Source organism: Aquarana catesbeiana, linkage group LG11 (genome assembly GCF_042186555.1).
Source record: "Aquarana catesbeiana isolate 2022-GZ linkage group LG11, ASM4218655v1, whole genome shotgun sequence".
Classification (NCBI taxonomy): domain Eukaryota; kingdom Metazoa; phylum Chordata; class Amphibia; order Anura; family Ranidae; genus Aquarana; species Aquarana catesbeiana.
The window spans coordinates 112,645,647-112,717,735 of record NC_133334.1 but is presented as its reverse complement, the minus strand read 5'-3'; the positions used below and the strand labels follow the sequence as shown (position 1 = coordinate 112,717,735).

Genomic DNA, 72,089 nt, shown 5'->3' with positions numbered 1-72,089 from the left:
CCATTCCTCTCACATATATTACAAGTGATTAATACACACAAAATAGGAACAGTGATAATGTGTGGGGATTCGAACCAGGTCCTCCTCCCATTTCTAGATAAATCACCTTTTACACCATCCAAAATAACCTCTAGATTACCTTTTTCTCAACTTCTTTCCAAATACAATCTGGTAGATTCATGGAGAGAAAGTAACCCAATGAAAAAGAAATTCACTTATTTCTCGCACCCTCATCAAACCTTCACCAGAATAGATCATATTTTTCTAACAATAGGAATGATACCAGAAATTATTGCATCAGATATAATTCCGATTCCGTGGTCTGACCATAATGCAGTATACACTACTATAGCCTCAGCCATACCAAAAGCGCATGACCCAACGTGGTACTTACCGGACATAATGCTCAAACACCCACTACATCAGATGGCCATTGAACAAGCTTTAAAGGAATACATATCAATTAATAATACAACAGACATCTCCCCAATAACACTGTGGGAAGCTCATAAGCCTGTCTTGCGTGGTACAATACAAAGACAAATGGCACTATTTAAACGGGAACGCAAAAATCTAGCAAAAAAACTAGAACTCAATTTTAATGCAGCCTACATATCATTTCAAGATAATCCATCTCAGAGTACAAAATCTCATCTGGAAAAATCTAGATTGGAATACGATCTATTTCTCACTGAGTCAGTTGATAAATCCCTCAAACGCTCCAAACACAATTTCTACATGAATACAAACAAACCAGGTACATATTTGGCTCGGGCATTAAATTCAACTAACAAATCTTTCAAACCAATACGTTTGAAATTATCAAAAAATGTTTACACTTGTAATCCAGTTAAAATAGTCCATAAATTTCACTCACATCTTGCAACTTTATACAAGACAAACAATGAATTTAATCCTACAGAGGCTGAATCCTTCTTCTCAAAAATAACCTTACCTGAGTTATCTCAGAATCAAAAAAGCAGTTTGGATGAGCCTATAACTATAGATGAAGTTGCTAACGCCATAAAAGACCTAAAACTTAACAAAAGACCAGGCCCAGACGGCTACTCGGCTTTATACTATAAAACATTCTCAGAAATACTCTCTCCCATTCTCACTGAAACTTTTAACAAACTTCTAGATGGACATTCTTTTCGGCAAGAAACACTAATGGCAATTGTTTGTATGATCCCAAAACCCCTTTCTGATGATACTTCCTGTGTGAATTATCGGCCTATCTCTCTGTTAAACCTCGATATTAAATTATTAGCAAAAATAATAGCAAAACGCCTCAATAGCATTATAGGAAAATTAATACATAGAGATCAAGTAGGCTTCATGCCAAATAGACAGGCAGGCGATAATATACGCAGGGCAGTGTTATTGGCACATATTGCTAAAAAACGGAAAATCCCTTTATGTTTTCTATCTCTCGATATTAAGAGGGCATTTGACACAGTATCCTGGCAATATATGCAATATTCATTACAAAAATGGGGTTTTGGACCCCACTTTTTAACATGGATCAAAGCATTATATAATAAACCCAAAGCCTATATAAAATATGCTGGATACAAATCTGAAGCCTTTAATATCGAAAGAGGTACCCGACAGGGTTGCCCATTATCTCCCTTATTATTTGCCCTTATACTCGAACCCATGGCCCAATACATCAGAACAAACCAAACTATAACTGGCATTGAAGTAGGAGGCATTACACACAAATTATGTATATTTGCAGACGATATATTACTTTTTCTATCATCACCACAGGTCTCTGGTCCTAACTTAATACCAGCTCTTGATGGATTTGCAGCCCTATCCGGCCTTATGATTAATCCTAAGAAATGCCTAGTGCTTAATATTTCACTCACAAACATGGAATTGATCCCGGCTAGGGCTGCACTCCCATTCACATGGGCAGAAAAATCAATCCCATATCTTGGAATTCATTTAACAGCATCTCATTCTGACTTATTCTCAACCAATTATCCTCCTGTATTAAGACAGATCACAAATCTAATAAAACAATGGTCGCAACTTCCTTTATCCTGGATAGGGAAGATTAATGCAATCAAAATGACTATTCTACCCAAATTGCTTTATCTATTCAGAGTCCTCCCTATTCCAATTCCTTCCTATTTTTTGAGAATAGTACAAAAAAGAGCAACTTCGTTTATATGGGGCTCTTCTAAACCACGTATACCTATACACACACTACATCTTCCCAAAAATAAAGGAGGCCTGGGATACCCTAATTTTACTAACTACTACAGAGCAGCACATTTGGCCAGTCTGTCCAAATACCATGCAAAACAGGAAATCCCATTATGGGTATTTATAGAGGCTTCAGAAAATGACCCTCTATTAATATCAAATTTATTATGGCTTGATCCTAAAGACCGCTTTAAAATTCACAATCCCATAACTAAACACTTCTTATCTCTCTGGGATAAACTAAAAACCAAATATCAGTTACAATCTCCACACAATCCTCTCCTTTCTTTTATCAGAAATCCGGCCTTTTATCCGGCATGGATCTACCCAAATTCTTTTAAAGCTTGGACAACATCAGGCATTCAGACACTAAATGACTTCATAGCATCTAAATCATTCTTTTCATTCCCATCGCTTAGAGAAAAATATGATCTACCAAACTCTGAGATATTTAGATATCTCCAAATCAAAAATTTCTATACACCATTCCTAAAGGGGGATACACCATTATCCCAATTATCCATTTTTGAATCAATCTGTACAAAAGATCCATTTGCTAAAGGTACAATTTCATCACTTTATAATCAATTATATGGAGTAGCAAATCTTAATAGACCCTCTTACGTTCAGAGGTGGGAGGAGGACCTGGGACGAACTTTAGAAGACACGGACTGGTCTAACATATGGCTCACATCTAAGTCATCTTCACCCAACATCTTAGCACTGGAGACAAATTATAAAGTCCTAACTCGCTGGTACCTTGTACCCGCTAGAGTGGCAAAATATTCACCTAATACCTCAGCTCTTTGTTTTCGAGGATGCCCAGAAATAGGCACATATTTACACATATGGTGGACGTGCCTAGTAATCCAAACCTTCTGGAAGGAAGTCTTCGTGTTTGCATCTAAAATATTTAAAAAAATAATACAACCAGATCCATATTTAACTTTACTTAATCTAAAACCGGAATGGTTAACACTCTCTCAATTCAAACTTATGATCAAACTAATAACGGCTGCAAAACAAACAGTGGCCAAGGCATGGAAATCTCCTACATTGGTACTAGCAGAAACAATTCACAGAATGAATAATACAATGTCCCATGCTAAGATGGTAGCCATCGATCAAAATCAAATTCCAAAATTTGAAAAACTTTGGCATCCTTGGATAAAACAACAGTTCCTGTCAAACTTCAATGACTCTGTCCTGTTGCCATGGTAACAGATTAAATGACTTACAGAGACACCCATTCTAAGGCTTCAAAGAGAACTAAAAAGAATAATAAACTGACGAGCGGGACAACCTTGTGGCCAATACCTCTACCTTTCAACCCTTTTTCTTCTTTCTCTTTCCTTTTCTCCACCTTACGATTAAAGCTCATTATCAGAATTTATTTGACCTATATACACTCTACTTGTAAACAATATGTATAGTAGGTATAAATCATTTAAATACCTACAAAAGTAACTAAGGAAATGATATATATCTTTAATTTAGGTTTACGTGAACCCAATGTTTAATATTTGAAATTTCATGATATTTACCTATATAAACCCTACTGTAAAACAAGGAGCTTACTTTATAGATCCTTGTAAACTTACTTTATGTATCTTTATAACATTGTATACTCAATAAACTTCTTTTGACAAGGAAAATAAAAATAAAAATATTATAAATTATAATATAATTACATGTGACATATATACCAAAGTCTATAAAGGTATATCAGGGCCGTGTATGCATAACTCTAGAATAAGCTTATATATAAACAAAATCCCTACAAGACCAAAAAGTCTCTGTGAGAAACCAAAATCTCTGTGCAGTCCAATAAAAATAATAAATAATAAAGGATGAAGATCAACGGTGACTTCTGTGCTCATCAACAATAGTGACTCCAAGTGCTCCCCCAATGTGTCCCCACTCACCAGAAGCAGTCACCCCTGCAGGGGTAGTGGGCATAGAGTGGGTAACTTAGAGTGGATGTTCGCTTAGAATTCAAGCTTAACCTCCGTTAAGCTTGATTACCGGGAATGTGTCCCGGTAATCCGGTTCAGGTTCCCAGCTGGCGTTTCAGAGATGGACTCTTCCGTACCACATCACCATCAGTATATGTTTTCCTCCATTTAGAAAGAAGAAACAGGGGACTTCCGTAGTGAAGTAAGTTCAGGTTTATTCACAAAAAGTACATAAAAACCATAAGCAGCTAACCCAGTGCAGCCCGGCTCAACAACGAACAAGACCAGGAAGCCGGGAGCGGCGTGCGTCCCAGCTTGCGTTCCAACCAGAGCTTCCGGGTGTGACATGTGAGCGTGACTCCATCTTACGCATTTCGTCATAGGACATTATCAAAGACGGTGTCGACGCTTCATGCTCCACACATAATATAGGCCTGCGGACTCCAAGATACCTCCCCTAATTGCATAATGGGCGCAGCAAGGTGTGCAGATAGGGGGGGGTGTGTTACTAAAAACGAAGCCGCTGGTGTCCACATTACACAGAACAAACTAGATGCTAATACAATAAAACCAATATTTATAAACATAACATGTTATTCATTTTATATAATACTATTTTTCATATGTAAGCCTGCGGACTCCATAGAACCTCCCCTCTTAATATAATGGGCATGTCCAAATCTGCTGGTAGGGGGATTTTTATACACAAACCAGAGCCGCTGTATCTGTATTTAACCACTCCAAAAGAATGGGTGCTGATGCATTGTGTTGCTGATACATAGATCTATTACATTGAAAAACAATATTTGCATGCACATCACAATATCCATTCCATAGGATCCCACCTGTTGGATGATAGCGATGATGCTGCAATGCCAGCATGCATTGAGAAATTGCACCACAACTATCATTAGTGGAAACAGATACAATGAAGTTACCATACATGTACAATACATTCAAGTCCCCCATGTAGATTACATGTATGGTAAAGATAAAAAGATGAATACAACTAAAAATAAAAATAAAAAGATAAAGATAATGATATACATTATTAAATAATCATAAAAATAGTAGTAATAGAGAGCGTTACAGGGGATATTAATAAAAAAATATATATATTAATGAAAAAATATATGTTAATTTGTATAAACAGTCGGACTGGATATGGAAAACTAGATATAAAAAACTAGATATAAAAAATGGTATAAAAGATTGTTTTAAAAAATCTAAAAAATTCCTTCAGAGACTTTATTGGGAATATGACTCTTGACATCCTAGGAGGTGCAGAAAGATGATATCTATCTCCCAAATTGCCATGGCCTGGCAGAATGGGGTATATAATTACCTAAGCTAATGGGAACATCTTTAAGAGCCATCAAGGAAAGTGCCAAAAAAATAAAAATACGATATGATTGCATAATGCACCTTCTATGCTTAAAGACCCAGAGGCTGAATTTACAGCCACACCTAAGCTGTGTATAGGCCTGTTATCTTCCATAGGACATATACGAGGCTAAAAATTGAAAAAATGAAAAAAAATGAAAAAACAAAAACATAAAATAAAAAGGAGACATATATAGAAATATGACATACGGTGCACAATTTAGTGCCCGAGAAAAAGGAAAAAGAAAAAAGAAAAAGGGGGTAACCTACCTAGGCCCATGGTATGGTATATTAAGTCAGGCAATGATAGTTATAAAATGGCTAGTTAGTATACCATATAATGTTAATATCATATCTCCCAGTGTGTAATATCCGCCCTAATGGTAAATTAGGGCAGGGCTAATTAAACATGGCTCTACAGTAGTGAGCCTAGCTGGCCTAAGATAGATTCCTTGACCCCCATTCTTATGTTATGGTAAAATAACACAGAATAAAAATATATAAAAAATATATAAAAAGAAGAAAAGATAGAAAAAGGATATAAATAGGAGAAAATAATAACGCCTTCATAATCTAAACTCTACTGTTAATTGGATTAGGGCAATTCCAATTGGGCAGTGCCCTATACTATTGCCTTACTGAACATATGATAACCCCTTCCCGCCGACCGAACGCACATATGCGTACTCGGCTTTCCGGGGTTATACCGGGATGATGCCCGCAGCTGCAGGCATCATCCCAGTACCGTTGTTTTCAGCGGGCGATCGGCTACCCGAGTATAACAACCGATGCGGCTAAAAGCCGCTCGGCTGTTATACCGGAGGAGCGGGAGGGGACATCCCCCCCCTCCCGCCGCCTCCCGCCGCTGTTACCGGGCCTCCCGTGCGATCGGGAGGCCCGGTGTCCAATCGGGAATCTCCGGCGGCTGGGGGCGGGCTGAAAGAAGCTGTGAGCGGCTTCGTTCCAGCCTTCTAATTGTAAACGCGGAAGCGACGTCATGACGTCACTTCCCGTTTACTCGGCTGCCAATGGCGCCGAATTTAAAAAAGTATACAGTATTCAGAATCGCCGTTTTCGGCGATCTGAATACTTTGAAGTGTAAAGGAGGGATGGGGGGTCTTTTAGACCCCCCATCCCTCCATAAAGAGTACCTGTCACCACCTATTACTGTCACAAGGGATGTTTACATTGCTTGTGACAGCAATAAAAGTAAAAAAAAAAAAAAAATTTTTAAACACAATTTATAAAAGTACAAAAATAAATAAAATAAATAAATAAATAAATAAAAATTTTTTTAAAGCGCCCCTGTCCCCGCGAGCTCGCGCGAAGAAAACGCATACGGAAGTCGCGCCCGCATATGTAAACGGTGTTCAAACCACACATGTGAGGTATCGCCGCGATCGTCAGAGCGAGAGCAATAATTCTAGCCCTAGACCTCCTCTGTAGCTCAAACCTGGTAACCGTAAAAATTTTTTAAAGCATCGCCTATGGAAATTCATAGGTACCGTAGTTCGTCGCCATTCCACGAGTGCGTGCAATTATAAAGGGTGACATGTTTGGTATCTATTTACTCGGCGTAACATCATCTTTCACATTATACAAAAAAATTGGGGTAACTTTACTGTTTGGATTTTTTAAAATTCATGAAAGTGTCACTTTTCCAAAAATTTGCATTTAAAACACCACTGCACAAATACCGTGTGATAAAAAATATTGCAACAATCGCCATTTTATTCTCTAGACTCTCTTCTAAAAAATATATATATATAATGTTTGGGGGTTCTAAGTAATTTTCTAGCAAAAAATACGGATTTTAACTTGTAAACACCAAATTTCAAAAATAGGCTTAGTCATGAAAGGGATAAACTTCCTAACCACCATTGATGTAGTATTCAATCCAGATCTTAGCCAATAGTCCCTTCCCTGATGAGGCCAGTTTGTGAGCTACTCTATCCCACCATACTCTCAGTGGTTACATACTTGGCCATAACCTATGGTGTTGTGTATGGGTATGTAGGTGTAATATTGTAGGACCTGGAATATATATTCTAATGCTAACACCCTCCTATTATACCTTCCCACCTATATGTACCGGTAAAAATCCAGTACTTAGGGGTTAGCTATATAACAGTTTAAGTCGATGTACAGGTTTAACCCTTTGGGGGCAAGGGATCCTAACTGGTAAATCCAGCTAGTCTCATTTCTAGAGATTAAAGTTTCCCTATTTCCCCCCCTCCAATGCTCTTGCACGGAATCGATACCATAAAAAATGAGTCCACTAGGATCTCTTTGGTGGACCTCATCAAAATGCCTGGACAAACTATGATTAGGGAACCCTTTTCTGATGTTTTTAATGTGTTCCCGGATGCGAACAAAAAGAGGGCGAGTAGTTCTACCCACATACTGGAGGTGGCAAGGGCATTCTATAATGTACGTAACATGTGTACTTTGACATGTGATTAATTTGTTGATGCTGTATTCCTTATGGTCGGTGCTTGATTTAAACAGGATCTTCTTTCTGGGTTGCTTTTTTGTAACTCTGCAGGGCAAGCATCTTTGGCACCTAAAAAATCCTTTCAAGTCAGGACACATCTTAATAGGTTTCGGGGGGTCTATAACATTTCTTACAAGGTAATTCCTTAAGCTGGGGGCCTTTCTATATACGAATTTCGGTTTCACAGGCAGGATTTTTGATAGGATTAGGTCTTCCTTGAGAATCGGCCAGTATCTTTTTATTATACGTTCAACGTCTTTAAATTGGTTATTGAACCCGGTAACAAAGGCTATATCGACTTCTTTGTTCTTATTTCTATTCCTACTTAGGAACAGGGTATTTCTGTCCATGTTCATGATCTCACTTTTCAGTTTCAGAAGTCTATCCATTTCATATCCTTTTTCTTGGAATCTTTTAATTAAGATATCAGCCTGATAGCAGAATTCTTCCAGTGTGTTACAATTACGACGAATGTGCAACAATTGTCCTTTGGGGACATTGAACTTCCACCGTGGGTGATGGCAGTTGGAGATGGGAATGTACCCATTGTGATCGGTAGCTTTGAAAAATGTACCAGTGGAAAGTGTGTCCCCCACTTTAAAAATCTCCAGGTCCAGATAGTCGATCATATCATGACTCCACTTCCCAGTAAACGTAATACCATACTTGTTTATATTTAGACCCTCAATGAATTTAGTAAGGCTCTCTGATGTCCCATCCCATAAGATGATTACGTCATCTATATATCTCCTGTACATCTTAATCTGGGGTATATCCTTACTGTAGATGTACTTGTCCTCCCACATATCCATGAATAAATTAGCTACGCTAGGAGCGTAGCGAGCTCCCATTGCGACACCCTTTGTTTGTACATAATATTTCTTATCATACCAAAAGTAGTTACATTCTATGGCCAGCTTAAGGCCTTCTAAAATGTAACTGATTTGTTGCTGCTTAATACTCGTCTTCATATGTAATGCTTTTTTGACTCCCCATAACCCGTCCTTCTGCTCAATACTCGTGTACAAAGAGTTAACGTCTATTGCCACAAGCAACCACTGTTCTGCTCCTTTTATCTTCTGAAGCTCCTGTATTAATTGCATGCTATCTCTTAAGTAAGATTTCCCTTCCTTAACTAGAGGTTTAAGGAATTGTTCCAGATATTCTCCAAGTCTGGAAAAAATGGAGTTGATCCCACTTATAATAGGTCTCCCTGGTGGTTTCTCCAATCTTTTATGAATTTTGGGTGTATAGTACACCACTGGTGTTTTAGTGGAGTTTGATATCATATATTCAGCTTCTTTGGGATTCAGAATGCCCTTAGTTTTCCCTTTTTCCACGAAGGTTTTCAACTTCTTTTCATATTTTCTCTTGGGGTTCCCTGCTAATTTCTTATAAGTATTCTCTATATTTAAAAGATTGTTCATCTCCTCCTGATAGTCCTATTTATTTAAAATGACCAGTCCTTCCCCCTTATCTGCTGGCCTAATTACCACCTCGTGTTTATTTCCTATATCTTTAATGGTTTTCCAAATGTTCCGTGCTCTCTTATTACTTATTCCCATTCCTTTGATATCTTCTTCCACCATTTTTTTAAACGCGTTCATACATTGGTTGCTTGGTGTTTTAGGATTAAATATAGAGTTGTTTTTAAGATTAGTATGCACAAACTCTGAGTCTTCTCTTCTTGCTTCTCCCGGATTCATGGAAAAATGTTTCTTTATGTTGAGTTTCCTTAGAAACTTTTGGATGTCAATATAGGCCTCAAATTTATCTAGTGGCTTATTAGGGGCATATTTGAGTCCCAATTCTAACACTCCTAATTCATCTGGTGTGAACTGTACATTACAGAGGTTGAAAAACCCTTAGCCTAATAATTTTGAGGTCTTTTTCTTCTTCTTGCCTCCTCGTCTTCCTCTTGTCTGCTTTCTCTTTCTATGTTCCTGTATATGGGTCCCGTGTTTCTTTCTTGGTGATGGTCTCTCCTGGTTCCAACTTGTGGGTTTGTTTCGTATCCTTGATATGTGTTCGGACCTTCCATCCTTCTCGGGCTCCGGTATTGGCCTCTTGGCCATGGTCCTCCACTTTCATTCCGTCCTCTCCATCCGGTGTTCCTGTAGGGAATACGAGGTCTCCATCTCCCAGGTGGCCTGTCCTGGTATGTAGCTCGGGGAAATTCCCTGTATTCCCCATTCCGTCTTCTGTAAGGGGAACGATATCCCCTAAAGTCTTGGTTTCTTAATGGGGAGTACCTATTGCGTGTGGGTATGTTATATCTGTTATTTGACGGAGTACTATAATAGGGGGGTCCTTGGTAATCATCTCTGCTAGTATCTTTCCTTCTTAGTTGTATATTAGGGGTTGCGGGCCTTCCTTGGTTCTGAGGTAAGTTTTCCATTTTCCTCGGTGTACCTCCCATCATGCCCAATGCAGTAATTGGTATTGGCTCTTCAGATTCTTCCTCCATAGAGGGATCTTCCGGTTCTTCATCTTGGTCTTCCCCATGTGTTTGCCATTTATACACTTTAGAATTTTTATAATCTAGCACATCTCTTTTGAATTTTTTCTGTTTTTTAGCTTGTATATTGCTGTCATATTTTTTGATAGATTCCTGCAGTTCTTTTTCCTTATCCTTATATTCTTTAAGATGGACGAAGGGTAGGAGTAGTTCTTTATTTCAGTTATATTAGATTCAATCCCTCTCATTTTGAACTGTCTCCTTTTTATGATGTTCTGGAGTAATTCCCCCTCACATTTATTGAAGAGGGAGTACCAGTCCTTCATGAGGTCTGTGTTATCAATTGCATCATTGGGGTGTACATCCCACCTAAGCCTCCTGGGAGTTATTTTCTCCGTAACGTACATCTCTAAGGTAGAAATGTCCCACCATACCCTAAGTTGTTTCTCTAGGGTATGTTTCAGTTGTTTCAACAACCCATGCATATCTTGGTTGTTGGTAACCTGCTCCTGACTAAAAATCGCCTCTATGTCTATATTTCTAGTGTTCAAATATCCAAAAATATCCATAGCAGCAGACAGGATTGCACCCTAAGGTGTTATGTAAAGTTATTATAAATTAAAAGTCCGCGCTTTGGACTTGGAGGACTGCAGCCTACCCCTAAAATAGTTCCCAATTAGGACTAATAAGGTATATATAAAAAAATTGGGGAAACGGCGCTACCCTATTGGGATCTAAGGTAAAGTAACCAATTACAATCCAAAAATAAATAAACATAAATAGTGCTGGTCCCAGTATAATTGACACTTATAATTGTGCGTGACGGTAATTATAAATGTGCACTAATTCCCATACAGTGATATAAGATACATTCATCTATACAGTGGCAGTGTGCCCCTAAGGACAAGTACCAATGATGTGCAGTGCTCCAGTGTTTGTTCAATGTGTACTTACATTCCAAAGGGCTTGGATATCGTTGTTAGCTGCCATAACCCCGGTATCCTTGTGTTCGGCCGGCGGTCCGCTACAAGATAAAAGTGGATTCTGCAGCGGATTTGCCTCGAGATCACTTTTATCGGTGGCGTGAGAGGGCCCCCCTCCCGCCGCGCTCCGGTGACCTCTGCCACTTACCGGAGCCATCAGCAGCCGCGGAGGCGATCCAGTCCTCTGTGCCTGGGCATGGAGACGAGTGAAGGGAAGATGGCCCCCACCCGTCTCCATGAAAGTCAAAACGTCACTTTCGCCCATAGATTTATGGCATTTTGATAATTTTTTTTTAACTAGTAATGGTGGTCTGCGATTTTTAGCAGTACTGCGACATTACAGCAGACAGATCGAACACTTTTGACACATTTTTGGGACCACTGACATTTATACAGCGATCAGAGCAATAAAAAAGCACTGATCACTTTGTGTAAATGTCACTAGCAGAGAAGGGGTTAACACTAGGGAGCGATCAAGGGTATAAATGTGTTCCCTAGTTAGTGTTTCTAACTGTATGGGGATAGGACTGACTGGGGGAGGAGCCATATCGTTGTTCCTACTTACTAGGAACAAACGATATATCGCCTCTCCCCTAAAAGAACAAGGATTTGTGTGTTTACACACACAAATCCCCATTCTAGCTCTCATTTCCGCAATCACGCGTGGCCGACGGCGATCAAGGAGGCACTGATGGGCATGGATAGGTGGCATTGATAGGTAGCACAGATAGGTGGCACTGATGGGCACAGATAGGTGGCAATGATAGGTGACACTGATGGGCACTGATTGGTAGCACTGGTGGACACTGTTGGGACTGCACTGCTGATCTGGACACTGATCATCAGTGCTCTGATTATCGGTGTAGATGTCCCTTTAACACAAGCCGATTATAGGCTCTCTTCTCATCGTGAGGAAAGGAATGGCAATAACCGGCTTGCGTTTACATCGTGATCAGCTGTGTTTGGACACAGCTGATCACGTGGTAAAGGGCCGCTGTGATTGGTAATTTACCCCGATCTGTGATCAGCTGAATCCTAAGGATGCAGCACACACAGAGCGTGCCACAGGGGGTGCGCAGGCAGAGCGATCGCAGGAGGACGTCCATGGACGCCCTCCCAGAAAAGTAAGCCTGCGCTGTAGCTGTCTTTCGGCTATAGCACAGCTGGGAACAGGTTAAATGAGAAGTATGGGTTTCCAAAAAAAAAAAATTATACTCGCCTAGGTGGATGCAGCATCGGTCCGTTGTGGAGTCAGTCCCTCACCGCCTTTGCACTGAGAACTGAGCGATCAAACACCACTGATTGCTCAGAATTCTCCCCTCCACTCTGAGCAGTCAGTCAGTCATCGGCTCACTGCTCTGCCCCTCCAGCGAGTGGAGCGCTGGGCTGTGCAGGAACAGGAGCGGTTGGCTCAGTCTCCTAGCGACTCGCCGAGAGGCAGAGCCAGCTGTCGGTCCAGACATGGGAGGATCCTGATGTAAATTAGGGATCTTTCCCGAGCCTGGACCAGCTGAATGCACTCCTGTGATCCATAAGAGAAGTAGGGCCAAAAAAATCTACTTCTCCTTTAAGTACTTTTGTTCCCTGTAGTATGGACTCTGGATACAATATGCCCATCCTTCAATTCCCCATAGCATGTTATTCATCTCTGTAGGCACCAAGGCTTAAGGTCTAATCTTGGTGTCTCTGATGTCCTCTTCCCTCCCCCTTTTTTCTAATTTCTTTCTCTGTTCTGAAGCTCCTCACTTTACAACCTTTTCAACCCCTTTTGATATCTCATCATATCTCCCTACTGTGGAGGTTCCCTTACTTCTTCTCTTGTCTTAGGCTCGATTCACACCTATGCATGTTGCTTTTGGGCGTTTTTGGAGGTTTTTTTTTCATGCTTGCCACGTTTTTGAGCAGCGTTTTTGCGGCATTTTTGCGGCGTTTTTGCCGCGATTTTGCCGCGATTTTGCTGCGATTTGCGTTTTGTTTTTTTTTTTACAGTTTTTTTTACAGTCTAAAAAAAAATTTAAAAAAAATTAAAAAAAAAAAAAAAAACGGCAAAAACGCATCAAAAACGCATCAAAAACGCTGCAAAAACGCTGCAAAAACGGTGCACTTGCGTTTTTGATGCTTGTCCATTGAATTCTATTACATGCAAAACGCTGCATTTTGCATGAAAAAAAGTCCCTGACCCTTTCCAAAAATGCAGAGAAACAAAAAAGCATTGATGTGAACATGTTCCATAGGAACCCATGTTAAAAAATTCCCGTGCATTTCTGCAAAATGCAAAATGCATCAAAAAACGCGCTAGTGTGAATGGAGCCTTAATCCTTGTAGCAGACTCAACTCTTCAACCGAATTGGTCAGTGTTATGCAAGCTGCCTGAATCCTTTCAAGTTAGCTACGGACCACCCCGTATCACTGGCTTATTCTGTACATTTGCAGACTTTTGCTATGCTCAAACATGGGCTTATGTTATTGGTGCCTACAGTTCAGGTAATCAATAGTACATTGCTTATATCTACATGCTTTTCAACTTGTACTTTTCATAATAAATGGACGCGTTTTCTGTTTTCATTTCTGGCCCAGCCATCCCAATTTGCTTATCTCTCACTTACCTCATTCACGGAAGCTTTGAAATTTCATATGTTTATTTGAGTGTTTGAAAAATGTTTTTTGCTTCCATCAATTTCTGTAGATTATGTGAAATCTAGGAAGTTTTAAATCCACAATGCACTGGCTTGCTGCATCACAGAAATTGGCGTGTTAGGGCGTGTTCACCACTTTGGACCACACTTCCCTCATTACTTCGACCTTCCACCTACTTTCTGTACAATCCGATTATATTATTATTATTATTCAGGATTTATATAGCGCCAACAGTTTACGCAGCGTTTTACAATATAGGGAGACAATACAAAAAAAATTCCGGAGGATTAAGAGGGTCCTGCTCAGAAGAGCTTACAATCTAATAGGGTGGGGCAGGTGGTACAAAAGGTTGTAACTGTGGGAAATGAGCTGATGGAAGTGGTAAAAAATTAGTTGGAGGCTTGATAGACTTCCCTGACAAGATGAGTTTTCAAGGATTGTACAATCTCCTTTAGATCTACCATCAGCTGTGCAGTGCAAGGGCCAGTCTGATTTGATACAAATTGAATAGAATGCTCAGGTGGGTCATCCTATTCCATAGTTCTGGTAAATCTAAAGGAAATAGTGCAATCAGATTGCATAGTGTATGGCCAGCTTTATACAAGTACAAAGGAGGGAGTGGATGGAGACACTGAGCTGTCAGGCCCCATTCACATCTCTGCATAGCGGGAAATCATATTCACACATGCATTTTTTGGGGGGCGTTTTTCGCTCATCAAACATAGAGCAGCCCATATACTTGAATAGCAATAACCCCAACTTTTCTAAAACGCACAGCAAAGCATGCATTTTCTGTGCAGTTTGCCATGTGTTTAGAAACACACAGATGTAAATGAAAAACTTCTTTGCTCTTGTGTAAACGCACCCATTTCAGTTTCAGGCCCCTTGCACACCTAGCGTAGAGGGACTACTTTTTGGCTCTTTTTTCCCGTGACACGACTCGGACAGTCCATTGATTTCAATGGGCTGCGCTACACATGGTAAAGTAGCTTATGGGGCATTTTGGTGTGTTGCACTTTTTTTACAATGCTATTTGCAATGTTTGTTGCTCATTTTTTCATGTGGTAAAATGTGTGTTTGCTTACACGTTTAGTGTGCTGTTAATTAATGGCACCAAAAGCACAACTAGTTAATTTTAGGTGTATAAAAATGGCCATGCATTATACAACTTGATCGTACAATCTCTGTATGATCTCCTTTAGTTATACTAAGACTATAATAGGACACACCATCTATCCAATCACTCTGTATCCAATTAGGCAGGCCCTTGCCCTACATAGTTGATGGTAGATCTAAAGGAAATTGCACAGTCAGATTGTATAGTGAGCTTTGCAGAACCCAGGACATACTTCTCCTGTTTTTAGCACTACAGCTCTGATCCACATAGGCTGTTATCTGATTGCTCAGCTCCTGCACACTCTGCCAAATGAACAATCTATGCAACATGAAGGTAAGATAAATAGTAAAGTAAAAAAATGTGTTCACTGGCTGTGTATTTAGTGGGAAAGGTGATCACTGATTGCATTGGAAAAAGTGCACCTGCAGAGGTAGGTAGGAGGGATCTCCTGGAAGGGTAGGCAAATGCAGGTGTGTGTTAATGAGGTCAGCTGGTGAACACCTTTCTGTGTCTTAACAGTTTTCATGTCCTAAGGTCCATCCAGGCAGTAATGGAGAAGTTTTTTTTTTATACAACATGCACTGACACTGAGGTAAGGGATGATGTAGGATAAATGGCAAGCTTTTTATTTTTGCAAAAGAAGTATGATATGTTGGTACATATGGGAGCTGAAATTTAGAAAATTTAAAAAAAAAGGTGAACTTAGCCTTTAAAAGTATTAGGTAACAAAAGCAAAAGTGAAAGTGCCTGTGCCTCAACAACAGGTGTTGTCGTTATTTCCCATTTCGGTGCATACACAGTTGATGTTTTTTATGGATGAATTTCTTTATAAGGATTAACAAAGCTTTATACAGTATATGCACTTTCTTAAAGCATATGGTATTTTGCTTATGATGATGCACAGAATTTAATAGTTTTGATTTAGTACATCCTTTTTTTCTTTTATTATATAGTAGGGCCGAAACAACTAATCGATTCATTGAAAATGAATCGATTATGAAAATAGTTGTCAATTATTTTCATAATTGATTACCGTATATACTCGAGTATAAGTCGAGATTTTCAGCCATTTTTTCTGGGCTGAAAGTGCCCCCCTCGACTTATGCTCGAGTCACCGCCGTCTGTCTGCATGATCAGCGTGTCATGCAGACAGACGGCGGTCAGCGTGTGATATTACCATTCGGCGGCCAGTCCACTGTTCTAAAGCCGCGCCTCCTCCTCGTCTGTGATAGGCAAAAAACTCCATTTCCCAGCAGTCAGTGTACAGCCTATCACGGACATTCTCTCATCCTCGTCCGGTGGTATGTCCGTGATAGGCTGACCGCTGACTGCTGGGAAATGGAGTGTTCTGCCTATCACGGACGAGGAGGAGGCGTGGTTTTTGAACAGTAGAATGGCCGCTGAATGGTAATATCACAGGCTGATCGGTGCAGAGCGGCACGCAGAGGATGCAGATCACCACAGGGACACATGCACAGGACACAGGTAGGTGACACATGCACACATACACAGGGACACATGCACAGGACACAGATAGGTGACACATACACAGGGACACATGCACACATACACAGGCACACATGCACAGGACACAGGAACACATGCACAGGACACAGGGAGGTATACTGCTGCAGATGGGCATTGTTGACCCTCTTTTTCCACTTACAGTAGCTGCTGCATTTCTCACCCTTGTCTTATACTTGGGTCAATAAGTTTTTCCCAGTTTTTTGTGTTAAATCACGGCCTCGACTTATACTCGGATCAGCCTATACTCAAGTATATACGGTAATCAGTCAGCCGATTAGCTGGCCTGCATACAGAATGCATTATTTGTTTACATATCAGGTAATACAGTGCAGCACACATACAGCTCAATTCACCATAAATACATGTCAGTGAGTGCGTGAGAATTTGTGAATGTGAATGTGTGAGGAGCAATGCCTCATGGGACATGTAGTCCTGGGCAGGAAGTGAGTGATTCTAAAGGCAGAAGTTTTTTTACCTTGCTATAGAAGCACTCTGAAGGCAGGAGAGGCCAGAAGTGTCAGTGCGGGACCCCAGAAGAGGAGAATCAGGGCTGCTCTGTGCAAAACCCTTACACAGACCAGGCAAGTATAACATGTTTGTTTAAAAAAAAAATCACTTTAACCACTTCAATACCGGGCCATAGTCATATGCCGTCCACAGATGGGGTCTCCCATCCTGGGTGGGCATCATATGACGTCCCTGGCTTCTCGCTGCTTCTGCGGGCCCCCTCGGGGACAAGGCTTGTGACCCTGACACAGCCAAACCCCAATTGTGGAAATGACATTGGAAATTGGTGCTTTATCACGTGACCAAAAAAGTGTTATAGGAAGGAATGAAATGAGATGTGTAATTTATGCTCCTAGAATGCCTGAACGTACTACTTCAATGTTGGACCTCTCTATGTGGCCAGGTTGTGTAAAAGTCTCACATATGTGGTATCGTCATACTCAGGACGAGTAGCAGAATAGATTTTGGGGTGTCATTTTTGCTATATACATGCTATGTGTTAGAAATATCTTATAAATTGACAACTTTGTGTAAAAAATAAATTAATAAATAAAATAGGTTTTCATTTTCTTTCCACTTTTTCAGAAGACTTGTGTCAAAAAATGAACTGTTCAAAAGACTCAGAATGCCTCAAAGAATAGACGTTGGGGTGTCTGCTTTCCAAAATGGTTTCATTTTGTGGGTAATTCCATTGTCCTGGTGCTCCAGGGCCTTCAAAAGTGTAATAGGTCATTAGGTAATTAGAGGTGTAATTTATGCTCCTAGAACCCCTGATGGTGCTCCCTGCATGTTGGACCTCTCTGTGTGGCCAGGCTATGTAAAAGTCACACACATGTGGTATCGCCATACTCAGGAGGAGTAGCAGAATGTATTTTGGGGTGTAATTGGAAGTATGCATATGCTGTGTGTAAGAAATGACTTATTATGACAATTTTGTGAAAAAAAAATCTTAATTTCCCAATAATTGTGGGGAAAAAATTACAACTTCAAAAAAACTAACCATACCTCTTACTAAATACTTTGGACTGTTTCCTTTTCAAAAAGGAGTCATTTGGAGGGTATTTGTACTTTCCTGACATTTTATTTCTCACATGGTGTTGGAGTGGAATCATCTAGAAAGAGTTTTGGAGCTGTTTTGAACTTTTGATGATATATTTGTTTGAGCAATCATAAATATATTAATTATTTTTTCTGAAACATTTGTGCACATGTATAAAGTGAAGCTATTCACTAATACACGGGTTTGAATGTATACATACTATTTGCATAAATCACTTTTTTTATTTTAATGATTGCATTGGGAGCGCCCTTTACCAAAGCATTCAATAATCGGACAACTAATCGATTATGAAAATAATCGTTAGTTGCAGCCCTATTATATAGTAAATCTACTGCAGGAGATCACTCCACTCCATTGTATTACAGTTTAGATGAGTGTTCCATTACTTCGCTATTAGACATATCCTGGATCTGCAGGACCCCAGGATTATAAACAAAAGCTGGGAAGCTGATGGGGTTGGGGGGTATGTATAGAATAGTCCTCCTCTGCCCCTTCCTTATTCTCCCTCCCCCCAAACCACTATCATCCACAAGGCAACCTAGGCAGAAACCTGGAGCCTGGTAGATTGCCGACCCAAGTACAACCTTCTTTCTTGTGTGGTGAACCGGCGGATAGCACAGTTGGACAAAACTGTGCCCCTACCTCTCACTTTTGGGGTGGGCCATGCCATAATAGACAATGCAGCTGGGACAACTATGTGTCTATTGCCCTCCTTATCCTTATCATCCTTAATTAAAGTGATATCGGACCAAAGCTACTACCTTGCCTATTCTTCCTTAAAGTGGTTGTAAACCCTCACATATACCCAGTGAAGTGAAAAGCCACAGATGATACACAGAGATTAAACAAATCCTCCTACATAGGTTTTACTTGTTTATCTGCTGTCTTGCCCTTTCTACACTCTTTGGAAAGTGCAGATCATGTTAGAAATCTTTCTTCCTCTTTCAGCAGTGGGTGTGGAGTCTGGGCTTACACTGTGTGAGAGCTGATTGGAGGAAAGGCACCCCCCCCAACCCTCCACATATGCAGAGGAACGAAGGAACATGCAGAGATGTAGTCTGAATAGGCAAGCTCCCTGCTTTTCTCCCTCTAAGGCCCCTCCCCAACACAAATTTTCAGATTCTGTTATCTCATGTGTCGGAGAACTTGTCACAAGTAACTCATGCTGTTAACAGAGGAACGGAGAATCAGAGAGAAATGGCACTTAGAGCTTTGGAGAGAGAAAAGTAAACACTACAGATATATGTGCTTAGTTCAACTTTCACGGATGGCGTTTACAATCACTTTAAGATGGCTATACACTGCCATGCAATGAGCGAATTTTGTCCAGTTCCTGATGAAATTTGCTCAGTAGGTGGCCTTGCTGGCTTCACCATATTTGTTAAATTGCTCAATTGACTTTTGTCAAGGGAGCCTGCTGGAAAATATTCAGCCAAACAGCAGCTTCATTCAGTCAGATGCAGCAGTTGCTCAGGTATTCTAACAGCCACCAGTGGCAGCTGTCAGAATACAAAAGCCAGCCACTGTCAGAATTCGATAGCCCAGCAGGGGTAATTTGTTCATTAGCACCGTTTAGCTTGTTTGGAGGAATTTGTTAGATTTCCTTTGTTCAGCACACAGGCAAAACAAAAGAAATCTGTGCATGAATAGCTTTAATCTATTTATGCCCCTACCCTCTCCCTCTCCCTTTTCCCCTCCCACTTTTTCCTTCTCACTTTTCCCTTTTTACTACTTTTTGTTTTTTTTTACAAAGCTGGAGTTGAGTTTTAAAGTGTTTGTAGGGTAAACTATTAGAACAATACTATACAATACTATCTGTTAAAATGCCGTAGTGTAAAGTAGCTCTGTTTGACCCGCCTCATCATAAACTGATTATCTAATGGTAAAGTGTAATTCTATCACTTTAACCAATTTAATCAAATGCAAATAGATTTGTGATCACATACGTCTATGAATTGTTTCCCCGTGATGTAATTTTAAATGCATCGACTTGAATGGAAAAATGCAGGTTAACACACACAAACTGCACCATACAGGACTTTTGTCCAATTCCCCACAATACATTGGAACACATAAGTCCTATAGAATAATGTATGTTTTTTTCTTGTCCATGTATTTTGCCCAAAAAAAAAAAAAATATGCATTATATATCCAGATTGGGCAGATCCAAAAAAAATTTAAAAAAAAAACACAGGTTCCACCGAGATTTGAACTCGGATTGCTGGATTCAAAGTCCAGAGTGCTAACCGTTACACCATGGAACCACTTCATGTAAAGCCACCTGATGAACACTATAAGCTTACAGGACACCTAAACACAAGAGCAAAGATGTAATATAGTATGTTATAGCTCATTGCATTTGTTTTTTTATTTCTCATACTAATACCTGTTGTTGCCAGAAAGGCATTGTAACATCCTGTAAATTGATATAAAATCACAAACAAAACATCCTTGGACAGCAGTATTGTCAAGCTGGGAGGGGGGCAGTGTTAGATGTACTAGCAGATTTAAATTTAACAAACTGTAGTCAAACTCCAGCTCACACTTTATAAGCAGTTACAGTAAGGGCTCATGGACACACAGACTAGGTTGGTCGCTGGTCGCGGGAAAACGCGGAAAAGTCGTGGCTTGATTTTACCGCAATTTTGCCACATTTCGTGGCCAGAGGTCCAAATGTTCCTATCCTGAATGCGATTCTTCCACGTTCAGGAGAGGGCGGTTGAACTTCCCCTAACCGCAGAAGCTTCTAAACTCTTGTAAAAGCCTATGTATAGTACATGGACACATAGGCTTTTATGGAGTTGAGTTTAGAAGCTTTGTCAAAAAAACACCAAAAGCGCCAAAACTCAAGTTTAAAAACGTAGTGTACATGAGCCCTAACTTTTTTTTTCTTTTTGGATAAAGGTTTCACATAAATAAAAGCTGATCACTGTAAGCACCCTCTGTAACTGATACATATACTGCAGAGCTTGTTCTGTTGAAAAACAACAGACTTACTGGCCAGGTCACCAGGTTAAAGTAAAGAAAGCCTAAGAAAAGAAAACCAATGTAGCCATCACATCTAAGAATTAATAAGCTGCACTATAATAAATATCATGTTGTATACAGCGGGAGGGGGGTGAGGTAAGACACAGAATCGCGCGGCCGTGTGCCCGCGCAGCGGCTCGATCCTGATCTGCCTGTGCCCCCCAGAGAGATAGAAGGATTGGCCCTCCCGATCACAGCCATCATGTAATGTAAATAGAGAGCAATTGTAATGGCTCTCATCTCTTCCTCTCCTCACACAGAGCTTGTCAGTGAGGAGAGGAAGAGACAATCTGTGCTGCAGCTGGGGGATCAGTGAGTTTTTAGCTTTTTGTCTGCTTTTTACCCACTGATCACCCGGTGATCCCCAAACACAATGTCCCAAAACACAGTGAAAACACCTGTCATACAGCTGTCCCAGTGAACATCTGCCCGTTCAACATCTGGCACATCTGCCTGTCATCATCTGGCACATCTGCCCGTCATCACCTGCCACATCTGGCGCACATCTGCCCGTAATAATCTGCCACATATGTCTGTAATAATCTGCCACATCTGTCCGTAATAATCTGCCACATCTGTCCGTAATAATCTGCCACATCCCAGTAATCCACATCTGTAACACGTTTGTCTGTGATAATCTGTGCATATCTGTCCACATGGCTAAAAGATTATACAGCTGCGAGGAGGCTCTCCAGATACTCCAGAATATGTCAGGCGAGAGTAGCAGGGAACTCTCTCCGTCAGACTCGGATAGCGACTATGAGCCAGTGGAAAGCAGGGGCTCTGAAATGGAAACTGAGGATAGAAACTTAACAAAGAGGCTCAGGAGAAATGAGCAGGCGCAGGCATCCACCAGCAGTGCAGCACTTCAGGATAATATGCAGGCATAAACCAGCAGCGCAGCACTCCAGGATAGGCAGGCATCCACCAGCAGCTCTGCAACCTTCCTATAGGATAGGCCAGATGTTAGCAACGGGGCGTCCCATCCACAACGAGGCAGGGCCCTTACTAGCCTCCCAGACCTTCTACTGTATCCAACATGGCTGCCCGATATGTCAGTAGAACCTGTAATTCCCCTTTTTACAACCCAGCCAGGCCCTCAGATACAGTCGGAAAATGTAACCCCAATTTATTATTTTCACTTATTTTTTACTGATGATCTCCTAAATTACATCGTGGAGCAGTGTAATTTATACGCCAGCCAACATATAGCCAACAATCCAAATTCTTCATATGCCCGCCCTTTTGTTTGGAAATACTTCACAGTGGAAGAATTAAAAATTTTCCTTGGCCTAACCCTCAACTTGGGGCTGACAAAAAAAATGAACTCCATGCCTTCTGGTCTACCCAACCTATCCACCACATGCCAGTCTACTCGTCTTTGATGTCCAGAACCCGTTAGGAGATGATAATGAGGTTTTTACATTTCATCAACAGTTCCCAATGCCTCCCTCGAAATCATCCCGATTATGATAAACTATTCAAAATTCGACCCCTGATCAATTTTTTTTTGCTCCAGCTTCAAGCAGATGTTTACCCCTTATATAAATATTTGTGTAGACGAATCCCTAGTAGGGCTGGGGAAAAAATCGAATTAAATCTTGAATCAAGTTGATCGATTCAAAATTTCAGCAAATCGATTTTTTTTTTTAACCAGGCCTGGCGCTGATGCCGAGGAGCTGCGGGCAGGAGTTTTTAGGCGAGGCCGTGGCTTCGGCCTAGTCCGCGAGGCCCGACGCCGTGGACTAGGCCGAAGCCGCGGCCTCGCCTAAAAACTCCTGCCCGCAGCTCCTCAGGACCGGCGGTGTCCAAAAAAACTCGATTCGAATCGTGAATCAAGTTTTATTTAAATAAATCGCAGACTTTTTTTTTTTGAGAAAATTGCCCAGCTCTAATCCCTAGTACACTTCACGGGAAGACTAGGCATAAAGCAATACCTCCCTAGTAAAAAAGCCAGACCTGGGGTAAAATTTTACAAGGTATGTGACAGGGCCACTGGTTACACATATGATTTTAAAATTTATGAGGGAAAAGACAAACAGCTAAAACCCCATGGATGCCCTACCTACATGGGAACAAGTGGCAAAATTGTCTGGCAGCTGATCGAACCATTGCTTTGGAAAGGTTACCACCTATATGTAGACAATTTCTACACGAGTCTCCCACTTTTCCTGTACCAAAAGAAGACTGTGGCCTGTGGGACAGCACGGACCAACCACAAGGGCTTACCACAGAGATTGGTCGCTAAGAAGTTGAAACAGGGAGAAATGGCCAGTATGCGGAATGAAGAGGTACTAGCCCTGAAGTGGAGAGATAAAAAAAGAGATGTCTACATCCTTTCCACAATGCATGATGACACCTTGGTGGAACTGCAAAGAAGAGGAGGTCCCATCCAGAAGCCAAAATGCGTGCATGATTATAACCTTTACATGGGGGGGGTGGATATGAACGACCAGCTGATGCAGCCCTAATTGGCCACCAGGAGATCACTGTTTTGGTACAAGAAAGTCGCCATTTATTTGATGCAGCTATAGATTCGTATGTTATTTTTTCTAAGTGCACCCAAAGTTCCCTAACTCTCTAAAATTTCAAGAAGACGTTATCACAGCCCTTCTCTATCCCCATGGTCAAGCCCCTCAACTAATTCGCTCAGATACATTAGCCAGATTCCATGAAAGGCACTTTCCCGAAATTCTCCCACTTACCCAAACAGGTCGCAAACCCCCCAAAAAATTTTGGGTGTGTTCACGTAAAGGATACTACTGTCCCCAATGTCCCTCCCAGCCCGGTCTCTGTATTGGAGAGTGCTATCGGATCTATAACACTGCACTACACTATTAGTAAAGTGAAAATGATATTTTTCCAGTTTCCACTATCTGCTATTTCTGTGACTGACCCGGACTGTTTATCGACTATGCTTCTACCAACCATGTTTCTGCCTTCCACGAGAATTGACCTTGGCCTGTTAAATGGCCATGCTTTTTGCCTGCCTCTTGAACTGATCATTTGCCCTGCCACTGTACAGCACAGGGGTCTCACATATGTGAGGGGCTCCAGAAAATATTTTTCAAGTGGAGAAAATGTTTTTCTCCGGGTTTTTGTTTTCTTGCATTAGGGTCTGGAGACTTGGAGGCTTCGTAGAGATTTGGGTGGGAAGAAGCCTCTACCCCTGTCCTCAGGTCTTAACTGACCAAGGCCTAAATGTTATAGTGCTGCCTGCTGCCACCTGAACTGGCCATGCCTCTGCCTGCCACCTGAACTGGCCATGCCTTTGCCTGCCCCCTGAACTGGCAATGCCTTTGCCTGCCACCTGAACTGGCCATGCCTTTACCTGCCACCTGAACTTTCCATGACTCTGCCTGCCACCTGAACTGGCCATGCCTCTGCCTGTTACCTGAACTGCCTGCTAAACCATGGACCATATTCACATTCATGTGTGTACATGCTATGTGTTAGAAGCCTGAAGTTGCTACTTGCATGTTGGACCTATGTTGTGGCCAGGCTGTGGAAAAGTCTCACTCATGGGTTATCGCCATACTCAGGACAAGTAGCAGAATGTATTTTGGGGTGTCATTTTTGCTATGTACATGCTGTGTGTTAGAAAGATCTTATAAATTGACAACTTTGTGAAAAAAAAAAAATGTTTTGATTTTCTTTCTACATTTTCCAAAAACTTATGGAAAGAAATGACATGTTCAAAAGACTCATTATGCCTCATAGAATATACATCGGGGTGTTTTCTTTCCAAAATGGGGTCATTTTGAGGTTATTTACATTGTTCTGGTGCTCCAGGGCCTTCAAAAATGTGATAGGTAATTTAAAAAGGGAAGTTAAATGTGTAATTTATGCCTTTAGAATGCCTGATGGTGCTACTTGAATGTTGGGCCTCTGTATGTGGCCAGGCTGTGAAAAAGTCTCACACATGGGGTATTGCCATACTCAGGACGAGTAGCAGAATGTACTTTGGGGTGTAATTGCAAGTATGCCTGCACCCTGTGTGAGAAATAACTTGTAAATATGACAATTTTGTGAAGAAAAAAAAAAAAATATATATATATATATATTTCTTCATTTTCTAAAGCATTGTGGGAAAAAAATTGCAACTTCCAGAAATTCACTATGCCTGTTTCTAAATAACTCAGACTGTCTTCTTTCCAAAAAGGGGTCATTTGGGGGGTATTTGTACTGTTCTGACATTTTAGGGCCTCAAGAAATGAGATAGATCATGCATCAGAATTGATCAATTTTCAATAACTTTCACACAAACCAATTATCATACACTTATCAGGTTTTTTTTTACCAAAGGCATGTAGCAGAATACATTTTGGCCTAAATTTTTGAAAAAAATAGATTTTATTGGATTTCTTTTAAAACAGAAAGTAGAAAAAAAAATTTTTTCCAAAATATTCGCTCTTTTTTTCGCTTAAAAAAATCACAAAAAATAAAAAAATGAAGTGGTAAATAAACACCAAAAGAAAGCGCTCTTTGTGTGAACAAAATGATAAAAATGTAATTTGGGTACAGAGTAGCATGACTGAGTAATTATCATTCGAAGTGCGAGAGCACCGAAAGCTGAAAATTGGTCTGGGAAGGAAGGGGGTGAAAGTGGCCAGGATTGAGGTGGTTAAGTAACGCACAGTTTGAACTTTGAACTCTGTGCATTACTTAGTTCTAACCCTGAGCTCTGTGTGCTACTTAATTCTGACCCCTGAATTTTGTGTGTTAGTCATTCTGGAGTCAGAGTTAAGTTAGGCTACTTTCACATCGAGGTGGTTTTCAGGCACTTTAGCGCTGGAAATAGCCTCTGAAAAGCGCCTCCCATTCATTGCAGTGTGTCTTTTTACACTGGGGCGGTGCGCTTGCATGACATTACGAAAAGTACTGCAAGCAGCATCTTTGGGGCAGGTTGGGAGCGCTCCCAAAATGCCCTGCCTATTGCAATGAATGGGCAGTGCTTCCAAAGTGCCTTAAAAGCGCATTGAGAGCGCCGCAAAATGGGACTTTACCATTTTTTTTTTTTGGCAAAAAGCGCCCCGTTAGCGGCCAAAAAGTTCCACAAAAGCGCTGCTAAAACAGTGCTAAAGTGCCGCTAATACTTTAGTGCCATCCCAGTGGGAAAGTAGCCTAATACAATTGTTAAGAGGAGTAACAGGGAACATGTCAGCAGTATTTACGCACAGTCACAAGATATGCTGCTTTCAGCATTGTCCCCGCATTCATCCCTGGGAGAAGCTGGGTAGAGTAAAGTTGCAGTGCTCAGGCTCAAACTCACACAATCTAATTCTAAAATGGCACAGCTAGAGTGGTCTGTGCATGCGCAGCACAATATATGTGTACATTTATGCGGTGGCGACTGGTTCTCAAACTAACGACACCCCCCCTGCGCGTGGGAGACGGACGTGCATGCGGCGATTTCCCCCCTGCCCCCGTAGGAGATGGAAGGGCCGATCTGTAGACATGTAAGGCTTTGTACCGCTCAGGATCTGGGTGCTTCTCCTCCCGGCTGAACAGGAAGTGAGTCCTATGACTCCCTGGCCAATCGGGTCTCAGGATTGCTCTGCGCCCCGAGCCCACCTTTTTTTTAAGCCAATTAGAGTCTCCAGCTCTAATCATGTGCTTCTAAAAAAAAAACCCCATTGGAATCCATGCGTCCAGTGCCCTGCATGTAGATTAGGGACCAGGCGCATAGATTAGGGGGGCGGCGCCCCTGCACCCCATATGGCGGGCCACCACTGCATGTATGCCAGCATACCAAGGATCTTCAAATAACTTCCAAAGGTTTCATTGAAGAATGATCACATCACAGTGGGAGCCTTGCAGAGTCCTGGGGGGCCCTGAAACAGCTATTTTTTTAATCAAGAGAATCTGGGGGACAGTTTTGCTACAAGTTTATGGTCTTTAAAGTGACCATGAGCTTACAATAAAAGGGGGAATGAATACTGACCTGGCCAGCTAGAAACAGTTATGTGCACCCTTGCAAAAGGTTTAAGGGCCTGTTCACAATAGGTGCATTTGGACTGCACTTGCCAGCCTTGCCCAGCACAGTCCCAATACAAGGTAAGACAAAAAGCCTTGTTTTCTATGAGGCCAGTTCATTCCACCACATTGCCATGGTGTTTGCTGAAAAAAGAATGGCATGCAGCAGTACTTTTTTTCAGCAGAGTGCAATTCACCATATCACACTACCCTGCAACCATTAGAACTTTGTGACATTTCAGTACAGTTCTCACAAAAAAAGTATAACTATAGTAGTAAATGTAAATAGTGTTTTGCACTTTTTATAGTGCATCAGTACTGTTGCAGTCTCACTGCACACCACCTGCTGGTGTGAACAAGTCCTAAAATCTGTAACAAAGCATCACTTTGGTTATGTTATCAGTTCTTTTTTGTAGATTCTTTATTAATAGGTTAAGGGATTACATACTAAGATACATATCATGTAACAGGCATATATGAACTGACGAAACTACATATATAGCCTAATTGTTGGAACAAGCCAAGAGACTAGAATAGGTATAATTCTGACCTAATGTACACATGTATAAAGCACCATGTTGTAGTAGGGGTGTAAACACATGGAAGACGGCATGCATTGCACCGAAAACTAATTTCCTTATTTGCAGTATAAATTCAAAACCACCTTAAAAAGTGTAAAAAATAGCTGGACATAATCGTCCCATTCTCAAAATATTCGGGAAGGGAAAAGAAAAGGGAAAAAAATGGGGGAGGTGAAAGAAAGAGGGAAAAGAGGACAGAGGGTTAAGAAAGGGCAAGGGAAGGGGTACACCTCTTCCCCCTAGTGTCCTACCCCATCCTCCGAGAGGAACCTGATCGCCAAATGCTCCAGGATGGATTTGTATTTAAATTCATGCCACTAAAATGGCTTCCTCAGAAATTTATCGCAAGTTTCCAGATCAGTCAAAATGAGGTCCTTCATTCTGTTCACTTCCTCAACCTTGGCCAGCCACATGGCCACAGTGGGGGGCCAAGTCTCCTTCCAGAGGTCTGGGATACAGCTGTTAGCTGTGTTAAACAGGTGAGGCAATACTGAGTGTTTATAAGTCTTCCGTGGTATGGTATGATGGTGATGAAGGGACCAGGCTGGGTCTACGGTGAGTTGGTTATCTTTAAACTTTTGGGAGATTTGTCTAACTTTGGACCAGAAACCCTGGATCTGCTGCTGTATCTGAACCAATAAGCAGCAAGAGAGCATCGGCTCTCCTGCACATCCCTGAATCAAGATAGGGATCAGGTATGTATTTAGGAGGGGCTGGATGCAAATTGTTTTATACCTTACTGCATAGAATACATTAAAGTAAAAAAAACCTAATGCCTTTACAACCACTTTATTTGGAAATGAGCACTTTCCGTTTTTTTTTTAGTTTAGAAAAAATTAAACATGTTTTTAAATGTACTATTATTTTCTAAAAGTGCAACTGTCCTTGTTTGTTATTAGCTGTTTAGGTATTCCTTTTTGTCTTGGATATTTTGTCAATTATTCGTGTTACTTGCTTACTTGGAGTATTCATATTCTGATTATGAGTGCAGTTAAACATTGATTCCAAAAAACACAATCTGAACATTTTATGTAGATGTTTTGTTTAGGTATCCAGAACTGGATTCAAACAGTTTTTCTGTTTAAAAGGTTACTTATTAACAAAAGAGTTGCTCTACCATCTGCAAAAGAATTGGCAGACTAATGTCACGGTTAATTATGTGTATCATTTATGGTGAATTCGATACAGCTGTCAGTAAATTTACATCTAAATATGGAGTATGCTGAGTCACAGTTCACTGGTATCACTAATGGCTACGTATTTGTGAGGGAAATTCACCTACGACCACACTCTGGATAAAGTTAAGAAGTTTTCTTTAATTTACTCGTACAAGGAGACAAGTTACAACAAAGGAACAGATACAGTGGGGACGGAAAGTATTCAGACCCCCTTACATTTTTCACTCTTTGTTATATTGCAGCCATTTGCTAAAATCATTTAAGTTCATTTTTTTTCCTGAGTAATGTAGACACAGCACCCATTATTGATAGAAAAACACAGAATTGTTGACATTTTTGCAGATTTATCAAAAAAGAAAAACTGAAATATCACATGGTCCTAAGTATTCAGACCCTTTGCTCAGTATTTAGTAGAAGCTCCCTTTTGATCTAATACAGCCATGAGTCTTTTTGGGAAAGATACAACAAGTTTTTCACACCTGGATTTGGGGATCCTCTGCCATTCCTCCTTGCAGATCCTCTCCAGTTCTGTCAGGTTGGATGGTAAACGTTGGTGGACAGCCATTTTTAGGTCTCTCCAGAGATGCTCAATTGGGTTTAAGTCAGGGCTCTGGCTGGGCCATTCAAGAACAGTCACTGAGTTGCTGTGAAGCCACTCCTTCGTTATTTTAGCTGTGTGCTTAGGGTCATTGTCTTGTTGGAAGGTAAACCTTCGGCCAAGTCTGAGCACTCTGGAGAAGGTTTTCGTCCAGGATAACTTTCCCATATTCCACATAATTATTTCTAAACCACCTGTATAGGATGTTCTTATCTTATCAGGCTGTAGATCAACTGCTGTCTATCTAATTAGTGAACTAAAAATTAACTTTCTTATCTCTGTGATTTATATGCATTTCAAGGACTCAAAACAACTCTGTGTAACTTGAAATTATTCTACTTCTAAGCAATCTCATGCAAGTATTCATTAAATGATTATAAAATAAGCATCTAATTTCTCTAACAGTATTATAGCAGTGAAACTAAACAGAAAATATATTGAGCATATAACCAAGATTTCTGATGTAATCTGTAGGTCATATTTTTTGTTCTACTTGCAAACAGCAAGTCTTAGTTTAAGGCACTTAGCAAAATAAATTTGCTGACCTCGACGTGATTTGAACACGCAACCTTCTGATCTGGAGTCAGACGCGCTACCGTTGCGCCACGAGGTCCTGTGTTTTAAAAAGGGTTTCAATTAACTTTTTTCTTTATGAAATACCTAAATTACACACCCAAATTTTTGATACATTAACATTCTAACTCACAAGACAACAAGCAGATCTAAATGCACAACCTGATCTAGGGTTTGAAACTGCCATTATGTTCACTTTCTTCCCATAACCCTGATTCCCCTGGGACAGCAGGCAGGGAATCCTCTCTCTGCACCCACTGTCACAATTTGAAAACAGTGCAGTCGTGTAGGGATCTGCCTGCACAGCCGTGTCATTCATTCACAGAGTTCTGTAAATAAATAAAATACAAGTACCATCTTCCACCATAGCAGACAGTTTGTAGTTCTCAATGAACTATGAGGGTGCTGGTAAGCACCCTCATAGTTCATTGACACATCCTGTGCTTCAGTAACTGTCTGCCCATAGGGGAGGTATAGGCAGGCATCAGTACTGAGTTTCTACAGGAGCCTGGCATTGCACCTGTGATTTGCTGATCACAAGTGCAATGTTTTACAGGCCACAGTGTAAAAGAATAATGAGCATTTATTATTTATTTTGTATTATTTATTTTTTTTACAAAAGATGAACTTAGCCTTTAATACATATTATTAGGATATCCAAGGACATAAAGAGGCTTCCATTGCTGACTTCCCATGATGTAATGATTTTGGTGCTTTCTGTGTCATTTACCTGGAACAAACGAGCTAATTAGGAGCAGTGATGAGTTTAGGTATGTTCAGACACCAGTCCAAACCCACCTGAGTTAGCCCTCCGGGAAGCTGACAGCCAATCGTGGGTGGCAGAAGCATTTCCTCCTCGTATACGTGCGGCTGCAAGTGGGAGTTGCCATTGCCACCTTTGATGAGCTGTCTGCTTTGACAGCCTCCCGGCAGGATAGCTCGGGCAGGTGTGAACTCCTGTCCTAACACATCTGAGCTCATTACCAATCAGGAGCTACATGCAGTTCAGATCCCTGGAACATATTGAAGCCAGAGGCAAACTAGCATTAAAAGGCAGGGGAAGGAAGAGAGGAAAGATCCCTGGTGCCGCACATCCACGGAGTCCTATGGTGGTATGAAAGAGACAACCTCAGCCTGGGCTCCCACCAGGCCACGCACCCCTTGCTAGCAATTCTGCAGTGGTTGCAGCATAACCCACACTACTCCCCATTGTGATCGAGCCTGAGCGGCACACTAAACAAACCATGGGTCATTATAAGGCAGGGGTTAGCTTTTCTGCACTGAAAAATCACCTACTCTGGTCAGGCAGGGGACACAGGCATCTGACTGCAGCATTTATTCCGAAGGGGGTAGCTGAAGCTACATACAGCACTTAAAGCCAATGCAGAAGTTTGTGAAGGAAATAGTTTGTTTGGACCAGCTTGGGTCAAACAAACTATTTAAAAGTGACAGGAAACCTGGAGATCAGTGGCGTCACTAGGGTGGGGCCAGAGGGGGCCCTGACCCCCCCAACATTATATTGTGCCCCCCATGTGCCCCCTCAATTAAAAGGACTTATGGTTTGTATTTGGGCTGGATGCCCGAGGCCCCACATATTGCTCTGGCCGCCGCTGGAATAAGTCAGGCTCTCCTGACAGTATCCCTGTCAGCTCCTGCGGGGGATTTCTCCCCCTCTCTCTACTCACTGACACTCTGTATAATACGAGCGGCACACAGCCACGGCCGCCTGATTTGCTTCCTCCCCCTGTATCCTCATTGGCAGGGTGGAGAGCGAGTTCCACCACTGTGGGGGTCCCAAGCCTCCCATTATCTTAGTGACAGCTTGAAAAAACAGACTGATTTCTCCCGTCCATAGGACAGAAGAATCAGCCTGTAAGTTCCAAGGCTAAGCCGCATGTCTATGATGACACTGTTTCACAGCCCAGCCCCCACTCCCCTCATGGAACGGGAGAGCAGAGAGGAATACAGCTCCTCCTCCTCCCACCTCTGTTCCTCCTGTGTTACATAGTTACATAGTAGGTGAGGTTGAAAAAAGACACAAGTCCATCAAGTCCAACCTATGTGTGTGATTATGTGTCAGTATTACATTACATATCCCTGTATATTGCGGTCATTCAGGTGATTATCTAATAGTTTCTTGAAGCTATCAATGCTCCCCGCTGAGACTACCGCCTGTGGAAGGGAATTCCACATCCTTGCCGCTCTTACAGTAAAGAACCCTCTACGTAGTTTAAGGTTAAACCTCTTTTCTTCTAATTGTAATGAGTGGCCACGAGTCTTATTAAACTCTCTTCTGCGAAAAAGTTTTATCCCTATTGTGGGGTCACCAGTACAGTATTTGTAAATTGAAATCATATCCCCTCTCAAGCGTCTCTTCTCCAGAGAGAATAAGTTCAGTGCTCGCAACCTTTCCTCATAACTAAGATCCTCCAGACCCTTTATTAGCTTTGTTGCCCTTCTTTGTACTCGCTCCATTTCCAGTACGTCCCTCCTGAGGACTGGTGCCCAGAACTGGACAGCATACTCCAGGTGCGGCCGGACCAGAGTCTTGTAGAGCGGGAGAATTATTGTTTTATCTCTGCAATTGATCCCCCTTTTAATGCATGCCAATATTCTGTTTGCTTTATTAGCAGCAGCTTGGCATTGCATGCCATTGCTGAGCCTATCATCCACTAGGACCCCCAAGTCCTTTTCCATCCTAGATTCCCCCAGAGGTTCTCCCCCCAGTGTATAGATTGCATTCATATTTTTGCCACCCAAATGCATTATTTTACATTTTTCTACATTGAACCTCATTTGCCATGTAGTCGCCCACCCCATTAATTTGTTCCGGTCTTTTTGCAAGATTTCCACATCCTGCGGATAAGTTATTGCCCTGCTAACTTAGTATCGTCTGCAAATACAGAGATGGAACTGTTTATCCCATCCTCCAGGTCATTTATGAACAAATTAAATAGGATTGGTCCCAGCACAGAACCCTGGGGGACCCCACTACCCACCCCTGACCATTCTGAGTACTCCCCATTTATCACCACCCTCTGAACACGCCCTTGTAGCCAGTTTTCAATCCATGTACTCACCCTATGGTCCATGCCAACGCACCTTATTTTGTACAGTAAACATTTATGGGGAACTGTGTCAAATGCTTTTGCAAAATCCAGATACACCACGTCTACGGGCCTTCCTTTATCTAGATGGCAACTCACCTCCTCATAGAAGGTTAATAGATTGGTTTGGCAAGAAAGATTCTTCATGAATCCATGCTGATTACTGCTAATGATATCATTCTTATTACTAAAATCTTGTATATAGTCCCTTATCATCCCCTCCAAGAGTTTACATACTATTGATGTTAGGCTAACTGGTCTGTAATTCCCAGGGATGTTTTTTGGGCCCTTTTTAAATATTGGTGCTACATTGGCTTTTCTCCAATCAGCTGGAACCATTCCAGTCAATAGACTGTCTGTAAAAATTAGGAAAAACGGTCTGGCAATCACCTGACTGAGTTCCCTAAGTACCCTCGGATGCAAGCCATCTGGTCCCGGTGATTTATTAATGTTAAGTTTCTCAAGTCTAATTTTAATTCCGTCCTCTGTTAACCATGTAGGTGCTTCCTGTGTTGTGTCATGAGGATAAACACTGCAGTTTTGGTTACTGAAGCCCCCCGATTCACTCGTGAAGACTGAGGAGAAGAATAAATTCAATACCTCTGCCATCTCCCCATCCTTTGTAACCAGATGTCCTTCCTAATTCTTTATGGGGCCAATATGGTCTGTCCTCCCTTTTTTACTGTTTACATACTAAAAGAATTTCTTGGGATTTTTTTTGCTCTCCTCCGCTATGTGTCTTTCATGTTCTATCTTAGCCATCCTAATTGCACCCTTACATTTCTTATTGCATTCTTTATAAATTCTGAATGCTGTGGATGATCCCTCAACCTTGTATTTTTTGAAGGCCTTCTCCTTTGCTTTTATATGCATTTTTACATTGGAGTTAAGCCATCCAGGATGTTTGTTCGCTCTTTTAAATTTATTACCCAATGGGATACATTGGCTAATGCCCTTATTTAATATGCTCTTAAAGCAAACCCATCTCTCCTCCGTATTCTTTGTTCCTAATATTTTATCCCAATTTATGCCTTTTAGCAAGGTTTGTAGTTTAGGGAAGTTGGCTCTTTTGAAATTCAGTGTCTTTGTGTTCCCTTCATGTCTCCTATTTGTGTGATTTATACTGAAACGAATTGACCTGTGATCGCTGTTACCTAAATTGCCCCGTATTTCCACATCTGTTATCAGGTCTGTATTGTTGGTAATCAGTAGATCTAGTAATGTTTTATTTCTAGTTGGTGCGTCTACCATCTGACCCATAAAATTGTCCTGCAAGACATTAAGGAACTGGCGAGCCTTAAATGAATGCGCGGTTCCCTCCGCCCAGTCTATGTCTGGATAATTAAAATCCCCCATTATGATAACACTTCCCATCCTTGCTGCTAATCCAATTTGTGATAGGAGATCCGTCTCCACTTCCTCCCTCAGGTTAGGGGGCCTATAGCATACTCCCAGTATTATTTTCCCCTTAGCTTCATCCCTTTGGAGCTCTACCCATAAAGATTCCACCTCCTCCCTAGCCCCCTCAGTGATGTCATCTCTCACATTCACTTGTACATTATTCTTGATATATAGGCATACCCCTCCCCCTTTTTTACCCTCTCTATCCTTGCGGTATAGGGTATACCCTTGAATGTTTGCCAGCCAATCATGAGAGCTGTTGAACCAGGTCTCTGAAATTCCCACAAAATCCAATCCTCCTTGTACAACAGTATCTCTAGTTCACCCATCTTGTCCGCCAGGCTCCTGGCATTGGTGAACATGCCACATAGTTTAGACCGGTCGCATATTGTCCTCGTATTGGGTGTTTCAAGATTGCAACTTGGACTTGTCTTCCAGTCCTGCCCACATGATCCCCAGCGTGCAGCTATGCCTGAAAGAGAGGGGATATATGGGCAGGAAATATGAAAATCAGCAGCTACAGAAGATTCCTGGTTGTGTCAATGATTCCTGTCTGAGCCTGGATTAGTGGGTGAGTGTACACTGCAGTACACTGTGATCAATGAACTGTCCCTATCTCCCTTCTCTCCCCCATCTGTCTCCATTCCCCCTCCTGTTCTTCCAGGACCTTCACAAACTTTCACTTTCAGTTAGGCTGGTAATAGACTGCATATGATTGACTGCATATCACATTGTCAAACACCAACAATTTATAATGCATTTTGCAAAATTAACATCCTTGTTGTTTGAGAATGTGATATGCAGTAAATCATTTGTTAGAGAGCACGCAGGTGCAGTTATTTTGTTTTTTTTTAGGTATTCTTAACAACATAATTTTCATAAGGGTTATGTGCTTTTTGCTGTGCACATGAGCAGTAGTCAGTCGAGCATTGTGCCAGCCATACAATGTAATTTTCGTAAGTGGTCACTGATTTCTGGAGTGCGCATGCGCAGTAGGCGGTCGAGCATTCTGCAAGGCATATTTGTCTGTGTAACGACGTCAGCCACTGAAGGCAGGTATGACATGTTGCGTATGTGCAGTGCAGGCAATTTGCCCATACAGCTGATTATACGTCACAGGAAGTGACGCGGGTTGCAGATTCTGTCAGGTTGAGCAGTTTGTCACAACACCGGTACAAATTTCTTTCCTGCAACCACAGATTGCAGGGAAGAAATGTGCATGATTCCCCCATCAACACAGTCAATGGTGACAGGGGAATCCCTCCCACCCAGCAATTCTCCCGACAAACAGTGATTATCACTAGTGGCTATAGAGACTGCTAATGATAATCATAAGAGTATCCAGCAGGCTGGTTGTACCCAAGTCGATCAATCAACTTGGTACATTCAGCCTGCTCATTAATGATTCAAATGTCAGCCAGTTCCAAGATTTAAACTTTCTAAGGCTGGCCTTAGCTCTGATGCAGACCATACATTGATCATTTTTTTCACATTCAACTATTAGGTTGAATGTAAAAAAAAATGTTCCAATTCCCCCATCTACACATTCTAGGTGGATGGGGGAATCCTCCCACTGTGGACCTGCGGAAGAACTACCAGGGTGGCTGTCCTGTCCCGACAGTGCTGGTCTCTGTCTCCATGGCAGTGACGGCAGCACATTAGGACCCAGTGCTGATTACTTTATGGGGCTGATGGGCTCATGCACAGGAGGGTCTGCACAATTGGTTGTCAGAAATGGGCTCGGGTGTGTTTGAAATCCCACGTGACTGATCCTGCCAGGAAATCAACACTCCACACGGCTCATCACAGGCAGTGAGACATTTCCCGGTTCGCAGCTGCACAGATCAGGAAATGTCTCACTGCCTGTGATTAGCCGTGTGGAGTGTCGTTTTCCTGGCAGGATTGGTCACGTGGGATTTCAAACACGCCCGAGCCTATTTATAATAGTTGTAGACGGTTGAACTCCCTGCAGGTTGCTCAGCAGCAGTGGAGCCTTCTCTGACATGCTGATTGGGATGCAATCCAGGTGATGCTCCTAGTCAAATCTAATGTTAAATATGATCAAAGCCCATATCTTACTGGCATGAAACCCACATGACTGCTGAACATACGGTTGATTATATTATATATATATATATATATATATATATATATATATATATATATATATATATATATATATATATATATATATATTTTTTTTTTTTTACACACACACACACACACACACACACTGTAGATATATATGTGGTTGTACTCTTGATTCTAATAAATACTGTGTTTATTAGATCTGACTGGGAACATCACCTGGATCACAGCCCGATCGGCATGTCAACAGAGAAGGTTATACAGCATTACTGCTGCTAGGTGACCAGATGGGGGCTCAGCTCTCTACAACCAATAGTACCAGCCTTCCCCTGCATGCACCCATAATGTCACCAGCACTAGGTCCTAATAGACTGTCAAGGAGACAGACGCCAGACAAGCACTGTCAATAGCAGGGGCAGGACAGCAAGAGGAGGCTGGGAAACCCCACAGTGGCAGAATGCCAGGGCCCAGTCGCAAGTGCTACCTTTGTAACCCCGGTAGTTTTCCCACTGCTTTGGACCCTTATATTTTCCATGTGGGCTGGTGACATATCTCTTGTTTCCTGCCATCCTGGGGGACCCCAATACAGTAAGAAGGGGGCTCACTTCAGCACATGTGAAAGGGTCCCATTGCTGGATCGTAATAAAGGGCCCTGCAACTGAAGTAAAGGGCCCAAGATATATATATATATATATATATATATATATATATATATATATATATATATATATATATATATATATATAATTGTATTTTTCTAGTTGGCCCCCTACTTTAGTCCCTGTCCCCCCCCCCCCATGTGCCCCCCCTAAATATGAAAGTTGGAGATGCCACTGCTGGAGATTAGCTTTAAAGAACTGAGTTTGGCCTCTTTCATTAGGGCCTATCTGCTGACTTGCAGTAGGAGGTGGATGGCATTGTCAGCAGTGACTGGCCTGCAGTTAGCAGGTGATTGGGAGAAGATATTCTGTCTCCTGCCTGTTTGCAGGATTTCACACGGAAATCCCTCATCACCATGCTGCAATCGCTCTTGCTGGACGCAGTTGCACAGCGCTTGCAGCACAGCCCAATTTCACCTCTATGGGGCACAGAAGCAGGCGATATACCCCTTTTTTTGGGCTGCCCACAGTTCTTGACTGTGGTAATGAGTATGGGGCTGTCCATCGGAAGTTGCCTGGTTTTACAAATGCACCTCATTCTCTTGTTTTTGCCTCCTTACAGTGCCAATGGGAAAATGGAAAAAGTTATTTTCAGAACAGACAGCTAAGGTATGTTAGCCCTAGGCCTTTGTAGATCAGACTGATTACTGAGTATGTAGATGCTCACATTTGGCCACAGCTACTCATTTTCTTTCAAGTACTGTAACTGATTTGAGCTTTTCTTATAAGGATTGATCACAGAGATTTTCCAGCATGTTGGAAAATATCAAGTTATTTATGATTAACTGTTTGCTCTAGGAAAATTGTGTGATTGTCATGATGGTATCTGGAGTTTAGGAATAATTTCAGAAGTAGAACAAGTAATTTCATGTATTCATTTTTGGCTAGAAAAATTGGTATGCAATAAGCTTTTGTGGCTAGAAGAGTAGAAGAGTAGATATCAAAAACATGTTTTTATTGGTGAAACAAGGAACATGGCAAAATGACGTGATACACGCAGCAATGAATAAAATTGTCAATCACATCTTACAGACCATATATAGAAAGAAACATTAGTAGCAACCAGCCAACCACTGTGTGGTATGGAATGAATTCTGGATGTAGTAAAAACACTTAAAATGACATGGTAGATGGAGAACTCAAGGTAATGTATTGAGTAGTTGCATCTGCATGAGAATACGTGCATCCAAATTAGCCCGACACATTTTGTGGATAATACCACTCTTCAGGGGCGCACACAAATCTGTAAAAAAAAAAAAAAACATGAGTAGACCAGTATGATCCAATGTTGTACCCCTCAACGGGGAGGATATGTACAAAAAGAAAGGGAGAGGGTTACTCATCCCCATGAGTACTTACATTGTAATAAGTCTGGAAAATGGGGGACAAGGAGTCAGAGGCTGTCCAAATTGTCTGTACCGAGAGCTGTGGAAGGGACCCCCAGGAGAGGGACCAGGTGCATAAACATGATCCCCATGAAAACGAAGGACAAAGATCCAGATAGTGGTGTGAGTGGGCTTCATATCTAAAAATATATATTGGGTATACTGTAAATACTCTATATTGTGGGAAGTTGCTAGAGCCCAACACCAAGGTGCAGGTGAACAAGTGAGTGTAAAGGGAAATAGTGCGTGAGGAGGAAAGAGCAGATCAGAGATAAAAAAGAAAAAAAGAAAACCATGAAACAGGTATGGATGACAAAAATAAGAGTGAGCCTCTGTGAGCATGAACAGGAAAAGAATAACCATGTAATTACCTGTTACTGATGTAGAAAAGTGATGTTGGGAGGAGCCCGTGGGGCGTGCCGAGTGTATTTAACATCCTCACTCTGTGCCAGCCAGTCCTCATGGCAGCACCTTTTTGTGCACACTGCACACTACTTGGAATTTACCTTTCACTACTTGGAATTCACAGTTTTGAAATGACTTTTAACTAGGCGATCCTTAAGAGAAGGTGCCTGTTTATAAGTATAGGGTTTGATATGTTTACTAATAGTGCAATCAGCTGTTGGAAGTGGCCAAAATTTGCTCAAAACATTTCTTATTTGTAGGTGTTGTCAAGAGTATTGGGTTATTACTCTCACCTTATTGGTTTTTGGATTTGCTAGAAAAAATTAGAGAATTCCTTTCTTGTTTATAAGCTTTGTTATATGCATTTTTTAAGCAGTTATGACTGTATCCCCCTTTTTTTAATCTAGTACATAGTTCCTTTGCCGCTTTTTGAAAATCACTATCTTGGATTTCTCCTTAGTTGCACATATTGACTATAAGGTATACTTTTAAGTAATGGTTTCGGGTGTGAGCAGGGCTGGTGAAAGGATTTTTGACACCCTAGACGAAACCTAATTTTGCTGCCCCCCTTGGCTCCACACCCTTTTCCCTGCCAATATATACCCCACCTTTTTAATGAAGCACCCATCAAATGCAGCCTCACCAGTGCCCATCAGTGCAGCCTACCAGCGCCCATCAATGAAGGTTTGCTTGCTTCCATTCATTCGGGAGTCGGGACACAGACACAGTCGTCTGTTGTCGCTGTGCGTCTGCCACTTTGGGCAAACTGAGTGGCAGCTGCCTGCTAATACTTAGTTGATGCAGAGAGAAGAGTGTAGGAACACCAGTGGCCGGGCGCCCTAGGCAGCAGTGCGCCCTAGGCAGCTACCTAGTTTGCCTAGTGGTAGCACCAGCCCTGGGTGTAAGCTAGTAGCAGAATCCTGTTTCCTGCAGATGGTTTTCTATACAATGAGGAGCATAATAATCCTTCATTAATTGAAATTTCTACATCCAAAAAATTAATTTTGTGCTGACCACATTCCCTAGTAAATTTCAGATTGTAATCATTTTTAGAAATGAGATCCATGAATTGAAAACGTTCATCCTTTGTTCCAGACCAAAATAATAGGACTTCATCATAATATCAATACCAATAAATGATGTGCAAAAGAACATCTAACAAGTCCTCACATGCAAATAGTTCCCTCTCCCACCCCTCCAGGTACAGGTTGAGCAATTCCACAATAAATTGGTTGTAGCTCTGAGCTGATTGTCCTCTTTCTTTTAAATGGTTTTCTATAGTTTCTATCTCTTTCATATGTGGAATAATATTATATAGACTCTCTATGTCAATGGCCACTAGCCATGTATTTTTTGGAAGATACAAACTGTCAATAGTTTTAAGGAGATCAATAGTATCTTTTATCTACGAGAATAAAGAGGTCACATGTGGATGTAAGTAACTATCCACAGGAGAACTCGCATTTTCAGTTAGACTTATGCTGGCCATACACTATACAGAAAATCGGCCGAACCCATTTTCGAAAAACGAACGTTCGACCGTGACCGCAAACGATCGTGCCATCATATAATGTCCGATAATCTGTTCAGTGGACATGAATAAATAATTTTGTGTTCGTTTTTTTACATATACCTAGTGCAAGCAGTTCGGACGGGAAACACATTAACCTTGCAATTTATCGTACGTTCGGCAGAAATTTTCCAAACATGCCGTTCGTTTTTTTTCCACAAAAACGTCACAAACGATTATCGATTTGTACCCACTAACTTGCCGAAAAACGAACGAAGTGTCCATACGAACGATTTTTCGGCCGATTTTTCGTATAGTGTATGGCCAGCATAAGGCTCGATTCACACCTATGCATGTTGCTTTTGAGCGTTTTTGGAGGTTTTTTTTTCATGCTTGCCGCGTTTTTGAGCCGCGTTTTTGCCGCGTTTTAGCGGCGTTTTTGCCGCGTTTTTGCCGCGATTTGCGTTTTGCGTTTTTTTTTTTTTTTTTTTTTTTTCATTTTTTTTTACAGTCTTACAAAAAAATTACAAAAAAAAAAAAATAAAAAAAAAAAAAAACGGCAAAAACGCACCAAAAACGCACCAAAAACGCATCCAAAACGCTGCAAAAAAGGTGCACTTGCGTTTTTGATGCTTGTCCATTGAAAACCATTACATGCAAAACGCTGCATTTTGCATGAGAAAAAGTCCCCGACCCTTTCCAAAAACGCGGAGATACAAAAAAGCATTGATGTGAACATGTTCCATAGGAACCCATGTTAAAAAATTCCCGTGCATTTCTGCAAAATGCAAAATGCATCAAAAAACGCGCTAGTGTGAATGGGGCCTAAGGCTGGGTTCACACCTATGCAAATTAGATGCGGGTTTCCCCGCATTCCAATCTGTATAGCAGGATAATATGACCGGCTCTCTATGGAGCCAGTTCACATGTCTCTGGGGCAGCTGCGGAGCGCACTGCACGGAAACGCTGTGCGTCTTTGCCTCCGTTTCAGGACCAAATTCAGGCAAAGATTCTGCTCTGATTCGTGCCTGAGAACAGGGACGGACAGCATTGTTGTGCGACCCACGGCTGGTTTAGGTGTGAACCGAGCCTTAAACAGCTAGATATAATCAATCGGTGGACGAGGCGGATGTGTCATTGATTTGTGTATTTTGGGCAGGGTGTAAAACTTAGGAATTTTAGGTTCTTTAATGTTTAAATAATTCCAAATATCTTTATCAATAAGGCCTTTCTGGAAAACTCTCAAAATTATACAATGGTATTCATTACAAAAGTTCTCTATTACACTTTTAGAAATTGGTCGCTACCATTCTCTGTCTAAGATGTTTAGACACATTATTTCATATTGCTCAGTATTCACAACAACGAGGTTGCCTCCCTTGTCTGCAGGTTTTATAATGATTTGGGAATTGGTTTGAAGAGATTGTATAGCTTTTTTCTGTGTTTTAGATAAATTATTGGAACCTGTGTTGTCCAAACTCATTTTCTCAGTCACTCTCGTTGCCTGCTAAACAAAATCCCAAATATTGGAATTTGGGTCTGAAAGACATTGGTGGGGGAAAGGCAACACCAGAGACCCATATGCCAGGCCTGGGGGGAAGTGAAGCTAATTGAAAACTACAAGCCGACAGCCACAAAAGCTGGACTGTGAATGAGTGCGACGCCCAGGTGGGCTGAGCACCGCACGGGCATGCTTTTGAATTGTGGCAGCAGACACAGGGAGAAGATTCCTGGTCTGCTGTTACAAGAGCAGTGCAGGGTCTGGTACATTCATAGCATGTTACATAGGGTGTAACATGTTATTTTATGCTTAACCTTTAAATATGATAAAGTCACGTTTGGGTGGCTATAAAGGTGAAAAACTACTCGACGAGGATGGGATTCGAACCCACGCGTGCAGAGCACAATGGATTAGCAGTCCATCGCCTTAACCACTCGGCCACCTCGTCTTGTCCTGTTTAAGTTTAAGGTTGCTATAAATTGTATGTAGATTTTGTGTATGTAGTTATATTATAACATTCTAAGGTCCAAAATTAAGACCTAGAATTCCAGGACTTTACCTCCAACATGTGAATATCACCAATGAAGTCTTTAGTCTCCATCACCAGTGCCTCTCCTTTGCCTCCAAAGAGCACTAACTAATGTCCCCCCACTGGGGCATCTTTTACCAAAAAAATGTATATTATATTCTGTTTGTGTGCACTAAAATTCATTAAAGTATATTTTTTTCTTGAAAATATGAGTTTTAAAAATGCCTACGCAAATATTGTGCAATAAAAAAAATTGCAACTCCCACCATTTTATTTTTCAGGGTCTCTGCTTTCAAAAAATGAATATAATATTTTGATTTCCTAGCAAAAAAAATGTAGATTTTTACATATATGTGAGAGGTGTCAGAATTGGCCAGGTAGTCAAGTAGTTAAGCTCCATAAAAAGCTACACAGGTTTTTTTCGGGCCCATTCACACCACGTGCCATTACCTGCATTTTTCCTCATGGGTAAACTCAGGTAACTGCAATGACACACCAAAACACTAGCAGTATGATAAGAGCAGAAAAGTTGGCCATAACCAGCTCCCAGTGTCGAGCACCACTTGTAACAATCACACGTACCTTCCAATGTACTTAAAGGGTAACTCCACTTTCGTGGGAAATAAAAATTAGCAAATAAAAAAAAAAAAAAAAATTATATATATATTCACAACTGTATGAGATTATATATATATATATATATATATATATATATATATATATATAATCTCATACAGTTGTGACACAAGTCATATTGTAAATGAATGTTATTAAAAATTACCTTTCCTTTTCAATCTGCAGTGTTGTAATTTTCTGTAAAATGAAATATGGCTACCTGGAGGCGTTCTGTACACAGATAGTGTACAGAACACCCCCCCCCCCCCGGTACATCATTTCCTGCTTTTGTGATTGGCTTACTGATTTTCCCAGAAGTCTGTACTAAGGTACAAATCAGATTTTGAGCATCCCCTGCAACACTAATGTCGTTTTTGGTGAGATACTCTCAAAGAGAAATCACATCTAAAGGGATGCAGACCCTGCCACTTTCCTCATTAGTGCCCTGCAGGTGCAGCAGCTGATTGATTATAAAACCACTACCATACAGATTCACTCTACACATGGACACAGACAAGCAGCTATTCCTTCAGAATAACAAAAGGTAGGAATCTGCAACAACGTTTGTTAAAATCCCTGCAATGTACATAGAGGGGAATGTTTTTTTTCCTCAACAAAAGTGGAGTTACTCTTTAAAAAATGTCAAATCAATGTAGCTTCAACACATATTATAGATACAGTTAATAATCCGATATATAATTAAAATGAATTATACAGGTATATTTAATACATTACAGGTATTTTGAATGCATTACAGTACCTAGTAAAGTAAATTGAAATTTGCCTACTTAAAGTGGTTCTAAAAATAAAAATTTTATTTTACCTTGCATTAAAGTGGTTAAATGGCAGAAGGTTTTTTGCCTTAATGCTTTCTAATGAAACGTGATAATCTATGGACTTGAAAATTCAATATTTCCTTGCACTCTTTGAGCCAAAAAGAGGAGGATTGGGGCAGCCCTGTACAAAACCAGAGCAGGTAAGTATTACCTTTGTTATTAAAAAAAAAAAAAAAAAATAACTGCATTTACAATCACTTTAAAGGTTAAAAAAAGTTTTACCACTTGTCCCTCCCCCTAAATGCTTGCCTGAGTCCTCTATCGATCCAGTGCTGTGCCCAGCTGCACCTCTTCTCTATCTGCTCTCACAGGACAGTCTGAGAGCAGCAGGAGCCATTGGCTGTCCACCAAAACCTGTGTGAAGGGAGCAGAGGACATGGCCAACCCATGCAGTGTGTGTCTATGAACGCACACAGCCCGGCTTAGGAGCTCGCCCGCATGTCTTGCTATGGGGGTACATGCAGGAGAGGACAGCACCAGAGAGAGACTCCAGAAGAGGAGGTTAGGGGCCAGTCTGCACAATAGCATTGCACAGAGCAGGTGAGTATACACCCTTTTTTATTTTAACAAATTAAAAATTGTGGGTTTACAACCACTTTAATGCATATTTTGATGACACAGTATGCATACCTAATCATTTGTTCAATTGTTCTTCACTAGGAAATATGTATTTTCAAGTCCATAGATTATCACATTTTATTAGGTGTGGAGATAAATAGTTTAAAATACTACAAATAAAATGGAGATGCCGGGGATTGAACCCGGGGCCTCACACATGCGAAGCGTGCGCTCTACCACTGAGCTACATCCCCTGATTGAAAGATCTTGCCATTAAGTAGCAAAACTCTGACGTATGTATGCTAAAAGAAGCAATAGAGTATTATATGTTATATGTATAAAATGGCAAAGATTAAAAAAATATATATGACAATACATTTAATATTTAGAATGTAAATATTGAAGATAAACACTGGGTGGCAGCATTAGCTAAAGAGAAAATAAAGGTGTCTCTACATACATTTGCAGGGATGGTTTTCTACTAGATGGGCTACTCTCAGGCTGCATTCACATTTGCTTTTTGTAACAGTGCGCAGTATTGCTCCTCGTTTTTTGGGCTATAAGCATAGGTAGCCCATTGCTTTCAATGAGCTGTCCCCTGCACCACAAACGCGTCAAAGAAGCCTTGAAGAATGATTCAAATCTCTTGTCTATATTGTCTTTAAATACTGAAACCTTCACAGACTTAAAGCGACTACAAATACTGTAGCTGCAGACTTTTAATATTGGGCGATGTCGATACTCCAACTAATTTTTCAATTGGCTCTCGGGTGCTGCCGCCGCCATTCGTTGTAAGGTAAACCGGCAGTGAAGCCTTACGGCTTCACAACCGGTTCCCTACTGCGCATGCGCTGTGCTTTGTGAATGGCCCGACAGAAGGAGGAGGGGCTGACCTTCCGGGGTACCTCTTTGTGGCGAAATCTCCCAGAAGTGGGGACAGGTACCCGGTCCCCCCCCCCCGAAAGGTGCCAAATATGGCAGCGGAGGGTGGAGGAAGCAAACAAGCAAAGCCCAGCTTTAATAAAGCAGGCAAAAGCAGGGTCCACAGATGGTACCAACCATTTTTGCCAAATGCTTCTTTCACAGGATATTGCTGAGAAAAATGCTTAAAAGAGAAGCATAGCCTAAGCACATTTGGCTGTACTTCTCCTATGGATCGCAGGAGTGCAGTTTGTTTTGCACTTCTGTGACCTGCTTTCAGCAGTGATTGGGCTAAAGTCCGCTCTCTGCTGACGTCACGAAGGTCAGTCCAGGCACCGCGTCATCACGACAATAAAGTCTGGATCCACCAGGTGCCTGGACTGATATCTGCTTCATCCTCTCATCAAACCGATGAGAGACTGAGCTGGCCACCCCTCCACAGCTCAGCGCTCCAATGAGCCAGGATGGAGCAGAGCAGAGAGCTGTGACTGACAGTCTACAGCTCTCTACTCATGGAGCTCTGAAAACCGAGCGATCGGCGGTGTTGATCGCTCAGTTCTTAGTGCAGAGGCACCGGGGGGCAGATCCACCTAGGTAAGTATTAATCTGCAAAAAAAAAAAAATCCTTTATTTCTCTTTTGCATACATTTTCTCGGGGAGGCCAAGCCCCATATAAAACTTGTTCATCTGTAAAGGGCAAAGGAAACTTTTTTTGTGTCCTTTTTATTGCTCATACTGGTGACTTTAGGATGGATAGACGCCGGAGTCTCCAGACTAAGACAGGAGTGCACCTTGTCAACAAGAAAGAGGTGTTTTTGCAAGGAAAAAACAATGGCTGGACTAGCCTGTTACTTAGATTAATCCAAAGATTCAGAAGAAAGAGTACCCTCTTCTTCTTTTAAATCATATTCCTCCTTGTCTTCCTGCAGCAGGTCAGTGACCATGGCAGAGACCAAGAGGGAAAATTGAGGTGGGGCGTTTATGTCCCCTTTGTCCTGATGAATTCACTAAGTGGAAGAATGGGTTTGATAATGGAAAATTGTATCAAATACCGTAATTTTCCTTTCCTGATGCCAATACATTGTAGCATATGTATGATATAGCTCCGTCCCTATATCCACCCACTAGAGCTGCACAATTAATTGTTAAAAAATCGTGATCTCGATTCCCCTCCCCTGACGATCTCTCCTGCAGAGGTTGCCGATTCTTTCATACAAACAAGTAAAGAGACTTTATTTGCTCACTCAGCTGTCAAAAGAAAGCATCAGGGCATTCTGCCAAGTCTTTTAACTTGAAACATTGTAACTAAGCTTCCTTCTTAGATCAAAGGGATAGAACCTCTGTGTAAATAAATAATCCAGGCAGTCTGCAAAGTTTTCAACAACAGTGTAAATGCAGGAAGTTTAACCACTTAAAGTCTAAATCTTTTTTTGACACTTTTTTCTTAAGTTAAAATCTATATTTTTTGCTAGAAAATTACTTGGAACCCCCAAACATTATATATATTTTAGCAGAGACCTTAGGTAATAAAATGGTTATTGCTGCAATATTTTATGTCACACTGTATTTGCCCAGCTGTCTTTCAAACACTTCAATGAATTAAAAAAAACCCGAAGCAGTAAAGTTAGCCCAATATTTTTTGTTTTAATGTGAAAGATGATGTTACGCCGCGAGAATCGTGAGAAAATCGTGATCTATCTTCTAAGCAAAAAAAATCGTGATTCTCATTTTAGCCAGAATCGTGCAGCTCTACCACCCACAGGACCTGTTTAGCTCTATAAAAGTCTGACTGAGAGCTACTTCCCCCATACCCATATAAAGCACAAAGATCAGAGGGAGGGTTCGTATGCTGCCATGTATTGGTGTCAGGAAAGGAAAATTATAGTATTTGATACAATTTTCCATTTTCCTGACGCCAAACATAGCAGCATACATATGATACATAATGAGCTTTTGAGAGGGAGGGTTTAATGCTACAAACTTAGTCTTTATTTGACAATAGAAATAAAAGCTTGGATGTATTTCCTCCCAAACTCTACTGTAGTAAGAGCTGCTGGATCTACCCTGTAATGTTTTAAGAAGGTATGATGTTATGACCAGCTAGCCTCTTTGCAGACTGTCTCCAAGAAGACAACATCGCCCTGGTTAAGTGAGCTCTAACCACCTCTAGAAGATCCTTCCCAGCTCTATATGCCTGGTGAATATTTTTTAGTATCCAGGCCGAGATGGTTCTGGCCGAGGTCTCTTTCCCTTTAAATTTTCGTGCTGATGAAAAAGTCTGTCAGAACGTCTGAATGTAGAAGTAGCCTGGAGATAGGCTTTGAGGACTTTTGGAATGTCCAACTCGTGCAGATCAGCATAATGAACAGTCTTCTGTCGGAGTACAAGGAGGGTTTGCTAGAAAATTGAGGACTACTGCCAGGTTCCATTGAGGGAACCTATTTCTCTTGGGAAGGCGTAGTCTAAGTACCTCTCTCATGAAGTGCTCCACCAGCAGGTTTGCTGCCCATTTCTTTTGGGTAAAAGCCAAGATGTCTGAAATTTGCACCTTAAGCGAACTGAGCCCCAAATTCAATCCGGATTGCAGGAAAGACAGGATTTGAGATACAGTACATTTGGGTCACTAGGGTCAAACTGACGTCCAGCTGCAAAGCTCATTAACCTATTCCATATTCTGGAGTAGATGGCATTGGTTGACCCCTTTCTGGAACTCTGTAAAGTTCTCATACCCTCTGGAGAACATCCTAACTCTTGTAACCCCTGCCTTACAATCTCCAGGCCGCAAAGGCCAGTCCTGATGGTTGCAGATGTAGGGTATCTGCTTCAGACAGGAGATGAGGAGTCACTAGCAGAGGGATCAGTGTGCACACGCTGAGATACATTGCCAGAGAGATCCATGGTCTGTGAGGCCAGTAAGGAAATACTGTGATGAGTGTCAAATTCTGTCAACAATCTCCTCAGGAATTTCAGGATTAAAGAAATTGGAGGGAAGGCATAGGCCAGTTGCATCCATCCCCTCTGCTAATGGATGAGGGTAGCCTGAGAGGAACCAGCTCACCTTGTAGATGGTTGATGAGGCAAAAATATCCATCTTGCAGACACCCCCACTTGTGAATGATCTGTTTGAACACTTCGGGGAGAAGGGACCATTCGTTGGGGTCCATGAATTGTCTGGATAGGCGATCTGCTTCCAAGTTCTGACAGCCTGGAAGATATATGGCCCTCAAATCTGGGAGATATTGTTGTGCCAATGTCATGATTGGTTTCACCTCTCTCAAGAGGGATTGGCTGTGCGTCCCGCCTGTCGCTGTATGTAGGACACTGCTGCTGTGTTGTCCAGATGGAGCAGGACTGGGTGACCCTGTATGTGAGGCAGCAAGGTGGCCAACGCCATGAATGCTGCTTGAAGTTCCAGAATATTGGAAACTAGGCCCTGAGTGGGAAATTCCCCTCTGTCCTGGACCTTGAGTTGTTCGCAGGTGGCGCCCCACCCTGCTGCACTGGCATCTGTGGTAACAATGATCCATGGCTGCGGCCCTAATGGACTATACCGTTTAGCGTTTGTTTACCACCAGAGACTCTGGCGCCTCTGGCTGGTAATCCTGATTGGCTAGGCTAAATGAACTCTTCCACTGCATCAGGAAGCCTTGTTCGAAAACTCTGAGTTTCCAGTGAGCCCAGGTGATCTGAATACAAGAAGCCATCGTCCCAGGAGGACTCGTGCACTGGGATGCTGACATCACTGGTGCAGCCAATGCCTGTTGGAACTTCTCCCTGATTTTGGGGAGTTTCTGAGGTGGCAAAGAAACTGTGGACGCCTGAGTATTGAATTGGGCCCCAAGGTAGACCATATTCTGTGTAGGCTCCAGCTGGCTCTGGTAATGCCTGACCCTCAATGCAAATCTGAGGAACTGCTGGTATGACTGAAGGATTGGGACATGCTGATAGGCATATTGCAAGTCCACTGAAATCCTCCAGTCTTCTGGTTGAATAACCTGGATTATGGTATGGAGAGACTCCATCTTGAGTCTATCTGGATAAATTGATTCAGCCTCTTGAGGTAGTTCTGGAGGCTGCCGTTTGAACAGCCAATAATGGCCTTGTGCCACTGTGGACTCAATCCGCCGTTTTTTGGCAGTGGTCTTGCCATAACTGGGTCACTTTGAGCCACCTGGCTCCAACTGCCTCCTGGGCGGGCCTGGCGGTAAAAGGGCTTCTGGGTATCTTGGGGAGCTGCAGGGGTCTTAGCTCTCTGCGATCGTACGAAGGTTGACTGTGTACCCCTCCAACGCCTTCTGAAGTCCTTGGATGTGCGAAAGCCTCCAAAATCCCAATACCTGTTTGAGGCTCCTCTGGATGGTTGCCCGCTCTGGCGTCTGGACCTTCGATCTTGGGGCAGAAGACCTGATTTGACTCCCGTAATCCTGGAGATGGCAGTCTCCAGTTTTTGGCCAAACAGCGCCTTCCCATCAAAAGGCAGTTTACAGCAATTCTGCTTTGAGGAAGCGTCAGCCGCCCAGAGTTTTAGCCACAGTGCTCTTTTGGCTGTGACTGAGCTGAGCATGGCTCTGGAGGACCATCGAATGATGTCTATAGCTGCCTCACATGTGAAGTCCACCGAGAGTTTTATCTCATCAAGAGCCTTGATGATTTTTTTCTTTTGGCAGCTGGTTGTTGATCGCATACTGCAAGTTCTGCACCCACACTCTCATAGCACTTGCTACAGATGTTAACGCAACGGTGGGTTTACAAGCACCACCTGCCGTGAGGTAAAACTTTCTTAAGTCCATGTCAATGCCTCAATCAAGGATATCGTGAAAGGAGTCTTCCATTGGAAGTGTCACATTCTTTGCCAGTCTGGAGACTGCCGCATCCACCGTTGGTGGTTTAGATAAAGGAGTCGCATCCTCCTCCGTTAGTGGATACAACTTCTGCAACCTATTAGTTGAGGAGGATTTTCTCTCCCCCTTTTCTCCCCCTTTTCCCATTCCTCCTGAAACAGGCCTCTTATTTCTGTCATAAGAGGAAAGGTACTACCTGTTTCTTTAGGTTCCTCCTATGGAACCCAAAGGCTTGTTCACACTTCAACAGGATCTGCTATTGCACTGAAAAGCAATCTGTGCTTAGGTCACTTTGCAGAGGCATTTGATATTATCATGTAGAGGAGACAAGTGTTCCTGCTATGCAATTTTTAAAAAGCGATTTGTATGCAATGTTGCAACTCGCATGGGGGCGGCCCATTCACTTGGCTGCCCTACATGTGCAAAAAAGAAGCCCCTGCTCCCATTTAGGGGTGACCACAATTCGCACAATGTTTTTAAAGGCGCGTTCTCTCACGTGACAATCACAGCAGAATAGCATCGCATTTGGGGTGCCCTGAAATGATAAAGGCACCTAATGCGTGAGGTGCAGCGATTGTCACACAATTTAAAATCAGAGATTGTATGGTGTGTGATAATAGGTTTTCTCCTTCTTTGGAGAAGGTTCCGGATCCCCCCATTCCAGTGCAGCTTTTACTGCCTTAATGAATAGTGGTATTAGCGCAAAATCAAAGCCTGAACCTTCAGGATTCTCTGCCGGGGAGGAGGCGATATCTTCTCCCTCTGCCTGGAAGATTGGCTGTAATACTGGGTCTGGGGAATCAGCCTGTCTAATCTCCTGGGCTGGAGTCACCCATGAAGTGCCTGGTACATAACCAACATTTGCTTTTCGGGCGCTGAGCACTCGGAGGAGAAGCTGTGTGTGTTCTCTTAAGCATACATTTGCGCCCTTTTTACTGGGGTCTGCCAGGACTGGAGGAGTCACTTTCTGCCCTGGAAAAATCCTGACGATCCAGAGGGCCTCTGGACCTCCTAGAGCGGGAGTGTGAGCGGCCGGGACTGCAATAGCCAGGAAGACACGCTCGTCAGGGCAGAACGCACTCTTTTTCCCGCATCGTCTTACTTACCCAAAGTTGGCCCTTACCTGGTATTGTGGTGGTTTTGGTTATGTGGGGTCAGGCTCATGCTGGCGGAAGAACCGAAAGGTGCAAGTGGACTGCATGGCAACAGACAGAAATAAGGGAAGTGAGAGAGAGAAAAAAATATATACACCCCTTCTTTTATTTTTTTTAGGCAAAGAGTAAGAAATTTAAATAAAAGAAATCTGGACAACTCCCCCTTCTATCCCCATTACTAGGATAGCAAGACTTACCTGAGAAAAAAAAAAAAAAAAAAAGTCTGTCAGATTTTTATTGCTATTTGTGTCCCTGCTGGGTAAACTCACCCTCAATATGCCTTGCTGACCACTGTAACTGTGAATTAACCACTTCAGTACCCGCCCATAGTCATATGACGTCCACAGATGGGATCTCCCATCCTGGGTGGACGTCATATGACGTCCTGGGATTCCCGGCCGTCTAGGGGGCGCGCCAGGTGCGTGTGCCCGGCGGCCGCGATGTCCGCCGGGCACCCGCGATTGCCCGTTAACCGGGCCGGCATGTGGATCTGTGTGTGTAAACACACAGATCCACAGCCTGTCAGCTCTGAGGAGAGCGATCTGTGTTCCCAGAACGGAGGAACACTGATCGGTCTCCTCCCCTAGTGCGTCCCCTCCCCTTCAGTTAGAATCATTCCCTAGGAAACATACTTAACCCCTCCCCGCCCCCTAGTGGTTAACCCCTTCACTGCCTGTCACATTTACACAGTAATCAATGCAATTTTATAGCATTGATTGCTGTATAAATGTGATTGGTCCCAAAAATGTGTCAAAAGTGTCCGATGTGTCCGCCATAATGTCGCAGTCACCAAAAAAAAATCGCGATCGCAGCTAAAAAAATAAAAATTTTTTTTTTTTTAAAATGCCATAAATCTATCCTGTATTTTGTAGACGCTATAACTTTTGCGCAAACCAATCAACATACGCTTATTGCAATTTTTTTTACCAAAAATATGTAGAAGAATACATATCGGCCAAAACTGAGGAAAAAATGTGTTTTTAAAAAAAAAAATTGGGATATTTATTATAGCAAAAAGTTAAAAATATTGTGTTTTTTTTCAAAATTGTCGCTCTTCTTTTGTTTATAGCGCAAAAAATAAAAACCGCAGAGGCGATCAAATACCACCAGAAAAAAAGCTCTATTTGTGGTGAAAAAAGGACGTCAATTTTTTTTGGGTACAACGTCGCACGACCGCGCAATTGACGTTTAAAGTGCGACAGCGCTGAATAATAAAAATTGGCCTGGGAAGGAAGGGGGTGAAATTGCCCTGTATTGAACCGGTTAAAAATGACTGTTGGTTGTCCTCCTTATTTGTGTTTCACATAAAAGTGTCCGGCATTTGTGCAGTTGCATTTAAACCTGTGAGAAATCAGGATATCCTGGTTTAAAACAGCTCTTCCTAGATTTATAACATCACAGCATAAGCATGTAACGTGTTATCAGTTATTTGTGCAGAGGACAAAAACACGTCAGAGCATTCAACAATACTATCATAAACTTTACAAATTTCGTATGAATTTTTCTTTTTTTTCTAGTTCTTATGCCAATGTTTTGAATTCTATGTTTGATTTCGGGAAACACATACTCATTCCAAAAGGTATGATTTTTCATGCATGAAAACCACATTCACAACTAGAGTTTCATTAATTCCAGAAGAAAAATTCCCTCCTTCTTAAATGTTCCACATCACAACAATCGAAAATGACCGTTGTTTAGACCCCAATAACTAAAAGAAAATCAAGTGAACATTACGAAAACATTTTCTCAAATGAAATTCTGCTTATGCATGGACAGCTTAAGAGACATTTGTTCCAATGTGGTCACAGGGAGGATTTTTAATAACTTTGATGTTCCCAAAAGAGAATTGAGCTGAGGAGCAGGGAGGAATTTTTCCATTGTCCTATGTTGCGATTAGCTACATAGAAGAAACCCTTTTGTAATCCATGCCAGATCCATTGTTTTGGAATGGTGTAGAGGTGTACTTGATATGGGAGGTCGTCACACCTGTTGGTTATTTTTAAAAACGTCTATTGAAATTCACAGTTCAAGCGGCATGTCCGGTTCTCTGTCATTTGACAGAATGCACGGGGCTCCTTTTGCATTTGACCCCCCGGTTCCAGGCCAATCTTGACCACACCAACCATCATTACCCAGACAAAGTGGGAGTCATTTCCCCCAAAACACATTGGCTCTACTCATCACTTGTGAACTGTGAATTCCAATAAACATTTTTAAAGTGGTTGTAAACATTGGCCTTGTAAAACAGCCCATTCAGTTTGAAATAGAAGTAAAAGACAAAACATTTGTGTATAGAGATATAAAAAAGGGAAAAGGGTATTTATAATATTTTTTTAAGTAATCATATATCCTCTGTTCTCAGCTGCATAAGAGCTAGGGAGAAGAGAAGCAACATTACATCGATCTTCCCAGTGAATGGATATGCAAGGGGGTGGTGGGGGGGACTATTTCAGGACAAGTCTGATCATTGGAGAAGAGCAGGCTGAGTTCCCAGCATACCTAGAGAATTGGACATGGTGTGCTCTCCTGCTTAGTGTGGTCAGTTTTTAATAGGAAAGCAGGACTGGCAGGAACACCAGGGATTTCACCTAAAGGAAGTAATACAAGGAGAACGGGATATTTTCTAATACAAGTACATGGTACAGCAGGCAGATATCAGGAATATGAAATGTTGGGGTAACAAACACTTTAAGAATAACTTCAAATGGGGCGACCTTGCATATCAATCGCGCCTCTACACCCATGTGAATCTATCTTGTGGAGAGCTTTTCTGTGGCTACCACCTAACGAGGCTCACCCCCGTACCCTCCTGAAGGACTATACATCCCAGATCATCTCCAGGGATACCTGACTGCACGCTAGTCCAGCCCCATCACACACAGATGTTAGATCCATTGTTTGACTTGCACACGCTTTACATAAACAGATAACACATATCTAAACCCAAGAACAAAAATTGATAGTATTGCAGTTTACCAGTCCCTAGATGTGATGGCTAGATTATTTTCACACTTTTTTGTCTTGATTTTAACCAGGTACCTGTAACCTGGTGTTAGTGGACAGCTGTGTGGGTGCATTAACAATCGCAACGCTTTTAATGGCATATATAAAACAAAATAAGAAAAGTAAATAACAGAAACTTTTTCAAATTTAGCTTCACATTAATATGAAAAAGGATATACAAAAAAACTTAGAAGGATCATGTCACTTAAACATGAGGTGCTGTGGCTTAGTTGGTTAAAGCGCCTGTCTAGTAAATAGGAGATCCTGAGTTCGAATCTCAGCAGTGCCTAGTTTTGCTCTTATTAGTTATATTACTAAGAATGTGGTTTAGCTAAGTGAATGTAATAATAGGAATTTGGAAGAACTTAGAACAAGTTAAGTAGGTTTTACAATTTTCCTAAAATGACAAGGTTCCCAAAATGTAAATGTACGTACTGTTAAATTTACTTCGACTAAGACAAACAAATTACAATGATTTGGATGAGAGAAAAAAGAAACAAAAAAAAAAGAACGTAGTCGGCAGGATTCGAACCTGCGCGGGGAAACCCCAATGGATTTCAAGTCCATCGCCTTAACCACTCGGCCACGACTACAAGAACCTACTATCTATCTGAATGCAGGTAGGACCTATGACAAAGCAACATCAAGGTTTATTTCCCTCCCACCCAAAAAAAGGTAAGAAAAAAAAAAGATAGGCAGATTTTGACAGGACCTAAGGCTCCATAGCTCAGGGGTTAGAGCACTGGTCTTGTAAACCAGGGGTCGCGAGTTCAAATCTCGCTGGGGCCTAACATTTTTCAACGGAGAACATACGTTTGACGCCTTTATTTATTTATTTTTTAATATCAAGACTGACTTTAGTAACAGAAAGACTAAGGCTCTGTTCATACTCATGAACGTTTGTGGTGATAAAACACACTTTTCAAGTGCAACAAAAACACATGAAAATTTGTCCCCTTTAAATCCTATAGAAATGTTCACATCAGTGTGCTGCTTTTTATTAACCACTTCAATACCAGTCACTTAGACACCTTCCCGCCCAGACCAATTTTCAGCTTTCAGCGCTGTTGCAATTTGAATGACAATTGCGCGGTCATGCTACACTGTACCCAAACAAATTTTTTATCATTTTGTTCCCACAAATAGAGCTTTCTTTTGGTGGTATTTGATCACCTCTGCGGTTTTTATTTTTTGCGCAACAAATAAAAAAAGACCGAAAATTTTGAAAAAAAACAAGTTTTTCTTTGTTTCTGTTAAAATTTTTTTGTAAATAAGTACGTTTTCTTCTTCAACGACGGGCACTGATATGGCTGCACTGACGGGCACTGACTGGCACTGATACGGCGGCACTGATGGGCACCGATGAGGTGGCACCAATGAGGTGGCACTGATGAGGTGGCACTGACGGGCACTGATGATGGGCACTGATAGGCGGCACTGATGGGCACTGATAGGCGGCACTGGTAAGCGGCACTGATGTGCACTCATAGGTGGCACAGATGGGCACTTATAGGCGGCGCTGATGGGCACTCATAGGTGGCATTGATGGGCACTCATAGGTGGCATTGATGGTTACTTATGGGTGGCACTGATAGTTGGCACAGATGGGCATGGATGGGCACTGATAGATGGGCACTGATGGGCACTGACAGGTGGCATGAATGGACACTGATGGGTGGCACTGACGGCACTGGTTGTTTGCAGTGATGCCCCTAAGGGTGGCATTGTTGGGCATCACTGCAACATAATGGTGCCAATCAGTGCCCATTTGTGGGCACTGATTGGCACTGACTGGGCACACTGGGCACATGTGGATGGCCATGGGGTACATACCTGGCCATCCACATGTTGCCCCTTCCCTGGTGGTCCTAGTGGCGATCCCTGGTGGTCCAGTGTGGTGATCTGAGGGGGGGCTGCGCTGATAAACAATCAGCACAGACCCCCCCTGCCAGGAGAACCGCCGATCGGCTCTCCTCTAATCGCGTCTGTCAGACGCGAGTGAGGAAGAGCCGATCAACGGCTCTTCCTATTGACAGCGTGATCAGCCGTGATTGGACACGGCTGATCACGTGGTAAAGAGCCTCCGCCGGAGGCTTTTTACCAAGATCAGTGTAGCAGTGTGTCAGACTGACACACCGCTCCACCGATCGCCGCGATGCGCGCCCCCGGGGGCGCGCTGCGGCATGTTATCCTGCTGGACGTCATATGACGTCCAGTCAGGATAACACAACCACTTCCCGGACGTCAATCCGCTATAGGGCGGGCGGGAAGTGGTTAAAGGTGTTTATTTAAGTTTTTGGCATAAAAAACGGAAAATTGTATACTCACCTTTCCGTAATTTTCCTTTCCTGTCGCATCTTCATGGCAGCATACACGTTGAGTTGTGACTCCGCCTCCACAACCTGATAGGACCACATAGCTATAAATTAGAGAGTAGGCACCTGCCCCAGTATTCTCCGTAAATATATACACATGTCACCTCAGAGGGTGGGTGATTGTATGCTGCCATGAAGATGCGACAGGAAAGGAAAATTACGGAAAGGTGAGTATACAATTTTCCGTTTTCCTGTCGCATCATGGCAGCATACACGTTGGGGAGTAACTCGCCAAACTGGGTGGGAGTGCAAAAAAAAAATCAAATTTATTGACAAGGAACAGAAGAATTGGCCTGTATGACGGCCCTCCCAAATTCTACTGCTGCTAAGCGTGCAGCGTCTATTTTGTAATGGGAAATGAAGGTGTTTCTTGAAGACCAAGTGGCCGCTCTACAAATGGTTTCCGCCGAAACTTTACAGTAAGCTGCCCATGAAGTAGCCATTGCCCTGGTGGAATGCGCTCTAAGGTCTTCCGGGATTTGCAAGGTGCTTAAGGAGTAGGTCTTTTTGATAGTTTTCACGAGCCATGAGGCGATGGTACGGGCAGAGGCTGCCTGGCCCTTCCTGAACCCATGTGGGATGACTAAAAGGTTCTCGCATCTCCTGAACGACTTGGTCACCGAGAGGTAATGCAGAACGTTGCCCCTAACATCCAGGGGATGAGGAACGCCCTGATCTGTGTTCAAAGCCGGGAGGTCAATCTCCTGGTTAAAGTGAAATGCAGAAGAGACCTTTGGGATAAATTTGTCTGAAGGTTTTAGGGTTAGCCTGTCTGGGTAAACCATCAGGTATGGTTCCTTGATAAGTAAGGCTTGCATTTCCGAGACCCTCTTCGCTGAAGTGATGGCAATTAGGAATGAGACTTTTAGAGTCAGGTCCCAGAGGGAGGTATCTTCAAGAGGGGAGAATGGTTCTCCGGATAGAATTTGCAGGACAGTTGATAGGTCCCATGTTGGAAATGAAGGCTTTCTGGGAGGCCTTAGCTTCAGGCATGCTTTCTGGAACTGAACTACAAGAGGGTTGAGTGCCCATCTAACCCCTGTCAGAGCAGAGATGGCAGAGACTTGGACCTTCAGGGTGCTAGATCTAAGGCCTTTGTCTAGGCCTGACTGTAGAAACTCAAGCACTTGTATTGCTGATGGGGAAGACGGATCCCAACCTTGTTCCTGAGCAAAGGAAGAGAACTTCCCCCAGACTCTCTCGTAGGTGTAATTCGTGGAAGATTTCCTGGCTAAAAGCAGGGTTTCGACTACCTTCTGCGAACAGCCCTGATCTAGGAACCTAGACCTTTCAGTCTCCAGGCCGCTAGGTGCAATCTCTCTGGATTCGGATGCAACAGCTGGCCCTGGGTTAGTAGATCCGTTGTCACCGGAAGAGGAATTGGATCCGCTGTGCTCAGTTGCAGGAGGGTGGTGAACCAAGGCCTCCGTGGCCAGAAGGGAATCACAGCCAGTACTAGAGCTGCTGAGTGTTTGAGCCTCAGAAGGAACTTGGCAATCAGTGGCGTTGGTGGAAAAATATAACCTAGGCGAAAGTTCCAGGTATGCTGGAGACAATCCGTTCCCTCCGCTGAGGGGAAGGGGTTCCTCGACAGAAACCTTCGACATTTCCTGTTCTCTGGTGTTGCTGCGAGGTCTATGTCTGGATGACCCCATGTCTGGCATATGAGGGCGAAGGCCTGCGGGCTTAGACACCACTCGTTGTTGGAAACGAATGTTCTGCTGAGAGAGTCCGCCAGTTCGTTCTGAATTCCCGGAATATACGTCGCCTTCAGGTCCTGCAGATTCAGTTGAGCCCACTGTATCACCGGACCAACTTCCCGCATCATGGAGATGCTCTTGGTACCCCCCTGCCTGTTGATGTAGGCCACAGCCACTCGGTTGTCCATTTGGATCAGGACCTGTTTCCCTCTCAGAAGAGAGCTGAATGCCAAGAGGGCTTGGAAGGCTGCCTTCATCTCTAGGACGTTTGACACAACATCTCTGGTTCTGAAGTGCCAGTGGCCCTGAGCTGCATAATGTAGGTAGTGTGCCCCCCATCCCTCCAGACTGGCGTCCGAAGTCACTACCTCCTGATGGAGAGTGACTATCTGTTTGCATCTGCTGAGGTTGCCGGGGTGGATCCACCACCGTAGAGATAGTCTGGCTTCTTCCGAGATGCGAATCGGTTGGGACATGGACCATCCGTCCCACTGGCACAGGAAGGAGGCTTGCAGAGGTCTGGTATTCCATTGCGCCCACCTGACCATTGGAATGGTTGCTGATAAGGACCCCAGCAGGCTGAGGTATGCTCTGGCCGGTAAGTATGATGCTGGAACCACATCTTTCACCTTCTGAACTAGTAGGGACAACTTCTCCTTCGGTAGTTCTACCGTGTTGGCCCGGGTGTCCAGCTCGGCTCCCAGGAAGACCATCCTTTGGGTAGGCTGAATGTTGCTCTTCTGCCAGTTGATTATCCAACCCAGACTCGTTAGGGTGGAAACTAAGATCTCGCGATGTTGCACGAGTGATTCCTGGCTGTTTGAGAGGAGAAGAATGTCGTCCAGGTAATGGTGGACCCTTAGACCCTTCTCCCTCAAAAAGGCTATTACTGGCAGCAGAACCTTTGTAAATGTTCTGGGTGCCGTAGAGATCCCGAAAGGGAGGCTTCGAAATTGAAAGTGTCCCTGGCCCACCGAGAACCGCAGGAACTTTTGGAATGCCACGTGAATTGGAATGTGTAGGTAGGCATCCTGGAGATCTATGGAGAGCATCCAGTCTCCCAAGTTTATGGCCTGGAGGATAGACTGCAGGCTTTCCATCCTGAACGACTCCACTTTGATGGACCTGTTGAGTTTCTTCAGGTCTAGAACCGGCCGAAAGTCCCCTGACTTCTTCTTGACGAGGAATAGTGGAGAATAGAATCCTCTGCCTCGTTGTGTTGGCGGAACCTCTGTTATCGCTTGCTTTTGAAGCAGCTCTAGGATATAGGTTAGAAGGGATAACCTTTTCTCTCCGGGAGGAGGAATACGGGTTGGGTAGAAATGATCTCTTGGGGGTCGATTTTTGAAGGCCCATCTGTGGCCGAAACTGACGGTGGCCAGGGTCCAGGTATCGTGTATGGTTTCCGTCCAAACCAGCCTGAAACTGAAAAGCCTTGCTCCCACTACTGCTGGCCGGACGGACGCACCTTCAAAAAGGCTTCTGGTCACTGGGAGCGGAGGTCTTAGGTTTTTGGAATTTCATAAAGGAAGTTTGAGGGTTCTTCTAGTTCCTTCTATACTCCTTCCCTGGTCTGTACGCTTTCGCGTCTCTATACCTTTCTGGGAGATTCCGCTTAAAAGGAGGGGGTCTCTGTTTGGGCCTCCTATCTGAGGGAATGAGCCCGGATTTTCCACCAGTTACCTTGGAGATGGCCGTATCTAATTTTGTCCCGAAAAGGTGCTCACCGTCAAACGGAATACGGCACCAGTTGGACTTGGATGCCGGATCCGCCGTCCAGGGCTTAAGCCACAAAGCTCTTCTGGCCATCACTGAGGCCAACATAGACTTTGAAGCAGACCTGATAGTGTCAACTGAGGCCTCAGCCACGAAATCACCAGCCAGGCTTAACTCTTGTAATGCCTTCACAATTTTGCTCTTGGTCCGCCCCCTCTAATACCAGCTTTTCCGTGTTTGAAGACCAACTCGAGATGGCCCTTTCTACTGCCGCGAGTGCTATCGCAGGCCTGCATGCACCTCCGGCAGAAAGGTAAGCCCGCTTGAGATCCGTGTCGATCTTCCGGTCAAGAACGTCTCTAAACGTAACCGCATCCTCTAGCGGGAGGGTAACATGCCTGGCAAGGCGCATTAAGGATGCGTCCACTACCGGAGGGGATACCAGAGGGTTCACTTTAGGCTCCTTGAGTGGGTACAGCTTCTGGAGTCTGTTGTTCAGACTAGATTTTTTCTCTGGCCTCTGCCACTCTTCTTTGATTAAATCCTCCAGCTCATCGATGAACGGAAAGGTTTCAGGCTCCTTTTTAAGCTGCGGAAAATATTTTCTCTGCTTTGGCTGGACTTCCTGGGGTTCCTCCCATCCTATTGCCTCCTTGACCGATTTAACAAACGGTTCTATGAGGCCAAAGTCGAATCCTGCCGACACCTCCAGGCCTTCATTATCAGATAGGGAGTCTTGCTCCTTTGATGTGCTGGCCCGGGCTGGAGAGGTAATGGTGGAAAGATCCACATCCGGTATTGAGGCCTGAGGGGCTGAGTCCCCGACTTCTGAGGCTCTCTCTCTCGTGGCCTCTTCTAGGCATCTCTGACAGACCAATTTATCCGGAAGAGCCGCCGCACCACAGATCCAGCATGCGTTTCCAGCGGGACGGGCATGGCGTGCAGGGGAGCGGTGCCTACGTGAGGACGACCTTCTGTGGCGGGATCGACCATGCCGAGAACGTGATCTGGAGCGGCTTCTTCTGCGACTTCCTCTTGAGCGACTCCTCCTATGGTAGGAGCGGCTTCGTCTGTGTCTAGAGCGACTTCTCCTGCGTGAGGATTCTGTATGTCTTGACGCAGACGTTCCTGAGGACCTGGTAGGGCTGACCAATTTAGGTAGCGTTAGAAGTGCTCTCTTTTTCAATCTTCTTACTTACCCACTTCTTCCCCCCCTTACCTAGTCGGCTGGCGGTGATCTGCTGGGGCAGCGGTCTCCATGGTGAATAGGTTGGAAACCTGCAAGGAAAAGATAAGCAGCAATGTAGAAGCTGACCCAGCCTGGACGGTGGGGGGGGGTAAGACCCACCTTTGTAGAGCGTTTTCTCTTGCTGTGGATCGCGGGGCAGGCTTCTGTAGCGTGCAGCAACCATCAGCAGCCTCCACAGCAATGCTGTGGTTTTTAAATCTGCCGCCATTAGCGTCGGACGCCCGCGCATGCGCAGTAGCGCCGCGAGGCGCCCGGCGCCATCTTGGAGACTGGAAAACAGCTTAGCAGCGCCCAGAGAGCCGTACTGCGCATGCGCGAGGACGCCGAGAACGCTCGGCGGTCCCCCACAGCACTGCATGGACCACAGAGCCCAGCAGGACACCCCAGGTATGCCGGAAAGGGAGAGGGGAAGAGGGGGGGGGGAACATGGAGACCGCTGCACACAATGAAGCCTGTTTAAGGCTTACTTTCTTGAGGCCATATAGATGGTTCCCTGGCCAATCCTCCAGCAAGCCTGTTTAAGGCTTTTGCGGGCTGTTTGCACTTGAAGCCTGTTTAAGGCTTGTCTTCTGGCAACAGTTTAAGATGAGATGAGTGCCCCTGAGACCACCAGAGTGGAGCTCCTTCCATTTAGCTCGTTTAGAGGCTGTACAAGAAGGACTTCCACCCAGGAGAGGCTAGAACCTGGCTGGGGCGAAGCGGTAAGGGGGTGCTGATCCGTGCGTCCTGACAGGTGAGGAAAAATAAGAGAATACTGGGGCAGGTGCCTACTCTCTAATTTATAGCTATGTGGTCCTATCAGGTTGTGGAGGCGGAGTCACAACCCAACGTGTATGCTGCCATGAAGATGCGACAGGAAACACAAAGTACACCAAATACAAAACAGCTTGCCAACTCCGTACAACATGATAAGGAACATACAGAAAAGAAAAGTACCGGATCTGCTGATTCAAGTAATAACAAAACAAACAATAAGAACAAACATGACAAATTTCACACAACCATACACACATGTGCCCGCCCGTGCTGCATTGTAAAAGTCCTGCATGCTGCATCTTTGGTGCACTGTTTCAAAATCAATTGAAATCAATGGGAACGCATAAAAACTGCACACCAGTACGTTTTTTTGACACCTGTCAATTTTTTCTCAGGTGACCAGGGATGACAATGCATCTAAAACGCATATTGGTTGCGTTTAATTTGAATGTAATGCATTAAAAGTGTGATATGCATCTTTAAGGTTATCTGTGTAGCCTCAGCATCGGAGTCAATCCCATAGGGACCCCTTTTTATTTGGTGTATATCGCACAATGACACCACACACTGGTGCGTTGGCACTGTGCAATGAGGGATACAGGGGGGATTTATTTACGAGAGGCAAATCCACTTTGCACTACAAGTGCAGTCGCTGTAGATCCAAGAGGGACATGCAAAATAAAAAAAACAGCATTTTTGCTTGTACATGATTGGATGATAAAATCAGCAGAGCTTCCCCTCATTTCAGATCTTCCCCTCAGATTTACAGCGACTGCACTTCCAAGTACACTTGTAGTGCAGAGTGGATTTGCCTTTAGTAAACTGGGGAGTTTAGCAGCTCATGGTATCACATTCCTCTTCTCTCTTCTTCATAATCAGAATGTAAGTACCCAAGCAGTGCTAAGGATGCCTGATCCCCCTGTGGTGTAAAGCTGGCCATACACTATACAATTTTCCTGTTCAACTTTCCTTTAGATTTACCAAAACCATATAATATGAGGTCAAACCTAAACCCTTTCAATTTGTATGCAATCAGACAGGCCCTTGCACTACATAGTTGAAGGTAAATCTAAAGGAAATTGAATCAGAAAATTGTATAGTGTATGGCCAGCCTTAGTCCTTCAGGACACTCATCAGATAAAACCTGCCAGCTGCCTCCTCTCTTTTACTCAGCCAGGCAGATGGGGGAGGGAGGAAGGAACAAAGAAGGCAGAATCTCCCAGCTCGGTCTGCCTCTGATAAGCCTCTTAAAGCCCCGTACACACGATCCTAAAATCAGATGAAAAATCCTGCTTTCAAAGCGGTCGTACGATGATCGGATCATTTTCTGAAGGAACATGAGCAAAAAATGTTCTCGTCCGATAGCACATCTAAGGATAATTGTATGATTAGCACGGCATTCGTGACACTTATACTAAGTCAGCCCGATGTGTAGGTCTATGCCTGGTTAGACCAGGCACAGATCTGCAGTGAACGTCTGGTACACATTGTAGTGCAGATAAACCTTTACCAGTATATCTTATTAGATATATCTATTAATAAAATAAGAGCAAAATGTGCTTGTAATGATAGTCAATTGATTTTGAAAATCACCTAGTAGTGTTTTTAAAAAAAACAAGATCACAGTTAAAAAAAAAAAAAAAGTGTTTCCGCCCGGTTTCGAACCGGGGACCTTTCGCGTGTGAGGCGAACGTGATAACCACTACACTACGGAAACAACTGAAGCAAAGCACCTCTAAAGTGTTCTGTTGGCGCTAGGCTTTATTGTCCCCAAGTGTGAGCAGCAACAATCCACACTATATACATTTTAAATGTCTTCTCTATTTTTATTCAGATAAATACCTTTTTTCTATATGTATCAGATCCTCCAACATTTGGAACAGAAGAAGTTAGGTATAACTCTAACTAATTAGCTGAGGTCAGAATTGTAATTTTACGTATAGAACACATATTTTATATATATATATATATATATATATATATATATATATATATATATATATATATATATATATATATATATATATATATATATATATATATATAATACATAGTATAGATTAAACAAACTCTATTGCCAAATAGCTGAATGTCTGTGCTGTAAAGGTTGTTTATTAAACTGTATAATGAGCATGTGCAACTGTTCAGCACATAGCCAGCTAGGGAGACAAGCTAGGAATACAGACACAACATGACCTCGTGGCGCAACGGTAGCGCGTCTGACTCCAGATCAGAAGGTTGCGTGTTCAAATCACGTCGGGGTCAAAGAACTTTTTCATTTTTTTGCACGCAGAATTGCCTACATTAGGATTGACGATTTTCAGTGCTTTAACCCTTTCAGAATCAAACCTTTCATAACTACAGATAATGTTGCTATCTTGTAATGTAAAGCACTAGTAATAACGCTTGAAATTTTCTTTTTCAAATGATTCACAAAGAAAAGCTCAGAGCTTTTGCACAATGCCTGTTTAACATGTTCATCAGATGGAATGGCATCATTTAAATCTCAATGGCACTAATTTCCAATTCAGCAAAATCTCCTGCAGTGCTGTTATGTAAAGAGAGACAAAAGGGGGCACACCCATCTAACTGCAAACTGTTTAATAAAGTAATTCAATTAACCGCTTGCCGACCAGCCACCGTCATTTTACTGCGGCAGGTCGGCACAATCCTGCGAGTCGTCGTAGCTATACGTTGGCTCGTGGGATTGGGATAGCAGGCACGAGCACACGCCCGCTGCACTGCGGGGGTGCCGATGCTTGTGGCCGACGGTCGCGATGACCACCGGCCACGAGCGATCGCGGGCACGAGAGGCAGAACACAGTCCCTGTTCTGTGAGGAGTGACAGATCGTGTGTTCCTATTTGCTAGGAACTACAATCTGTCACTTCCTCTAGTCAGTCCCCTCCCCCTTCATTTTGAAACACGTAGCAGGGAACACAGTTAACCCCTTAATCGCTCCCTAGTGTTAACCCCTTCCCTGCCAGTGACATTTTTACAGTAATCAGTGCATTTTTATAGCACTGATTGCTGTATAAATGCCAATGGTCCCAAAAATGTGTCAAAAGTGTCCGATGTGTCCACCATAATGTGGCAGTCCCAATAAAAATTGCAAATCGCCGCCATTACTAGTAAAAAAAAAAAAAAATATTAAAAATGCTATAAATCTATCCCCTATTTTGTAGACACTATAACTTTCAATATAACCAATCAATATACATAATCAATAAACCAATCAATATACGCTTAATGTGATTTTTTTTTTACCAAAAATATGTAGAAGAATACATATCGGCCTAAACTGAGAAAAAATTAACTTGTTTTTTTTTAAAATGGGGATATTTATTATAGCAAAAAGTATAAAATAATGTGTTTTTTTTCAAAATTGTCGCTCTTTTTTTGTTTTTAGCACAAAAAATAAAAACTGCAGAGGCAGTCAAATACCACCAAAAGAAAGCTCTATTTGTGGGGAAAAAATGACATCAATTTTGTTTGGGTACAGCGTCGCACGACCGCGCAATTGTCAGTTAAAGGGACGCAGTGCCGAATCGCAAAAAAATGCCCGGTCATTTAGCAGCCAAATCTTCCGGGGCTGAAATGGTTAAATAAGTAATAAAATGCACTCAGTGCATTAGCAGGTTAGCGGCCGATCTCTGCACAAAGGCCAGCCGCTGCCTGGCAGACTCTGCACAGTGGAGCCAGAACAGCAGGACTTTTCTTCAATACCGACATGCCTTTTTCCCTGCTAGTGAGTACATTTTATTACCATTTTAATTGAATTCATTTATTAAACAGTTTGCATTTAGATGGCTGCGCCCCCTTTTGCCTCTCTTTATCTAATGCATAGAAAATTCAGGAACTATCTTCTGGGGAGCTGCATCATTTTCTACCCAACTTGAACTTTACCCCCCTGTTTAGATTCTTCCCACACCCATGGGTTGCTGACATATTATATGCAATAGTATATTCTTTTTCTCAGTGCTGTTATGTACCTCTGAAAGAAATTGTTTAATGCGTATGGCCATACATAGACAGATCAAAATTTGGCTGGTTCCACAGTAATCAGTGAAATATCGATCCATTTTTGGACAGGCTGGTTGCCGATCCAAGCCTGTTTTTTTTTTTTTTTTGTGCAATCGTTGTCGGTAGTGGTCATTGTATTTTGATGGTTGGGAAACCTCCCTATTCTGACTCCGATTGTTGTGAAACGATTTATCCCTTGTGAGACCTCTGTGCCTGGCCCTGGCCTGTATAAGCAGATATAATCACTGAGGACAATCCTTATCAGATAGCTTGAACTCACCAATACCGATTTCCATCCACAGATGCTTTATTCTGAACATCAGATTACAGCAGATGACAGAATACAAACAGATGAATAGGTTGTGGTATTGTGCGGTCAAAAGATGATACTGTCTGTAGCTTACTTATGCAGAATACATGTGTCCTGCTACATGTGGCTTGCTGCTACATCCATGACACAGGAAGTATAAAACACAGGAAGAAGGGTGGAGCATTACATTCAAAGGAAGTGTGTCATAACATAAGGAAAAAATAAACTTGAGAGACAAGTGCATTACCACAAAGGGTCACTAGATGGCAGCATGTAAACTAAACATAAAAGTCCATAGAAAATGGTTAGGAAAACAATATATATATAAATTCTATGCCCTGTTGGGGCAGCACACTCCCCGTCTGGCATTGGTAAATGTCACTATATATATCAGAACAGTAGTGATACAACTGCGAATAACAACAGTGTAATTTGCTGGATGTCTTGAAGACCTGAAAGACATAAAGAACATGCATATAATGCAAAAACAACAACTATTAATTCAAGGCTTCAAGATATGTCAACTTAAGTCCAAGACACTTTCTTCTTGAAGTCGCAGATAGGATCCAGCAACATAGGCAAACAAGTTCATTCTCCAAAGGGTAAGAGCAGAATAAGTTCCGTGATAGGTCTGATGAAGGTCTTTACAGTCCCTTGTCTTGAAACCTTCACCTCCACCTTGCGTACCTTACCGTCATCACTAGGAACGCTCTTTACAATAAGTTCCATGGGCCAATCGACTCTTTCAGCTTGCTGGTCCTTAAGCAGAACAAGATCTCCAACTTGTATGTTAGGGTTCAGGCGTTGCCATTTCCTGCGTCCTTGCAGAGTAGAAAGATACTCCATCTTCCAACGATTCCAGAAGCAGTTGGCGAGGTGTTGTACTCGCTTCCACTGGTCATAGCAAAGGTTTCCTGCTTTGAAGTTTCCAGGTGGAACAGGAACAGACCCAAGCTTCTGGGTAAGAAGAGTAGCTGGAGTAAGGATAGTTGGGGTCCCTGGATCTTTGGACACTGGAACAAGTGGTCTTGAATTGATTATGGCAGATGCCTCTGCCAGGAAGGTAGTTACAATCTCGTGGGTAAGTCTTGTGGAATTAAAGTCCATAAGCATAGAATCCAATATTTTACGTGTGATACCTATCATTCTCTCCCAAAAAAAAAAAAAGAGAGAGTCGCCCTGGGACTTTAAATGAGGTGGTCACAGTCAGCCACTGAGTAACAAGCGTAAAGGCAGTATAAATGTTTATTAAAATTAATGTACATACATGGATAATATAGCATATCAGCCAATGGATTTGCACATAATAAAGAAAATAATTAAAGTTGATACAAACGTTATAAAATGCAGTATATACAAATGCACGCATCAGGAAACCCGATGCACGTTTCGCGAGATCATTGCTCGCTCATCAGGGGTGGATGCAGATGAGATGTATCTAAATAAACAAAAAGATGTGTCACAGTGGTAATGTAAGAACAATGGCAGAATGGGCCAGAACAAAACGGCCCAATACTTACCATTGACCGAAACCAGATTATTTAGATACATCTCATCCGCATCCACCCCTGATGAGTGAGCAATGATCTCGCGAAATGTGCGTCGGGTTTCCTGATGCGTGCATTTGTATATACTACATTTTATAACGTTTGTATCAACTTTAATTATTTTCTTTATTATGTGCAAATCCATTGGCTGAGCTAATATGCTATATTATCCATGTATGTACATTAATTTTAATAAATATTTATACTGCCTTTACTCTTGTTACTCAGTGGCTGACTGTGACCACCTCATTTAAAGTCCCAGGGCTACTTTCTCTTTTTTTGTATATATATATATATATATATAGGGATGGAGGTGCATCACTGGTGATTGCAGACCTTTCATTTTATTTTGCTTCTATCATTCTCTCCCATGAGCCACCCATGTGGGAAGAATGAGGAGGATTAAAAATCCATGTACAGCCTTTTTCAGCTAACAGGTCTTGGATTGGCCTACAGTTGAACTGTAGCTCTCGACAGGCTCCAACAAAATTAGTCCCACAGTCAGATCTTAGTGTCTTGACTGGTCCTCTGATGGCTAGGAATCGTCTTAGAGCATTGATAAAACTTGAAGCATCCATAGATTCTATTATTTCAATGTGTACTGCACGCACACTCATGCAAGTGAACAGCACTGCCCATCGTTTGCTATTTGCTTGGCCACCTCGAGTTCTGTGGGCTGTTATCATCCATGGCCCAGAGACATCCAGACCAACATGGGTGAAAGGTGGGTCAGTACTTAGCCTGTCAGCTGGCAAATCTGACATTTGCTGTTGCTGTTTTCCTCTCAGTTTGTGGCACTGAACACATCTGTGTAGTGTAGCTGTGATCTGTCTTTTTGCTCCTATAATCCAAAGGCCTGCAGGTCTTATGGCACCCTCTGTGAAGCGTCTACCTTGATGCTTATCCCCTTCATGGTAGTGCCGTATGAGCAAAGTGGTGATGTGATGGCGAGCAGGTATAATGAGAGGATTCTGTTCTTGCTCACTCAACTCAGCCTTGTTTAAACGTCCACCAACCCTTAACATACCATGATTGTCAATGAATGGATTCAGGTTGGCAATTGGGCTGTTTTTTGCAATGTCCCTCTTGTCACGGATACATTTAATTTCTGAGCCAAAGACACTCTGTTGCACACTTCGTATTATGATCAGTTCACCTTCAGCAATGTCTTTTGCAGAAAGAAGCTTTTGGCACACGTGCCAACCTTGACAGTGAGCATCCGTGGGCTTTGTGTGGAAGCAATCTGCAATATGAACTAACCTTGCGATGGTGTGTACAAGCCTTCTTCAAAGCGTTGACAGCCCAAGGCGAGTCTTTGTTCAGTTCTGGGGATGAGGGTTTTAACTTCAGGACGAATCTCTGGATCCTTGTCAGGTTCTAGAAGACTGAAGACATCAGCTGTGGTTTCTTCTGGATGATCCAGCGGGAATTCGGGCCCTGTTAACCAACAAGAATTTGAAAAGACACTTGCAGACACTGGCCTGGTGGCGTGATCTGCAGGGTTAATTTCAGATGGAACATAATGCCATTGTTCAGGTTTAGATGATTTCCTGATTCTCTCTACACAGTTGCTGACATAGACATAGAAACATTTAGTCTGGTTGTATATGTAGCCCAGAACAATTTTGCTGTCCGTGCAGAATCTGACGTCATCTATCTGAATTTCTAGCTCACGCAGTATGAAATCTGCTATTTCTACGGCTAGCACAGTCCCACAAAGTTCAAGCCTGGGAATTGTGTGTTCAAGTTTAAGTGCTAACTTAGCTTTCCCAAACAGAAACCCTATGTGGGCTTGATTAGAAGAATCTCTTACCTTGAGGTAAGCGACAGCTGCTATAGCCTCAGTAGATGCATCTGAGAATATGTGAAGCTCTTTTCTCTGACTTGTGGCAAGGGAGGCAGGAGTGTAGCAGCGTGGTATATGAATTCCATCTAAGGCATGTAGAGATTGTTTCCAGGACTCCCACTTTGAAAGCTGGTCTATTGGTAGTGGAGCATCCCAATCTTTAATAGTCTCTGAGAACTGTCTAAGTAAGGATTAACCTTGTATGGTGATGGGAGCCACGAATCCCAATGGATCGTATAGACTGTTTACCACTGACAGAACACCACGTTTGGTAAATGGCTTGTCTGCAGAGCTGACTTGAAAGCCGAAGGTATCTTTTAATAAGTCCCACCGTAGGCCCAGACTTCTCTGTACAGGTGGTATGTCCATTCCCAGATTCAAGTCTTTAAACCCTGTGGCATGATCGCCAGGTTGAAAGGCTTTCATAACAGCAACACTATTTGAGGCAATCTTGTGTAGTCTGAGGTTAGCCTCAGAAAGCATACCTTGTGTCCTTTGTAGCAGGTCTATGGCTTCTTCGTCTGTAGGTAAAGATTTAAGTCCGTCGTCCACATAGAAGTCTCTCTCAACATAGTGTCGAGCATCTTCGCCATACTCCTTTTCCCCTTCAAGGGCAGTCCTTCGTAAACCGTATGTTGCATTTTTTTTAGCACTGATTGCTGTATAAATGTCAATGGTCCCAAAAATGCATCAAAAGTGTCCGATCTGTCTGCTGCAATGTCGCAGTACCACTAAAAATCTCAGATCACCACCATTACTAGTAAAAAAAAATAAAAAAATAAAAATGCCATAAGTCTTTCCCATAGTTTGTAGACGCTATAGCTTTTGCGCAAAACAATCAATATACGCTTATTGTTTGTTTTTTGCTTTTTTTTGTTACCAAAAATATGTAGAAGAATACATACTGGCCCAAAACTGATGAAGAAATGTGTTTTTTTAAAACATTTTTGGGGATATTTATTATAGCAAAAAGTAAAAAATATTGTTTTTTTTTCAAAATTGTTGCTCTTCTTTTTTTGTTTATAGCACAAAAAATAAAAACCGCAGAGGTGATCAAATACCACCAAAAAAAAATCAATTTTGTTCGGGTACAGCGTTGCATGACCGCAAAATTGTCAGTTAAAGCGACGCACTGCCGTATCGCAAAAAAATGGCCTGGTCATTAAGCAGGAAAATCTTCCGGTCTGTAAATGGTTAAAAAGTGCTCCTTGATATTCCCTTCTAGTGGCTTTTTATAGGCTTAGGCAAATATAATGGCCATATACAGTACATTGGCAACGAATCACAAACAGGAGCAACATTTAATAGATTTAATCTTTTACAACATAGTTTACATGAGATTTCCCTAAAGCCCAATAACTATCAGAGTTATTTAGGAGAGGGCTGATTTTTTCAGGAGAGAGTTCTAAGAACGTCCCCCAAGGGCCCCTATAAGAGATTTTACTCAAAGCGGAAAAAAATGGTAAACCAGTACACCCAACTTATGAAGAATGAAGATATCGGAGTGCTTCCAACAAAAACTATCATGAGGGACAAAGGTATTCCTGGAGAGAAGAGGCAAAGAGGATGGAGGGGAGGGTGGAAGGAAAAAAAAGGGAATTTTAGCGGATGGTGTTTTTCATCTAAGTGATGCTACATTTATGGACAAAGAAATCTAGGTTTTGGATAGGGATGAGCTTCGTATTCGAGTCGAACCCATGTTCGACTCGAACATCGTCTGTTCGCCCGTTCGCCGAATTGCAAACGATATGGGCCGTTCGCGCAAAATTCGTGTGGCGCGTCAC

The 72,089-nt window shown here is 42.5% G+C and overlaps 8 non-coding genes across 8 annotated transcripts; 2 read left to right on the top strand and 6 right to left on the bottom strand.

The window, feature by feature from the left end:
- Positions 1–20,530: 20,530 nt before the first annotated feature.
- On the bottom strand, positions 20,531–20,602 carry TRNAQ-UUG (transfer RNA glutamine (anticodon UUG)). The gene has a single exon. It is a non-coding gene; the product is annotated as a tRNA-Gln (tRNA).
- Positions 20,603–30,239: 9,637 nt separating this feature from the next.
- TRNAW-CCA (transfer RNA tryptophan (anticodon CCA)) lies at positions 30,240–30,311 on the bottom strand. The gene has a single exon. It is a non-coding gene; the product is annotated as a tRNA-Trp (tRNA).
- A 12,382-nt stretch (positions 30,312–42,693) lies between these two features.
- TRNAS-GCU (transfer RNA serine (anticodon GCU)) lies at positions 42,694–42,775 on the bottom strand. The gene has a single exon. It is a non-coding gene; the product is annotated as a tRNA-Ser (tRNA).
- A 2,272-nt stretch (positions 42,776–45,047) lies between these two features.
- On the bottom strand, positions 45,048–45,119 carry TRNAA-CGC (transfer RNA alanine (anticodon CGC)). Its single transcript has one exon. It is a non-coding gene; the product is annotated as a tRNA-Ala (tRNA).
- Positions 45,120–55,295: 10,176 nt separating this feature from the next.
- Positions 55,296–55,377, bottom strand: TRNAS-UGA (transfer RNA serine (anticodon UGA)). The gene has a single exon. It is a non-coding gene; the product is annotated as a tRNA-Ser (tRNA).
- A 123-nt stretch (positions 55,378–55,500) lies between these two features.
- Positions 55,501–55,573, top strand: TRNAT-UGU (transfer RNA threonine (anticodon UGU)). Its single transcript has one exon. It is a non-coding gene; the product is annotated as a tRNA-Thr (tRNA).
- Positions 55,574–64,224: 8,651 nt separating this feature from the next.
- TRNAV-CAC (transfer RNA valine (anticodon CAC)) lies at positions 64,225–64,297 on the bottom strand. The gene has a single exon. It is a non-coding gene; the product is annotated as a tRNA-Val (tRNA).
- A 476-nt stretch (positions 64,298–64,773) lies between these two features.
- Positions 64,774–64,845, top strand: TRNAW-CCA (transfer RNA tryptophan (anticodon CCA)). The gene has a single exon. It is a non-coding gene; the product is annotated as a tRNA-Trp (tRNA).
- The last annotated feature ends 7,244 nt before the right edge of the window (positions 64,846–72,089 follow it).